Source organism: Schistocerca serialis, chromosome 4, assembly GCF_023864345.2.
Source record: "Schistocerca serialis cubense isolate TAMUIC-IGC-003099 chromosome 4, iqSchSeri2.2, whole genome shotgun sequence".
NCBI lineage: Eukaryota > Metazoa > Arthropoda > Insecta > Orthoptera > Acrididae > Schistocerca > Schistocerca serialis.
This window is the reverse complement of record NC_064641.1, coordinates 695,750,676-695,822,764: the sequence shown is the minus strand read 5'-3', so window position 1 is coordinate 695,822,764 and position 72,089 is coordinate 695,750,676. Positions and strand designations below refer to the sequence as shown.

Below are 72,089 nucleotides of genomic sequence, written 5' to 3'. Positions count from 1 at the left end.
GTATGCCACAATAATATGAATGAGTCACAGTTGGAACCCATAAACATACCTTGTATAACAATTTGTAGGGCTATGAAATGGAACAATCACGTTGCCTCAGTCATACGTAAAGCAAGTGGCAGAATGCGGTTCATTGGTAGAGTACTAAGGAAGCGCAATCCTTCTTCATAGTTGACTGCCCAAAAAACACTTCTGCGACCCATCCTAAAACATTGCTCAACTGTGTGGGGCCCATACCATATAACAATAAGAGGTCAAATTAAAAGGGTACAAAGAAGGGTAGCACGAATCGTTACAGGTTTTTGGGAGAGTATCAAGAGGAATCTGAAAAAACTGAAATGGCATACCCATACTTAGAAAGTTTCAAGAACCAACTTTAAGTGATTAATCTAGGAATATACGGGATGGAGAAAAATATGGAAACAAAGAAACACAACACATTACCGTGCCTAATAGAGTGTAGGAAAACCTTTGGCGCTCTAAATAGCTTCCAGTCGTCTATGAATACATAAATACTGGTCCTGTATGGTTTTCAATGGAATCTTACACCATTCTACCTGTAAAACAGTGGCAAGTACAGGTAACTATGATGGATGTGAGTGACAATAACGCACCCTTCTCACCAAAGTAGATCACAAAGGCTCCATAATACTGAGATCTGGTAACTGGGGTGGCCATTTGGGAGCTGTAGTAACTGACCCTCGTGCCACGAAACCAGTCCTAGACGATGTGAACAGCCCGGTAAAAAGTGGTCCTGTCTTCTTGGAACAGAGCATCAGCATTAGGACACAAATATTCTATCTTGGGATGGTCATGATCAGACAAAATGATCACATAATCCTTAGCAGCAATGTGACCTTGCAAAGTAACCATACGGCAAATGGAATACCACGATATGGTTGCTCAAATCATCGCCAAACCCCTGCCATCTTTGGGACATAAACTCGACCTGAAGTTCGAAACAGTGTGACCAAATGACATTCTTCCATTGTTCCACAGTCAGGTTTTATGGCTTCGGCGACACGTTTTCCCGCTGCGGGCATTTGCATTACTGATGACTGATTTTGGAATTCCAGCTTGCCGTGCAACACCCTGCTTCTGGAGCTGCCTTTAAGTGCCAACAGGGTTCGCGAGCGCGACATACAGTTCTGCAGTGACTTTTGCAGCTGTCGTCACCTTATTTTTCGACACAATCCTCTTCAGTGACCTTCTGTCATATTACGAGGAGAACACAAGTGCCATAACCTGATTTCCCAGAAATTTCGCTCGGTACAAGAGGAGTCAAAATAAGCGAACACGTGTCCCGGCTTCTTTCTGAGAAAACGACGCTTAAAGTTTTCGAGGTACTTTATTTGCATTTTAGCGAGCAAGTAGTTCAACTAAAAAGACGACAGAGAGGCTAGTGTCGCAGCTTCGCACTTTCGCCCACCGTGTCCCAAACCCGATTATTATTCTTATTTTTCATTTACCCGCCCCATGTCCGTAAATTACTGCACGAATGTTTTCCAGTGTATATCGAAATAACGTTTTCCGCATTCGTCTACAAATTGTTTGTCTGGTGAATGAATTTAAAAAAAATAAATAAATGAATCAAAAAACAATTTGAAACAGTTTTCGGCGGAATTCCTGTAGCCTCATTTGACAGCGCCAGTTTTCGGTAAAGAGATACGTTATGTGTGGTTTGCCGCGAAATTATTGCCAACATTTGAAATCTTTAGTAATGTTAACGACGTTTCTTCCCCGTGTGCGATTCATACAAAGAAATGTCACTGTGGGGAACCTACCTTCATGCGATGCTCGAGATGTTTGGAATTTCTACGTTTCGAATGATCTACTATATACATCGTCCAACAGAATGTCCCATATCTTCCTGCAAATTAAACATAAGAATAAAATACCGGGTGAAATGATAATCAAATCAAGACCTTAAGCTGTTGACAGGCGTTGATATACATCAACGGGGACAGTTGAAAATGTATGAATTTGTTCGGAGCGGACATCCGATGATACCCGTTTAGGTTCTACTTTGATCCATTCACTCAGTTTTTCTTTGTTAGGGTAGCTAACCCTCTGACCGAACACGCTGATTTACCGTGCCGGCTGTCCATCTGGGCCACCGAGGGCACAGAGGATAGTGCGACTGCAGGGATTTATCCCTTCCACGCTGCCCGTGAGACCCACATTCCCAACTTAATGTCCACCCCCTATATTCGTAGTGCCCCTGCCCATTACACTCATTACTCGCGGCAGGCAATCTTACCGAGTCCCGTAAGAGTTCGGGCAATGCGTGTGCTTCCAGCACAGAAGAAGAAGGTCAATGGCCGGTTAGCCTTAAATATATATATGAAAATGGTATCTGTCCTTTCGGACATGTCCGAAGAACAAATAGCATCTTCATATAAAATACCGGGTGGTTATAATTAAACTTTCCCAATTTATCATTTTATAGCTAATAACCGTACGAGGACCAAACTTGGTAGTATTAATGTCAAGGACATAGGGAAGAGAAATAATGCAGAATCAATTCAATTAAAACGCTTTAAATGTGCTGCTACGGTGCGTAATACCTTTACATACTGGCACCATTACTGCTACAAAAGGGCTCAATATGGCGTCCATCAGTGTCAGAAGAGTCTAAAAGCAAAGGATTGCATTCTGCATAGCAGAACGAAGCATGTCCGTAGGTATGCTGGCTACCTCTCTTGAAATGCTTCGCTTCAGATCAGCACATGTGTGAATGCACTCGTAAAACGTGTCCTTCATGTAGCCCCACAACCAGAAGTCACATGGAATGGGATCAGGTGATCGTACCGTCCAAGCATCTGGAAAGAATCGGCTGATAATTCGATCGTTACCAAATGTGTTTCGGAGAAGTAGGTGAACCTCACGAGCGGGTATGACATGTCGGCAGTAACGCTGGCCAATCACACAGCACGTCTTTGGTCCTTGAGCTCCAACCTGTTCAAAAAAGAATGGGCCAATGATGAACGTAGCCGTGAAGCCACACCAAACGGTGACACGTTCACCAGACAGAGGAACTTGATGCTCAATGACTGGAGGTGAAGATCCCCACACTCGGCAATTCTGTGTGTTCACCTCACCTGTCAGAGAAAAATAAGTTTCGTCTGCCCATAGGATGGTCCAGGGCCACCCCTCTTCAGTTTCAGTCCTCTCGAGGGAGTTGATAGCGACGTCAACACATCGTTGTGCGTCCTGTGGTGCAAGCTGCTGTACGATATGGATCTTGTACAGATACCATTTGAGAATGGTTCGAAGCACCTTCCGTACAGTGGACCACAGGATGGTCAACTATCGTGGCACAGCACGCACACTGCCTGACGATCGGGAATTACGCACAGCTGTGTCTCCCATAGCAACAGCGATTTCATCAACCATCTGTGGTGCAACCAGTCGTCGGCCTCTTCCCGGAGAGACGCCCAGTTTTCCAGTTGATTCCAACTTCTTCATCATATCCCGCACAGCGGGCGGAGAAAGAGGACCATTCCGCAATCTTTTCAGCCGGCAATATTTTCGAAGTGCAGCTGTAGCATTACTGTTGTTTTGATAATAAAGCTTCACCAATTATACCCTGCTCCTATCGTCCAAACAACAAGTGCACTGTGTCTGGTCAGTTGTGTGATACTATGAATCAAGATGACTATCATGGTACCTGGTGGCCATAGCTGGACTGTACGGTGGCGCTGTGACTCATGGAAATCATGCACCCCATACTCTGGACATTAATACTACCAAATTTGGTACTCGTGCGGTAATCAGTTTAGCCGGCCAAAGTGGCCGCGCGGTTCTGGCGCTGCAGTCTGGAACCGCGAGACCGCTACGGTCGCAGGTTCGAATCCTGCCTCGGGCATGGATGTGTGTGATGTCCTTAGGTTAGTTAGGTTTAACTAGTTCTAAGTTCTAGGGGACTAATGACCTCAGCAGTTGAGTCCCATAGTGCTCAGAGCCATTTGAACCATTTTTGGTAATCAGTTTCCGTGTTATAACGCGTTAAATATGGAAAGTTTAATTATAACCAACCAGTATAAGAATTGCCAACGGCCTTGCCGCAGTGGTAACACCGGTTCCCGTCAGATTACCGAAGTTAAGCGCTGTTAGGATGGGCTAGCACTTGGATGGGTGACCATCCGGTCTGCTGAGCGCTGTTGGCAAGCGGGGTGCACTCAGCCCTTGTGAGGCAAACCGAGGAGCTACTTGAGTCAGAAGTAGCGGCTCCGGTCTCGTAAACTGACGTACGGCCGGGGGAGCGGTGTGCTGACCAAATGCCCCTCCATATCCGCATCCAGTGACGCCTGTGGGCTGAGGATGACACGGCGTCCGGTCGGTACCGTTGGGCATTCATGGCCTGTTCGGACGGAGTTAAGTTTAATCTTAGTATAAGAATTAATATGAGAATTGATATAAGAATAAAATGCAAGAATGTGAGAGCTTAAAAAGACTGTATCCCTGAAAATATCACACGCACATATACATTATAGTATAATAAGTAGATGACACTTACTGCGACACCCAGCTGTAATTTTATAGTTAATACAAGTAAGTAGGAACTTTCTACGAACATGGGTAGATAAAGGGAGAAAAATAAATAAAAATAACAATAGAGTTTCAAACACGGGGCGCAGAAGTGACAGATTGCGACGCTAGCCACCGTGCCATCATTTCGACTGCGATTATCGCCCTCTAAAAGGGGCCTAAAGTACGTTGGTCGAGTACTTACGGATAAGCGGAGATACGTGTTCGCTGATTTTGTCTGCTCTTCCACTGGGCTCCGAAAGCCCATATCGATGATGTTTCGGTGAATGCTTCTCACACTGACACTTGTTGATGGTCCAGCATTAAAATCTGCAGCAATTTGCGAAAGGGTTGCACTTCTGTCATGTTGAACGATTCTCTTCAGTCGTCATTGGTCCCTCTAAAAGGGGCCTAAAGTACGTTGGTCGAGTACCTACGGATAAGCGGAGATATGTGTTCGCTGATTTTGGCTGCTCTTCCACTGGGCTCCGAAAGCCCATATCGATGATGTTTCGGTGAATGCTTCTCACACTGACACTTGTTGATGGTCCAGCATTAAAATCTGCAGCAATTTGCGAAAGGGTTGCACTTCTGTCATGTTGAACGATTCTCTTCAGTCGTCATTGGTCCCTCTAAAAGGGGCCTAAAGTACGTTGGTCGAGTACCTACGGATAAGCGGAGATATGTGTTCGCTGATTTTGGCTGCTCTTCCACTGGGCTCCGAAAGCCCATATCGATAATGTTTCGGTGAATGCTTCTCACACTGACACTTGTTGATGGTCCAGCATTAAAATCTGCAGCAATTTGCGAAAGGGTTGCACTTCTGTCATGTTGAACGATTCTCTTCAGTCGTCATTGGTCCCGTTCACGCAGGATATTTTTCCGGTCACAGCGATGTCGTAAATTTGATGTTTTTTCCGGATTCCTGATGTTCACGGTACACTCCTCAAGTGGTCGTACGGGAAAATCCCCACTTCAACGCTACCTCGGAGACGCTGTGTCCCATCGCTCGTACACCAACTATAATACCACGTTTAAATTCGTTTACATTTTGATAACCAGCAGTAAGCGATCTAACAAGTGCGCCAGACACTTGTCTTACATACGCATTGCCGACCGCGGCACCGTATTCTGCCTGTTTACATATCTGTATCTGTATTTGCATACGCATGCCTATACCAGTTTCTTTGGCGCTTCAGTGTATTTCCTGTAATAAACGCAGAAATCGAACAAACACTGAAAAATTTTAACTCTGTCAGTTTCATGATAAACAGAGTCTAAATTCTGAATTAAATAAAAGAAAACTTAGTCTGTCCACAGTTCACTGTTTTCCTCGACAGGTCGGTGGTTGAACACTACAAATAATCACCAGTATTCTCTTATTGATTCTAATTGTTTTAAACTCTCCTCAAAAATCATGCGCGCGGCCCCTCCCGCCGGAGATTCGAGTCTTCCCACGGGCATGGGGGTGTGTGTTGTTCTTAGCATAAGTTATTTTTAGTTTAAATAGTGTGTAAGTCTAGGGACTGATGACCACAGCAGTTTGGTTCCTAAGGAATTCATACACATTTAACATTTTCAAAAATCGCGTTGGAATTGGTGATCATACTTCTATTTGGGCAATACGAATAGTCAGTGCTGAACAATTCCGTTTTTCGTGTTAATTTGACCGTTTCAAAGGGCTCCAAGCAGATAAAGGCGTGTTATGTACACATAGAGCAGATCAGTTACTTTTCATTTTTATTACAGTATACAAATGAATGAATAGTTGTTAAGCTTCAAATTTGTTACTGTTGCCATTATTTCCTCCTTCTTTTATTTCATTGAAATGGCAGATAAATCGTCAATCTTTTAGAGCAAATGAAGCATTGTACTTCACTGCTACATCAATTAAAAAATATTTCCAGGTTAGGATTGGCGCCATTCTGCAATACAGCGGAAGGGTCGTCGATCAGATGCGCAAAACTATAGACCTATATCTCTGACATCGATCTGTTGTAGAATTTTAGAACATGTTTTTTGCTCGCGTATCATGTCATTTCTGGAAACCCAGAATCTACTGTGTAGGAATCAACATGGATTCCGGAAACAGCGATCGTGTGAGACCCAACTCGCTTTATTTGTTCATGAGACCCAGAAAATATTAGATACAGGCTCCCAGGTAGATGCCATTTTCCTTGACTTCCGGAAGGCGTTCGATACAGTTCCGCACTGTCGCCTGATAAAGTAAGAGCCTACGGAATATCAGACCAGCTGTGTGGCTGGATTGAAGAGTTTTTAGCAAACAGAACACAGCACGTTGTTCTCAATGGAGAGACGTCTACAGACGTTAAAGTAACCTCTGGCGTGCCACAGGGGAGTGTTATGGGACCATTGCTTTTCACAATATATATAAATGACCTAGTAGATAGTGTCCGAAGTTTCATGCGGCTTTTCGCGGATTATGCTGTAGTATACAGAGAAGTTGCAGCATTAGAAAATTGGAGCGAAATGCAGGAAGATCTGCAGCGGATAGGCACTTGGTGCAGGGAGTGGCAACTGACCCTTAACATAGACAAATGTAATGTATTGCGAATACATAGAAAGAAGAATCCTTTATTGTAGGATTATATGATAGCGGAATAAACACTGGTAGATGGTGACTTCTGTAAAATATCTGAGAGTATGCGAACGGAGCGATTTGAAGTGGAATGATCATATAAAATTAATTGTTGGTAAGGCGGGTGTCAGGTTGTGAGATTCATTGGGGGAGTCCTTACAAAATGTAGTCCGTCAACAAAGGAGGTGGCTTTCAAAACACTCGTTCGACCTATACTTGAGTATACATCAGTGTGGGATACGTACCAGGTCGGGTTGACGGAGGAGATAGAGAAGATCCAAAGAAGAGCGGCGCGTTTCGTCACAGGGTTATTTGGTAAGCGTGATAGCGTTACGGAGAAACTCAAGTGGCAGACTCTGCAAGAGAGGTGCTCTGCATCGCGGTGTAGCTTGCTGTCCAGGTTTCGAGAGGGTGCGTTTCTGGATGAGGCATCGAATATATTGCTTCCCCCTACTTATACCTCCCGAGGAGATCACGAATGTAAAATCTGCCGACGTCAGCGAGAAATTACCGTTTAGAGAAGGTGCCCACTGCACGGTGCACGTACGAGCGCGCCTTACGCTGCGACACACGGCGACAAGGACATTGTTGCCTGAGCAATGCTGTACCAGTTCTTGCGCCATGTGATTGTGCTCGTTTCTGTCGGCACAATAAAATAGCGCTGATCGCTCTTCCCATTTTCTACAATAACGTAATACTTCAAACCAATGTAAATTATGCCAGTAAAAACTACTTTTTTTAAAAAAAAAACGAGTGTTTATTTAAAAACAAAAACTTCGATTTTTTTGTTCGGTTATTGATGTTGTTATTGTTGTGGTCTTCAGTCCAGAGACTGGTTTGATGCAGCTCTCCATGCTACTCTATCCTGTGCAAGCTTCTCATCTCCCAGCACATATTGCAGCCTACATCCTTCTGAATCTGCTTAGTGTATTCATCTCTTGGTCTCCATCTACGATTTTTACCCTCCACGCTGCCCTCCAGTACTAAATTGGTGATCCCTTCATACCTCAGAACATGTCCTACCAACCGATCCCTTCTTCTAGTCAAGTTGTGCCACTAACTTCTCTCCCCAATCCTATTCAATACCTCCTCATTAGTTATGTGATCTACCCATCTAATCTCCAGCATTATTCTGTAGCACCGCATTTCGAAAGCTTCTATACTCTTCTTGTCTAAACTATTTATGGTCCATGTTTCACTTCTATACACGGCTACACTCCATACAAATACTTTCAGAAACGACTTCCTGACACTTAAATCTATACTCGATGTTAACAAATTTCTCTCCTTCAGAAACGCTTTCCTTGCCATTGCCAGTCTACATTTTATATCCTCTCTACTTCGACCATCATCAGTTACTATGGTCCCAAAATAGCAAAACTATTTTACTACTTTAAGTGTCTCATTTCCTAAGCTAATTTCCTCAGCATCACCCGACTTTATTCGGCTACGTTCCATTATCTTCGTTTTGCTTTTTTTATGTTCATCTTATACCCTCCTTTCAAGACACTGTCCATTCCGTTCAACTGCTCTTCCAAGTCCTTTGCTGTCTCTGACAGAATTACAATGTCATCGGCGAACCTTAAAGTTTTTATTTCTTCTCCATGGATTTTAATACCTACTCCGAATTTTTCTTTTGTTTCCTTCACTGCTTGCTCAATATACAGATTGCATAACATCGGGGAGAGGCTACAACCCTGTCTCACTCCCTTCCCAACCACTGCTTCCCTTTCGCGCCCCTCGACTCTTATAACTGCCATCTGGTTTCCGTACAAATTGTAAATAGCCATTCGCTCCCTGTATTTTACCCCTGCCACCTACAGAATTTGAAAGAGAGTATTCCAGTTAACATTGTCAAAAGCCTTCTCTAAGTCTACAAATGCTAGAAACGTAGGTTTGCCTTTCCTTAATCTAGCTTCTAAGATAAGTCGTAAGGTCAGTATTGCCTCACGTGTTCCAACATTTCTACGGAATCCAAACTGATCTTCCCCGAGGTCGGCTTCTACTAGTTTTTCCATTCGTCTGTAAAGAATTCGCGTTAATATTTTCCAGCTGTGGCTTATTAAACTGATTGTTCGGTAATTTTCACATCTGTCAAGACCTGCTTTCTTTGGGATTGGAATTATTATATTCTTCTTGAAGTCTGAGGGTATTTCGCCTGTCTCATACATCTTGCTCACCAGATGGTAGAGTTTTGTCAGGACTGGCAGCCGGCAGTTGTGGTCGAGCGGTTCTAGGCGCTACAGTCTGGAGCCGAGCGACCGCTACGATCGCAGGTTCGAATCCTGGCTCGGGCATGGATGTGTGTGGTGTCCTTAGGTTAGTTAGGTTTAATTAGTTCTAAGTTCTAGGCGACTGATGACCTCAGAAGTTAAGTCGCATAGTGCTCAGAGCCATTTTTTTGTCAGGACTGGCTCTCCCAAGGCTGTCAGTAGTTCTAATGGAATGTTGTCTACTCCCGGGGCCTTGTTCCGACTCAGGTCTCAGGACTTATGCCATGTGGTTGTGCTCGTTTCTGTCGGCACAGTAAAATAGCACTGATCGCTCTTCCCAATTTCTATAATAACGCAATACTTCAAACCAATGTAAATTACGCGAATAAAAATTACTCCTTTTAAAAAAAAAAAAAGGGGTTATTTAAAAACACAAAATTCGATTTTTTGCTCGATTATTAGTAAAAAATGAAAAACACTTGTTATAACCGAGGCCAAACAAATCCTGAAAAATACCGGTTATTCAGAGCTGCAATTCGGGTATCGGTTTTTAACCGGCCGGTTTTTCCCATCCCTACATCGCCTACGGATCAGTATGGGAGAAAATGGATATAAAGAACGAAAGTCTGTTGTTAGAGGGACATTTCTGCTTACGTAATATCGGCCTCGGAACGCGTGGCATACGTGGCAGGCTCACGGCCAGATCAAACAGCGGAATTTCCCCCTTCACGTCGGTTTTTCCGATGCGCAGCGCAGCTGACAGGACGCGACCGGGAGGGGAGGCACGAGCTGCGGCTCGGCCCCACCGCGCATGCGCGGGCTGCGCGCCAGCGCTGACGTGGGCGGCAAGGCCGGCGCCGGGACCTTGAACCAGTAGCGCGCGCGGCGCAGTTCAAGTTCACGGCCGCGGGCGCCGCCGCCGCCGCTGCTGCTATACTCGTCGCGGCCGGCGCCGCCAGCCAAGCGCTAAAACCGGAGCCCGGGGCCATGCCCGCCGCCAGATCGGGTTACGGCCGTAGCTCCTCCGCCAGCGATCGCGTCCAGGCGGGCGCGTGGCCAGATTTACGAGTGACGGCTCCCTGTGTAGTCGTAACGGTTCCGCGTCAGTTACGACGTTTTAGATCGATGGGCCAACGCAGGAATGAAATCCTAAATCCTTTCTCTGTTTCTCTTTCTTTGAAACTCCGTCTTTGAGTCCCCCCAGCCGACTTCCCAGAAGGGAAAGAACCTCTTCCAAGGAATCAGCACGGATTCAGGAAAAACTATTCGTGTGAAACACAGCTTGCTTTATTCATACTCGATATCTAGCAGACGGCAGATGCAGATGATCTGGTCATTCGAGTTGTAAGGTATCATGTTTTGCCGGTATGTATGATACACGGTGTCCCACATAAAACGTACCGGTTAATCACAGTCAAAATGCTTATGAAGTGGCAATACTGTCTCGAAAGTTGGCTACACTGCATTATATCGGAAACTGCAGCTGACTTAAGGGGAGGCTGGAAAGCTGGTTTACTGTAAACTTCGTACACTCGTAGTAATCCATGAGGACAACAAAGTGTGTAAGCAGTACTTCTCAAGCGTTACGGAGAAAATCGCAAGATAATTCCGGTCGTCAAATATATTTGAGTGTGGCCATTTTAACCATAAAGCGGCTGCAGCCGATCGGTGTCGGCACGATAGCTCAGCGTGTTCGGTCAGAGGGTTAGCAGCCCTCCGTAATAAAGAAACTGAGTTAATCGATGAACAACGAAGTTAAACGGATGTCTTACGACGTCCGCCCCGAGCAGATACAACGAACTAACGCGCACAAAATGAGATTAAAAAAAAAGCGTGTTCGGTCAGAGCGTTAGCTTTCCATTCTAACAAAAAAAACTGAGCGAACGGATGAACGAAAAACTGAACGGGTGTCAACGGACGTCCGCCCTGAACAAATTCAGCGAATAATATAGAACAAAATTTTAAAAAAAAGTCGTTGGCCTTGAAGCCGCTAGATCGCTGGATCGAGTTCCATTCGTCAGTTTTTTTTTTTATTTTCAAGACAGTCATTTTCCTTACTATTTATATTACAATTGATATAATGGGAAAAATACGTGTAATCGGATGGACTTTTATTAAATTTACAATGTTATTTGGCAGTCTACTAATTTTTATTATCACAAATAATATAATATTCATAACTATTGACTAGTAAACGACCAAACGCATAAAGTGATACCATTATATCAATTGTAATATAAATAATAAGGAAAATGACTGAGTTGAAAATAAAAAAAAAAATGACGAGCGGAACTCGATCCAGTGATCCAGCGGCTTGAAAGCCAACCACTTTTTTTTTTTTTTAATTCTGTTCTATATTCTTCGTTGAATTTGTTCAGGGCGGACGTCCGATGATACCCGTTCAGTTTGTTCGATGGTCCGTTCGCTCAGTTATTTTATTAAAAAGGAAAGCTCACGCTCTAACCGAACCTTTTTTTTACTGTCATTTTGTTCGTTTTCGTTCGTTGTAGCTGCTGGTGGCGGACGTCTCAAGACACCCGTTTCAGTTCGTCGTTGATCCATTAACTCAGTTTTTTTATTACAGACGGCTACTAACTCTCTGACCGAACACGCTGAGCTACGGTGCCGGCGAGCTGAGCTACCGTGCCGCCACCGCTCGGCTGCCGCCGCTTCATGGTTAAAATGGCCCGCACAGATATATATTTGACGACCGAAAATATCTTGCGATTTTCTCCGTAACGCTTGAGAAGTACGGGCTACTGCTTACACATTTTGTTGTCGTCATGGAGTACTACGAGTGTACGAAGTTTGCAGTAAATCCGCGTTCCAAGCGTCGTGGCCTCCCGTTGTGAGAGTTCCTGCATCAGTTGTGAGAAGCTTGTACTTTTGAGTTGTTACAGAAATGGCGCAGTCTGCATTAGAAGAGCGAATTGATAGGGTGGGGCCGGCCGGTGTGGCCTTGCGGTTCTGGGCGCATGAGTCTGGAATCGCGTGACCGCTATGGTCGCAGGTTCGAATCCTGCCTCGGGTATGGATGTGAGTGATGTCCTTAGGTTAGTTAGGTTTAGGTAGTTCTAAGTTCTAGGGGACTGATGACCACAGATGTTAAGTCCCATAGTGCTCAGAGTCATTTTTTTGATATTGTGATGTGTTACATAAATACAGGCTCCATCAAGGAATGTAAAGAAATGTTTCACTCGAAGTATCCTGGTAGGTAACGCTTCACGACCAGCACTATTCGAGATCTGTATCTGAAACGGAGGGCTGTGTAGGATCCGTTCAGAATGTGTAGAGGAAGAGGCGACCGACTGTGAGGACTGTTGAACCTATAGACAGAATTCGCATGGACACTGCGAGAAGTCCCCGCGAGTCGGCAGGGAGGTTATCGCGGCAGGTTGCTGTATCTCGTACATTGCGTCTTCGTGTACTGACAAGGGAACCTCCCCATCGCACCCCCCTCAGATTTAGTTATAAGTTGGCACAGTGGATAGGCCTTGAAAAACTGAACACAGATCAATGGATAAAATAGGAAGAAGTTTTGTCGAACTATGAAAAAAATAAGCAAAATATACAAATTGAGTAGTTGATGTGTAACATAAGGCGCATGAAGGACAATATGTTCCGAGGAGCGCCGTGGTCTCGTGGTTAGCGTAAACTATTGCGGTACGAGAGGGTCTCGGTTCAAGTCTTCCCTCGAGTAAAAATTTTAACTTTTTTATTTTCTAGCAATTGACGTGTGTCAATTATCAAAGTTCAGGCACTCACACAATCAACTTCGCTCTCGAAAATTCCTGGACATGTTCAGATTTGCTTGGACATATGCAGGATTTGACGGTCTACGCACGAAAAAAATTGGAAAACGTTAAAAACATATGTTTTGACAGAGCACAGGGAAAACTGTGTGACTGTGAAACTGTTGCATTCATTTGTTGCAGTTTATGTGACAAACTCTTATGTTTTCATCACTTTTTTGGGAGTTATTCTCACATCCACAAGAAAACCTAAATTGGGCAAGGTAGAAGATCTTTTTACCCATTCGCCAAGTGTACAAGTTAGGTGGGTCGACAACATATTTTTGTCATGTGACGCACATGCCGTCACCAGTGTCGTATAGAATATATCAGACGTGTTTTCCTGTGGAGGAATCGGTTGACCTATGACCTTGCGATCAAATGTTTTCGGTTCCCATTGGAGAGGAACGTACTTTCGTCTACTAATCGCACGGTTTTGCGGTGCGGTCGCAAAACACAGACACTGAACTTATTACAGTGAACAGAGACGTCAATGAACGAACTGACAGATCATAACTTTGCGAAAATAAATAAAGTAAACTTTTCAACCGAGGGAAGACATGAACCAAGGACATCTGGTTCCGCAGTTGTTCACGCTAACCACGGGACCACCGCGCTCCTGCGCTGACACTCTGCTTGATATTGCTTATCTTTCACATGCACTACTCAGTTTGTATATTTTACTTATTTTTTCCATAGTTCCACACAACTTCTTCCCGTTTTCTCGATTGATCCGTGTTCAGTTTTTCAAGGCCTGTCCACTGTGCCAACTTATAACTAAATCTGAGGGGGGTGCGATGGGGAGGTTCCCTTGTAAGAGATATGAAATTAAAAGCCCTTTGTGTGAGTGTGACGCAAGAGTTGAAATTAGAGGAGCAGGAAAAAAGAGTTCATTATAGTAACTGAGTGTTAACATCAATTGCTAACGGTTACTTGGACCCCATGTTTGACGTCATATCAGATGAGCATTGGTTTCATTTGTCAGGTTATGTAAACGCCCAGAATTGCAGATACTGGTCACAGGACAAGACACATATTCTGCATGACGAACCTCCCCGCTCACAGAAAACAGTTGTTTGGTGTACACTGTCCGGCATGCGCGCTATTTGCCCCACATTTTTCAATTACTTTTGAAACAGTGCCAGATATCTTGTGATCTTTGACTCTTCCTATGCACAGTTAACAGGTGCAGAGAAGCTGTATGCAGTATTCCAACAAGGTGGAGCAACTGCTCTCACCTCCAACCAAAGTACGGCTCACATCACAAACGTGTTCCCTGAAGACGGAGTAGTAAGTAGAGGTCTCTGACCCCCAAGATCACCTGACTTAATAATGTGTGATGTTTCTTTATGGGGCACACTAAAAAGAAAAGAATATGCTGACAATCCTCGCACAATAGACGATCTTAAACGGAACATTACTAGAGAAATCAACAGCATCGCGCCTGCAGAATTACAGCGTGTTGCTGACAACGTCATTACACAAGTCCGCGATGTCTGGATGCCCATGGCCATCACTTCCAGTATCTCTTATAAAGAGGTAAACTACATGCTTTTTAACGTTTCTATTGTCTGTACTTTTTTAGTTAGTTCATTGTTATTTGAATCTAGGCCGTGCGGCAAACCGGTTTTGTGTGAAACATCCTGTACGGTGTTTTGCCGACGTTGAATAACTATAATACAGGGTGTCGATAAGGTCCCACTAACATTTCAAAACAGTCCTAACTTGCAAACTATTAGATATACAGCATTGTGGGTTTTTTTCTGTTATGCCATTCATCACTCGGAGAGGCGCTATGGTGTATGGGGGAGAGTATCTTGTACCACTGCTAGTCGCTTCCTTCCCTGTTCCACTAGCAAATAAAGCTATGGGAAAGCGAATGTCTAAATGCCTCCGTACGAGCCCCAGTTGTCTTATTTTGTCTTCGCTGTTCTTAAGGTGAAATGTATTTTGGCGGCACGAGAATCGTTCTGCACTCAACTTCAATGGCAGGTCTCTAAATTTTGTCAATAGTGTTCCACAAAATAAACGTCGCCTTCCCTCCAGGGATTCCCATTTGAGTTCAGAAGCGCCTCCGCGAGTTCATTGAAGCTACCAATAACAAAAATTGCAGCTCGCCTCTGAATTGTTCCAATGTCTTCGTTCGATCTGATCTGATAGGGGTCCCAAACACTCGAGCAGTACTCAATAATGGGTCGTCGCACTAATGTTCCATACGCGGTCTCACTTATAGATGAGCTACACTTTCCTAAAATTCTCCTAATAAAACTAAGTTGACTATTCGCCTTCCCTACTGCCGTCTATAAGTGCTCTTTCTATTTCATATCGCCTTACAAAGTTGCATCTAGATATTTATTTCGATATTTATGTGTCAAGCAGCGCACTACCAATGCTGTAGTCGAACATTACAGGATTGTTTTTCCTATTCATTTGCATTAACTTACATTTCTCTACATTTATAGCAGGCTACCCATTCATCACACCAACCAAAAATTTTTTTTGAGTCATGTTGTATCCTCCTGCAGTCACTCAACTACGACATCAAGGCCATTTTTAGTCCTTCCTATGTACGGCTCAGCACTGCAGCATCAACATTGCAGCATTGCAGCGTGGGGACATGACCCATCCACCTTTCAGGAAATGTGTCATTCACAACATCTCGCACGATCAAACTCCAGTGTAGGGCATGCACTATCATGCTGGAAGAAGGTGGACGGTTGCAGGTTTTCAGTCTGTGGCAGTGAAAACTATTCGAGCACGTCCAGATAAATAATTGCCATTATGGTTCAAATGGCTCTAAGCACTATGGGACTTAACATCTAAGGTCATCAGTCCCCTAGACTTAGAACTACTTAAACCCTACTAACATAAGGAAATCACACACACACACACACACACACACACACACACACGCACACACACATGCCCGAGACAGAATTCGAACCTGTGACCGTAGCAGCACCAGCACGGTTCCGAAGTGAAGCGTCCAGAACCGCTCATCCACAGCGGCCGGCAGCCATTATGGTTTTCTCTGTAAAGAAAAATGGGTCTTTCACCCCATTGTGCATTATACCACATCAAATGTTAACCTTCCATTCTGTCATCTATACATCTACAGTACCATTGCCACAGATTTGGATTCTGCATACCACGTGACACATTGCACCTCTACCTGGTCTGTTGTCATTCTGATGCTCTCCAAGTCAAATCTGCTAGAAAGTACGATGGAAAAATGCTTCAAGAGCTCCTAAACGTTTTGCAACAAACCACGACTGTGTGTTTAATACAAAGTGAGCCAGAAATTACGAACCCTGAATTCAAAAAATTCAAATCTTTGTGAAGTACTTATAATATACGCAGTCACAGAACAACGTATGCAAACGCAATATACGCTGATCAGCCAAAATGTTATGACCACCTACCTAATAGGCGGTACGTCCACATTTGGCACCGATAATAGCGGTGACGCGTCGTGGCATGGAAGCAATGAGGCCTTGGTAGGTAGTTGGAGAGGGTTTGCACCACATCTGGACATACAAGACACCTAATTCCCATAAATTCCGGATAGGGGGGAGATGAGCTCAGATGCTACGTTCAGTCACATTCCAGAATGTGTTCGATCGGTTTCAGAACTGACGAGCGGAGGGGCGGGGGGGGGGGGGGGCGGGGGGGGGGGGGCAACGAATCAATTGGAACTCGCCATTGTGTTCCTCGAACAACTTCATCACACTCCTAGCCTCGTGACATGGGGCGTTATCTTGCTGAAAAATGCCACCTCCATCGGGAAGGATGATCTTCATCAAGTGGTGTATGTGGTCTGCAACCACTGTACGATACTCTCTGGCCGTCATGATGCCCTGTACGAGCTCTGCTGGACTCACGGATGCCCACATGAATGTTCCCCAGACCGTAATCGAACCGCTGCCAGCTTCTCTCCGTACCACAGTACAGGTATCAAGGAGCTGTTCGCCGGCCGGAGTGGCCGTGCGATTATAGGCGCTACAGTCTGGAACCGAGCAACCGCTACGGTCGCAGGTTCGAATCCTGCCTCGGGCATGGATGTGTGTGATGTCCTTAGGTTAGTTAGGTTTAATTAGTTCTAAGTTCTAGGCGACTGATGACCTCAGAAGTTAAGTCCCACAGTGCTCAGAGCCATTTGAGCCATTTAGTCAAGGAGCTGTTCCCCTGTTTAACGGACCACTTCCTTGCTACTCATTCGCATTAACTTAACGGAGTCCGTTAACAAGTACGAACAGTGTTGGTACTGAGCTTTTTCGATGATGGTTTCGTTATTGTCTTCATAGTATATACAGGGTGTTACAAAAAGATACGGCCAAACTTTCAGGAAACATTCCTCGCACACAGAGAAAGAAAATATGTAATGTGGACATGTGTCCGGAAACTCTTACTTTCCATGTTAGAGATCATTTTATTACTTCTCTTCAAATCACATTAATCATGGAATGGAAACACACAGCAACAGAACGTACCAGCGTGACTTCAAACACTTTGTTACAGGAAATGTTCAAAATGTCCTCCGTTAGCGAGGATACATGCATCCACCCTCCGTCGCATGGAATCCCTGATGCGCTGATGCAGCCCTGGAGAATGGCGTATTGTATCACAGCCGTCCACAATACGAGCACGAAGAGTCTCTACATTTGGTACCGGGGTTGCATAGACAAGAGCTTTCAAATGCCCCCATAAATGAAAGTCAAGAGGGTTGAGGTCAGGAGAGCGTGGAGGCCATGGACTTTGTCCGCCTCTACCAATCTATCGGTCACCGAATCTGTTGTTGAGAAGCGTACGAACACTTCGACTGAAATGTGCAGGAGCTCCATCGTGCATGAACCACATGTTGAGTCGTACTTGTAAAGGCACATGTTCTAGCAGCACAGGTAGAGTATCCTGTATGAAATCATGACAACGTGCTCCATTGAGCGTAGGTGGAAGAACATGGGGCCCAGTCAAGACATCATCAACAATGCCTGCCCAAACGTTCACAGAAAATCTATGTTGATGACGTGATTGCACAACTGCGTGCGGATTCTCGTCAGCCCACACATGTTGATTGTGAAAATTTACAATTTGATCACGTTGGAATGAAACCTCATCCGTAAAGAGAACATTTGCACTGAAATGAGGATTGACACATTGTTGGATGAACCATTCGCAGAAGTGTACCCATGGATGCCAATCAGCTGCTGATAGTGGCTGCACACGCTGTACATGGTATGGAAACAACTGGTTCTACCGTAGCACTCTCCATACAGTGACGTGGTCAACGTTACCTTGTACAGCAGCAAATTCTCTGACGCTGACATTAGGGTTATCGTCAACTGCACAAAGAATTGCCTCGTCCATTGCAGGTGTCCGCGTCGATCTAGGTCTTTCCCAATCGCGAGTCATAGGCTGGAATGTTCCGTGCTCCCTAAGACGCCGATCAATTGCTTCGAACGTCTTCCTGTCGGGACACCTTCGTTCTGGAAATCTGTCTCGATACAAACATACCGCGCCACGGCTATTGCCCCGTGCTAATCCATACACATCAAATGGGCATCTGCCAACTCCGCATTTGTAAACATTGCATTGACTGCAAAACCACGTTCGTGATGAACACTAACCTGTTGATGCTACGTGCTGATGTGCTTGATGCTAGTACTGTAGAGCAATGAGTCGCATGTCAACACAAACATTGAAGTCAATATTACCTTGTCAATATTACCTTCCTTCAATTGGGCCAACTGGTGGCGTATCGAGGAAGTACAGTACATACTGATGAAACTAAAATGAGCTCTAACATGGAAATTAAGCGTTTCCGGACACATGTCCACATAACATCTTTTCTTTATTTGTGTGCGAGGAATGTTTCCTGAAAGTTTGGCCGTACCTTTTTGTAACACCCTGTATATTGGCTTCGTTGAGTCTAGGAGTGATTCTGCTGAGAGGTTCCCGTGGTTTTCTTTATGTTAGGATGAGACTATCTGGTATTTATGATAACATGTGGTATTTTGTCTTTTAAAGAAAAAGAATATATATATTACTTTAAATACGGAGGAATGCACAGAAAAGGCTATCTAATGTTTTCTGCATGCTGCAAGGTTACGCTAAATGGTGTAAACTATTATATGTGGTTCAATGGTCATAAGTTGTAGGCGCAATTGCCACATAAACAAGGTTGAAGTGTACGAAGATAAATATACGGAATCTGACAGCCTTCAAATCGGACATTGGACTATCGGTTGCTTCCAAACTATTTACTGTATCGGGTATTATTATACTAGTTTAGGTTTCTGTTATACCTGGAAGAAGACAGATTCGCGCCCTCCCATCGGCATGATGAAGAAGGTCTCGGGATTCACTAGACCATCCCACTGCATCAACGTCCAGCCCCGATGGTCACGTACCCATTTCAGTCATAGTTGCCGCACTCTCGTACTCTGACCACCTTTAAAGTCAGATGTTTGTTCCACCACAGTTCGGCGCCTGTCCTGTTTTGCCAGTGTGTCCAGCCTGCGACGTCCGACATCTGTAAATAAGGGTTGCCGCCCAACCCCATGACGTCTGGACGTGTTTTCGCCTTGGTTTCGCCACGTGTTGAAGGCACTCACCACAGCACTCCTCGAACACCCGACAAGTCGTGCCGAGCCTCCGGGCCACCACAATCTGCCCTCGGTCAAATTCAGATAGACCGCGCGCCTTCCCTACTCTACACATGGACAGCTGATACCACATGCACCTTGTGTGTGTCTGCCTGACAGTCATTCCTCGCCAGGTGACGCTGCTATCGCCTGGACGGGTTCATATCGATAGTAGGTCGATGGTCATAATGCCCTGACTGATCAGTGTGTATTTTCTCATAAGAGATATTGCAAATGTCGTCTATATACTGCAACAGACGCCTTAAACCGTTTCTTCGTGTTAACTGCTACTTTTTGGGTGTCGCTACACTTTTGCAGCATATGTTGTGCTTCAGATGCTCAATTGTGTGAGGTATAGACCTTATCGAGATAAATCTGGCGATCTAGGCGACCAAAGGTCATGTGAAATGATGTGTCCCGCCAAAGAACTCAAGCAACATTGTCTTTGGGCTATTGTGCCATCTTGCTGCAGCCAGAAGGGTCGTTTATCGGCTTATAACAATGTCACGAATTGCATGGCGATGTCCTACTAACGTTCAGCTATTACTGCTTCTGAGAAAAAAAAAATGTGCCTACGATCCTTCTCCGAGAAATTGCACACCAATTCCAACCTTTTATGAATGTAATGGGGTCTCATGGAAAGCATGAACTCCGTTATGTGTCGTTCTAGCTGTTTACATAGCCACTTACATGAAACCATGCTTCATCAGAGAAGAAAACCTAGTCCAGCACCCAAACAGTGGCGTGAATAAAATACAAAATCCGTTGACCTTAATGTAGCCTTTCTCAGGTTGTTGAAGCTTACGCACGACGCGAATGCGATACGGACCGAGTTTTAGCATCTTTGTCGGTTTCCGAACACTCTCATAAGATATTCCAGTTTGGTGACACAGCCGGCCGGAGTGGCCGTGCGGTTCTAGGCGCTGCAGTCTGGAACCGCGAGACCGCTACGGTCGCAGTTTCGAATCCTGCCTCGGGCATGGATGTGTGTGATGTCCTTAGGTTAGTTAGGTTTAACTAGTTCTAAGTTCTAGGGGACTGATGACTTCAGAAGTTGAGTCCCATAGTGCTCAGAGCCATTTGAACCATTTTGGTGACACAGTTTTTATGTCGTCTTTCTCGGCGAGCGTAGCAAGGATGCGCGGATATTTTCCAATGAGGCATCATTTAACACCGAATGTCGGCCGGAACGTTCACATTACCAGTTATTCTGAAAACTGACTGCGTGAAATCGCTTGTTTTAGGACAAGTTACCCTAAAGTCTTCCTCACCTTTTAAGAAAAGTTGCAATTTGAAATAATTTTCAAGAACGAAAAATGCGTGTTTGTTCACCCACAGCTACCTCTACACTGACATCAAAAGAGCGGGAAACTGCTTGTATATCCCTGCTGTGCGTCTTCCCTAAGGTCATCCGTTGCCAACACAAATATTCCCTGCGGTAAGAACTAAATTTCCCACCACACTATTTTTTTTTAAATTTAAGATCGCATAAGTTCTGGCGTACCCTGTAGTTTTCGTCAATTTTTTTAAAGTAATAGCGGGACTTTATCGGGACCCTGTAACGTTCTCGCGGATGTAAGAACGAAAAATGCGTGTTTGTTCACCCACAGCTACCTCTACACTGACATCAAAAGAGCGGGAAACTGCTTGTATATCCCTGCTGTGCGTCTTCCCTAAGGTCATCCGTTGCCAACACAAATATTCCCTGCGGTAAGAACTAAATTTCCCACCACACTATTTTTTTTTTAAATTTAAGATCGCATAAGTTCTGGCGTACCCTGTAGTTTTCGTCAATTTTTTTAAAGTAATAGCGGGACTTTATCGGGACCCTGTAACGTTCTCGCGGATGTACTGCTGGACAGTCGTGTCTTCTTGACACAATACTTCACTATCTAGTACTCCCTGGCGCACTTTTCTTATTAACTTACTCTATTCTTTGCTCATGACTGGTGAGTAAGCCACGCGGGATTAGCCGAGCGCTTCAGTCTGGAACCGCGTGACCGCTACGGTCGCAGGTTCGAATCCTGCCTCGGGCATGGATGTGTGTGATGTCCTTAGGTTAGTTAGGTTTAAGTAGTTCTAAGTTCTAGGGGACTGATGACCACAGATGTTAAGTCCCATAGTGCTCAGAGCCATTTGAACCATTAGCCGAGCGGTCTTAGGCGCTGCAGTCATGGACTGTGCGGCTGGTCCCGGCGGAGGTTTGAGTCCTCCCTCGGGCATGGGTGTGTGTGTTTGTCCTTAGGATAATTTACGTTAAGTAGTGTGTAAGCTTAGGGACTCATGGCCTTAGTAGTTAAGTCCCATAAGATTTCATACAGATTTGAACATTTTTGAACTGGTGGGGAGTCTATTGTAAGAATGTGTTCTTTTCAACCAAACACTCCAATTGGCCGGGAGTGGGTCAGAGGTGCTTCGCAACTGGGAGTTCATGAGAGGAGATTTTCTTTCGGCATTCACCTGATAACCAAGAGTAATGTCCCAAGATCCTTGGTCAGGACCAGGTGGTTTGCAACTATCGTAATTAATTCCTGGAACAACATTGTCCGTTTTCGCAAGAAAGTAAAACATTGCGTCGAGGGTGGGAAAGGTGGAACTAAGTGCCATGGAGCAAGCACCCCCTACCTTCCTCTCTGTCTTTAACGAGCCTGCACCACCGAATTCATTTGCTACTACAGGTGTGATCGTCTGCACTAATGGTAATCAACCTGGTCCTTACCGCCCGCTACTAGTCCAGGCATTCTGTGATGTTAAATTAACGTAAAAATTACTATCTGAAAATAAAAAAATATTACCGTGTAGGAAATTAAATTTTAAACAGAGTTTCTTTCTCATGAAACTCGATCCAAGACGGCGAAAAAGCAAAAAAAAAAAACGCAAAGTTGCAAATAATAGTTTTTCTTAAATAAGTAAAAAACTACAGCTCCGATCGAAAAATGTTAAATAAAAAAGTGGTAAGCTTAAAAATATCTATCGATTGCTTTTTCATAAATGTCAATTGCTCTCTTACTTTTCTAGACATTTCGAAAAACTGTTGAAAATCGAGTTCTCTATAACTCGTTACCATTCACGTTCCTGTACTTGCTGTTCACTGTAAGCATAGACATTAACACTTAAACGTTTTGCTTAGTTAATGATATTAAATTTATGCTTATACTGGTTTCTTTAACACTTACTTCATTATTTCAGTACATAATTAATTTTGGTACAAAATTAAGTAAATGCAACATATCAAAGATCGAAGCCATTTTCTTTTAAATTTCTGAAGAAATATCAGCAATTTCTTTCTTTGAATTTATTCTCATAAAATAAAAATTGAGATAGCTTGTTAAAAAAAAACACGCCCAAGTAGGGCGAAGTTATTTTTTGATCCTTGCAATTAACATAATCGTAAAAATTAGCTGTAGCATGGCACCACAACTCTTTGCGAAGAAAGTCGACCTAAAACCGTTAACGTAGGGCCATCCACTGAGAACATCTAGTCAATTATTGAGAGCACATTTTTTAAAGAATCTATATACAATATCTCGAAGAATAATTACTATTTTTTTTTTATTTTGCAAACAATTACTCTTTCGATTTACTGCGGGTTATACTTACGGTAAATAGCAAGTACGGAAACGTGAATGAAAACGAGTTATAGAGAATCCAATCCTTAATGGTTTGTCGATGTATCTCGAAACGTAAGAAAATAAACGATACTCATAAAATAGCAATCGATAGATCTTTTTTAAGTCCTGCAAAGCTCTTATTTAACATTTTCCGGTCAGAGCTATAGTTTTTTACATCTCTGCGGATTTTATGGGTATTTTCGTCATCTTGGATCGAGTTTCATGAAAGAGAAACTCTACGTACAAATTAATTTTCCCTGACATCATTTATTTTTTGTTTTTCAGGTAATAATTTTTGCAATCGCTTCTCCACAACTGTTGGACTATAGTGGGCGTTACAGTTTTCATTGGGGGGGGGGGGGGCATAGGAGTTTCAAAAACATTTTCATTACATTTTCGTAAAACTTTGACATCATCTATTTGGTAAGTGATTATTATCATATGCTTTAACTTGCTATAACTCTGCTTTATGAATTTTAAGAACTAAAGTTACTTCCATGCTCTACGAATCACTGTTTCTGTGGAATCGGTGGGTGGTTAGGAAATTTTACTGCTGACAGACGTGGACAGGTGAGTGGTAGGTAAAAAAGATTGGGAAGACCTGGTCTACACGATCACAGGGGAGGACAACAGGCGTGATGATACATTAAGGACAAAAGGGGATAACACAACTCTAGCGAAATAATAGCCGGCTGCAGACTATTTTAAACAGGTATAATTTGAAAATTGCGTCACTAATGAACTCACCGAAGAGTTTGCGAGAAATCCCGGGTGCAACGTAGTGATTATAGGACAACAGTGCTCTATCAGTCAATAAAAACTGTACATATAAATTATTACAAAACATTTACAAAAGGAAACACTAAAACACGCAATAGAGAGCAGGCGAGGCAGATATTACATTTTACGCACTATAAGATGCGCTTTTACTTCGAAAAACTGCCTCCAAAATTCAGGTGCGTCTTATACTCGAAATTACTAAAAAATGTTCACTGTTTGATTTAAAATTCCAGTCCTAAAAATGGCCATGTATTCGATGCCTTGGGGAACGTATCTCTATCTGGCAACATTGGATTCAACTGGCAGCAGTAGTGCACCGATGCGACGAACATGAGCTGCGGGGATTCACAAGCTTGCTAAGAGTCTCCCTCCCGCTCCGCCATCACAAACGCATTGCGGTCTATGGTGCCAGTAAACTTGAATTGATTTGTGTTATCGGTGACAGTACACTGTTTTTGTTAGTGGCTAGTTTCGTAATGGAAAAAAATAAAAGATATTCATACTATGAATCGAAAGTAGTAGCACATGCAGAAGAACAGGAAACACAGCAGCTGAGTGGCATTTCGGTCCTCCACTAACGGAAAAAACCATTCACGATTGGCGGCCTAGTAAAGAAGAACTGCAAAAAATGAGGAAGACTAAATGCACAAATAGATGACTGAATGCAAAATGGCCAAAACTGGAAGATGACATATTGAAACGGATTCACGGACACCGTCAAAATGGCACTGGACTTAATACAAAAATGACTCAAGCCAGGGCTACAGTGGCACTTTTGACAGACTTTAAGGGTTTAGTTGGTTGGTGCTACAGGTTCATGAAGCGTCACGTAAAACAAAATTACCTCAGAAAATTCCACGAGAGTATGAAGAGAAATACGAGGGTCACTCCAAAAGAAATACACACTGTTTTTTTTTAATTCATCTTTTGTTCTAAATGTTTGAAAGTTTTACAGTGTGTAGATACATCCTTTAGGAACAATATTTTCATTTCTCCACCTAATTTCCATCCCTCTCAACTACCTTACACCATCTTGGAACCAGCGCCTGTATACCCGCATGGTAAAATTCTGGACCAACCCGTTGGAGCCACTGTTTGGCAGCATGCACAAGGGAGACATCATCTTCAAACCTTGTTCAACGAAGAGAGTCTTTCAGTTTCCCAAAGAGATAGTTCAAATGGCTCTGAGCACTATGGGACTTAATTTCTGAGGTCATCAGTCCCCTAGAACTTAGAACTACTTAAACCTAACTAATCTAAGGACATGACACACATCCATGCCCGTGGCAGGATTCGAACCTGCGACCGTAGCGGTCGCGCAGTTCCAGACTGTAGCGCCTAGAACCGCTCGGCCACTCCGGCGGCTCTCAAAGAGATAGTAGTCACATGGAGCCAGGTCAGGACTATAAGGCGGGTGTTTCAGTGTTGTCCATCCTAGTTTTGTGATCGCTTCCATGGTTTTTTTACTGACATGTGGCCGTGCATTGTCATGCAACAGCGAAACATCCTGCTTTTGCCGATGTGGTCGAACACGACTCAGTCGAGCTTGAAGTTTGTTCAGTGTCGTCACATATGCATCATAATTTATGGTGGTTCCACTTGGCATGATGTCCACCAGCAAGAGTGCTTCGGAATCGAAAAACACCGTAGCCATAACTTTTCCTGCAGAAGGTGTGGTTTTGAAATTTTTTTTTTCTTGGGTGAAATTGCATGATGCCTCTTCGTCTCTGGTGAAAAATGATGGAGCCATGTTCATCACCTGTCACAATTCTTCCAAGATATTCAACTCCACCATTCTCATACTGTTCCAAAAGCTCGCTGCATACCGTTTTTCTTGTTTCTTTGTGAGCCATTGTCACCATCCTGGGAACCAACCTGGCACAAACCTTTTTTAACGCCAACACTTTCAGTATTCTGCAGACACTTCCTTCCCCTATCCCAACGTAGCGTGACAATTCGTTCACTGTGATGCGTCTGTCAGTAGTCACCAATTCGTTAACTCTCTGCACATTGTCTGGAGTGTGTGCAGTACGAGGCCTGCCGCTGCGAGGACAGTACTCAATATTGCCGTGCCCGCTTTCATCACGTAACCTGCTTGCCCACCGACTAACTGTACTGTGATCGACAGCAGCATCTCCATACACCTTTTTCAACCTCTTGTGGATGTTTTCCACTGTCTCGTTTTCACAGCACAGGAATCCTATGACAACACGTTGCTTCTGACGAATGTTAAGTGTAGCAGCCATCGTGAAGACATGCTGTGACTGTGCCACTCACGGGAACAGGTTGAACTAAGTTTGAAAACAAGCGAGAAGGATGTATCTACACACTGTAAGACTTTCACACATGCAGAATGAAAACTGCATTTTTACAAAAACATTGTGCATTTCTTTTGGAGTGACCCTCGTATTATCTTTCCATCGCTTTATTATTAAACGTCGAAAGAAAACCAGTGTGAAACTAAGCCAAATAGCTAATGTGGACGAAACTCCTCTACATTTGATGGGCCGAGTAAGGGAACTGTTATCATGAAAGGTGTTAAAACTGTAACTATAAAAATAAGTGGACATGCAGAAATGCACTACACTGTTGTCCTTTCATGTTCACTTTCAAGCGCAAAACAGAGCCAAAACATTTTAAAACACCGCCAGGTGTTGTTGATCACGCACATGTTTAGGGTTGGATGGACAAGACTGGTATGAAATTATGGATTAACAGAGTGTGTGAGAGAAGCAAAGGTCTCTTTTTTGAAAAAAAGAGTTCTCTTCTTGTGCTAGATCAGTTCAGAAGTCATTTGAAAAATTCTGTGAAAGAGAAACTGAGACACGGAAATACGAAGTTTGCTGTTATTCTGTTACTTCACAACTGCAGTCTCTTGATGTCTCGATAAAAAAACCATTTAAAGTGTATATAAGAGAGGAATGGAACAAACGGATGATGGATGAAACCCAACACGAATTCACACCGAAGGGAGCTTCGAAACGACCTACAATCAAGCAAGTAGGTCAGTGGATAAACCAGTCGTGGTCTATAACGAGAGATCATATTACTGTTAAATCTTTCAAGAAGTTGGCATAAGTAACGCTCTCGATGGCGGTGAAGACCATCTTATGTATGAAGAGGACAACGATGACGATGAAGAGGAAGAAGAAGAAGAAGGAAGTTCTGAGACGATTTGCAGAGATTTTAAAGATCAGTTATTTTTAGTCTGGCGTTACAACCTAATAATAAAAATGGTAAGAATGTTACACTACTGGCCATTAAAATTGCTACACCACGAAGATGAGGGGCTACAGAGGCGACGCGAAATTTAAACGACAGGAAGAAGATGCTGTGATATGCAAATGATTACCTTTTCAGAGCATTCACACAAGGTTGGCGCCGGTGGCGACACCTACAACGTGCTGACAGGAAAGTTTCCAACCGATTTCTCATATACAAACAGCAGTTGACCGGCGTTTTCTGGTGAAACGTTGTCGTGATGTCTCGTGTAAGGAGGAGAAATGCGTACCATCACGTTTCCGACTTTGATAAAGGTCGGATTGTAGCCTGTCGCGATTGCGGTTTATCGTATCGCGACATTGCTGCTCGCGTTGGTCGAGATCCAATGACTGTAAGCAGAATATGGAATCGGTGGGTTCAGGAGGGTAATACGGAACGCCGTACTGGATCCCAACGACCTCGTATCACTAGCAGTCGAGATGACAGGCATCTTATCCGCATGGCTGTAACGGATCGTGCAGCCACGTCTCGATCCCTGAGTCAACAGATGGGGACGTTTGTAAGACAACAACCATCTGCACGAACAGTTCGACGACGTTTGCAGCAGCATCGACTATCAGCTCGGAGACCATGGCTGCGGTTACCCCTGACGCTGCATCACAGACAGGAGCGCCTGCGATGGTGTACTCAATGACGAACCGGTGCACGAATGGCAAAACGTCATTTTTTCGGATGAATCCAGGTTCTGTTTACAGCATCATGATAGTCGCATCCGTGTTTGGCGACATCGCGGTGAACGCACATTGGAAGCGTGTATTCGTCTTCGCCATACTGGCGTATCACCGGCGTGATGGTATGGGTTGCCATTGGTTACACGTCTCGGTCTTCTTTTGTTCCCATTGACGGCACTTGGAACAGTGGACGTTACATTTCAGATGTGTTACTACCCGTGGCTCTACCCTTCATTCGATCCATGCGAAACCCTACATTTCAGCAGGATAATGCACGACCGCATGTTACAGGTCATGTACAAGCCATTCTGGATACAGAAAATATTCGACTACTGCCCTGGCCAGCAGGTTCACCAGATCTCTCACTAACTGAAAAAGTCTGGTCAATGGTAGCCGAGCAACTGGCTCGTCACAATACGCCAGTCACTATTCTTGATGAACTGTGGTATCATGTTGAAACTGAATGGGCAGCTGTACCTGTACATGCCATCCAAGCTCCGTTTGACTCAATGTCCCGGCGTATCAAGCCCCTTATTATGGTCAGAGGTGGTTGTTCTAGGTACTGATTTCTCAGGATCTATGCACCCAAATTGCGTGAAAATGTAATCATATGTCGGTTCTAGTATAATATATTTGTCCAATGAATACCCGTTTATCATCTGCATTTCTTCTTGGTGTAGCAATTGTAATGGCCAGTAGTGTAGTACCACTTACTCGTCATGTTTTCTTGAAGCGAGTGAAAGGACCTGTAGATAGCACCTGCCACAATTACTATTTACCATGTGCCATCTTTAACAAATAAAAAATTAAATAATAATAATAATAATAATAATTTTGTAATAATAATAATATGATTGTAATAATAATTATTGTTTCGTTGTTTGGTTAAGTAAGTAATGGAGATATTAAAATTTACGCCGTGAATTTATCGAGCTTCGCACGTCCGAAGATGTACGGAACGTAGCCAGAGCTCATTATACTTTTTTTTTTTTTTTTTTGACAGAGTCTGATATCTGACCAATGGGAAGACTAAAACTACTAAAACAGAGAAAAGCATAGATAAAATAAAACATATATTCATTACATCATATACATTACTATATGAATGACACTTGCGTAAAGTTATATGTAAATAATTGCAGATAATTCACAAATGAGAGCGACTTATTAATTCTGCGCCTCTTTTCTGCAAATAAATAACAATATGGCTAACTGTGGAGCCGCACAAAATATTACGCCCTTCTAGGACAACGAATGACACAAGAGTGTGTAGATGCCTACTGGCTGCGACAAGAGAGCGGAGTTAATTCCTTTATTTTGCATTCTCTTGTCTTAAAAAATCGTTACATATAATCTAAGTTAACTAAATTAAATATTGTCTGTGCTCGAGTGCAAATGGTTCCTTAAACATCACACACGCAGACGTACTTATATGGTGAGTTTGAGCATCACAGGAAACAGCTGAAAATGGGATTGCCTTGGATCGCTGCAGGGGGTGCGGAAGTGCCAAGCTTCTTGGTACGTATCTGAAGGACAGAAAACAGGCATGCTCAAGGAGCTGAGCTGCTACGTATCACTCGCGCAAACACGTCTGTGTTATAAGAACTGCTCCAGTCGCCAAAAGTAGTAACTCCTTTATTGCAAACACATTGTTTACTTTCACATTCGGAAATATCTGTGTTCCGGCGTAACATCAAGCGAACGAAGAGAATATAAGCCCCGCTCCGCCTAGCCGCTGCCGCACTAGAGGACGAACCGTCATCCAAACGCTTTAGCCGTGACTTATAAACTGTATTATTTGCTTGCATGGAAATTGTATATATTGAAGGACAATGATTATTACATGTCGCCATTTGCTTGCAACCCGTCTTTGTAAAAAGTTAAGTGTTGTCAATTTAACTTACTGCAATAAACTCCATTAATAGGATTTGCTTGAATTGTTGTCTAGCTATCCGATAAAACCAGCTTACTAGGCACCCTATCTTAGACGAGTGGGCAGGATACGACACTCTGAGAGCATGAGCCAATCGTTTTCATGAAATTTTTTGCAAAATGGTATTTATGGATAAAACAAAACAGTCGTGTGGTTTTCTCGAACCCCTGTATTACTTTTGCGCACGTCGACTGCAAATAATATTCGTAACAAAATAAACACGAAAAACAAACATAAAAATAATAAAGACAAAACAAATCGATGTCATTTTAATATTCGACAACCTATGAACAAAGAAAGCTACGGTACCGTAACAAAATACACTCTTATTATCCAATTCTGTGTCGTTTCACTGTCTTAAATATTTACATGGTCAATTTGGAATGAACATTAAGCCGTTCTTCCTCCACCTTTATGATTAACGATGATACTGAAAGACGAATGAGAGTCTCTTTGCAAATTTTTGCCTTAGCCGTATTTTTCTGTCCTGTGATCCCATAAATTTTCGGAAATATTGTAGAAGTTTTCAACAACGACCTTTAAACTTGTAACTGGCGCACTTTGATTCATGTACTTGTTGGATATTAACACAGATCTGACGCCCAGAATGTCGACTTTTTCTAAAATTATCAAGTACTATTCTTAATCATAGTGTCGACAACAAATAAAAAGATACATTAAGACATCTTCGTTACATTACACTGCGCTCTTCGTGCTTTACAAGGATCAGAAGATTTTTCTTTTTCATTTTTCGTATGGTACAACATGCTATAGCAGACATTAAATTTGCTTTCGTCCATAAATGCACATTCTCACTCCTTGGGCCCTTATAAAACTAACTTTTTTTGAAGTCCAGTCGTTCCTAATGGTTCACGTTCGTCATACAGGGCTTCTTTCTTGCTAATTGCCAGTTACAGCTTTGCTTAGCCAGCAGTCTTCAAAACAGTCTCCAAGCTGATTTCGTTGACACTCTCCTGCAAAAGCTCAGTTGCTATCTTGTGCATATTCTGGTATGGATTTTTCTGGTTAGTATTTTCCACACAGTCATCTCATCCATAATTTTGCAATAAAACCTTATTCCTTATTTTAACAGACACATAATTTTCAACATCCTTTTGTAACTTACTGTAGTAAATTATAATTTAATGGCTAGCAATTTGCAGACAGAATAGTAATGGTCAGAGAGCTACAATATCAATCATAACGAGATAAACAGCAACTATATAAACAGTCTTAAGCCAATACCAAGATCACCAACAAAAACTAAAAATGTATAGCAAAAGGTACAGTATTTTGTTCTCTAGAAACAAGATAAAAATATTGTACAGAATATATAACAGTAGCAATTACGAAAATTTAAAAGTGCATCACTATATATATATATATATATATATATATATATATATATATATATATATATATATATGTGTGTGTGTGTGTGTGTGTGTGTGTGTGTGTGTGGTTGTGTGTGTGTGTGTGTGTGTGTGTGTGTGTGTGTGTGTGTGTGTGTGTGTATTTTCTTTTATACACTTTAACATATAAATAAATAATTGAAAGTGTTCTCAAGCTTTATGTACACCACAAGCAGACAAACAACTAGATAAAAAATTATGTAAGTAGTGCTGACAATAAAGGCAGAGCTGCTGCTCTGTTATAAATACAAACCACATACCATCAAACTCACAGGAATACAGCAAAATATAGTTTATGATCAGCAAAAAAATTGAAACAGAATAGAAAAATGTCATCAGTTTCTTCAATGATCATTTTCTCACAGTAGGCCAAAACTAAGAGAAAAGAAATAATAAATGCAATAATACACAGAAAATGTTTATTAGGCCCTACATAAGAACTGTGATAATGTTGCCAGTGACAGAAGAAGAAATAATACAGACAACAGAAAACCTAAAACTAACAAAAACGTGTGTAATTGATAGAATACCATATATAGAAATTTAATACTGTATGCAGGGATTCAAGAGAACTGTTACACGACTGATCAACACATCGTTCCTGAAAGTAATTCTTTCAAATTGCTTAAGAAAGCATTGGTAAAATATATACATAAAAAGGGACATAAATACAATGGCTCTGAGCACTATGGGACTTAACATCTGTGGTCATCAGTCCCCAACACAAATACAAACTAGAAAATTATAGACCCATGGCTCTTCCACAAATTACATTAAAAATATTTAAATAAGCTTATGCACAGAGCCTCATTACATTACTGATGAAATATGGATTATCAGCAAGAACCAGTAGGGCTCGAGAAAGATAAATGCACCATAGATGCAGTCATAGATCCCATTGAGAATGTCATAACTAATTTACGCTTTCGAAATAAATGCATTGTAGTGTTTATGGATCTAACAGAGGCATTTGACTGCATAGAACTCAAAGCTTTAGCAGAAATATTAGGAGTATATGGCATAAAAGGGAACACAAGACAGCGGTTCCTTTCATACCTGACAAACAGGAGCCAATATACAAAAATTACAAAAATTACAGGAGAGAAAATAAGAGCTGAAGCGAGGATTCTACACTTCTCTGTCCCACAGAGATCCATTCTTGGCCCATTGCTTTTCATTTTATACACAAATCACATCCCAAACATTATTAATTATGCCAACAGGCAGATGACACAACTCTACTGTTCAAGGATAAAGACACAGAAAACTCAGAAATCAGAGCCAATTTAGAAGTAAATAGTACTACCGAAACAATTACTGGACTATATTTGCACGATGTTAGTGACACAGGGCGTAAATTCCAACCTAAAAAGCCAATGCAATGAAGCTATCAGTATTTGCATAGATGAGTGCATAACAGAAAACTGAAAACACAGAAAATTCCTTGGAACAATAATCGATGAAAATGTGTCGTATTAATTAGTTAGAAAGTTTTGTTTGTTTGGAAGAGTGTTTAGCGTCTTGTTGACAACGAAACCATTAGAGACGGAGCACAAGCTCAGATTACGGAAGGATGGAGAAGGAAAACGGCCGTGTCCTTTCGAACATTCTCGAGAAACTGGAAATTTATATTCACACAAGGAAACATTCGCACGAAATTCTAAAGAAACACTCAGATTTTAAATATAAATACTATCTAGAAAACTTTATTGACATAACAGAACGCGAAAAGATATAGTCAAATAGTAAACAAAACTTACACTGACTAAAGATAAAATTTAAAGCAAAATAAGAACAACGATAAGTAACGTCATCTCTGGTAAGCTGTATATACTTTGTAAACATGTAGTATTATAGCAAAAAAACCTGTCAGAATTGAACTGTTAAAATATCTGACAAAAACGTATTTTTACGTTTTATAACTACGAGAACTATTTTACTTACCGAGACATCACAGAAAGACTTTACTATATATGCAATATTGTCGTCACTTCCAACTAGACGTAAGTACCAGAGCAAAAGTCAACGCAAAATGGTCATAATTTATTTAGAGATAATCTTCTTAATGTTATCGCGCAGATCATTTAATAATGGCAATAAGCCGAAACAGGTGGGTCGTGTCGAATATTAAAAAAAACATATTACCTTATTGTAGCTGGTTTGGAGCATTCATTTCGATAACGACTTATACTGACATACTAATACTATGCTGCGGGCCCAAGAGAACGTAAAACGTACAATGGTTTGCCATGTAAAATAATAGTTATTTACTCATTTTGACAGTTTTATAAATCCCTAAGGCATTCTTATTAGATCGCTGCTTTTATTCAGTTGCAGAATTCCTAGACCATGTGAAGTACAGCAGACTTGAAGTAAGTATGAGCAAAAACTACTGTAGCTCATAAAGCAATATCTAATAGAATTAATTGATTGCACCACTACAATATATTTTGATTTAAACGTGCCATCTTAGGCTTACGCAGTGAACTTACTGGTAAAAAGAATGACTTCTTCCCATAATGTGTGTGTGGTTGCACGCCTTATGTACCATGTATTTTAGTGAACAAAACCGTGTCATTATCCTATGGTGAGAACCAGTACTGTTTTTATTGTGACTCCTTTATCAGGTTATGGGCCGAGTAATCACTCAGTGACCACTTTTATGTGACTTAAATAAAATGGGATACCGGGTATAGTACTGATTTCAAAAAAGTGTATGAGAAAGAAGTTTTTGGATTATTTGCAACATATGCAAGTGAAAACGTAATCTTACAATGACGGAAAGTGACATTACAAGAATTACAAAGCTCAGATGCATCGATAACTGGCCAGCCTGGAAATTTCTATTTCATATAACTTTAAGTACCGTGAGAGCTTGTGATATTTTCACAGACCAAACAATTAAACCAATGTGTAATGATGACATGAACACTGCAAATATATAAAAGTATTTGGATCACTTTTATAAAGAGTGTACAAATAAATATCTAATTTCATTGCACTCTAGTATTTTCTTCAATTACTTTAGTAAATCTTTACTTTCCTGTAACGACTTACAAAGATTATGCTACACTTATGTATTCAAAATATGGATATATGTGCACCTTTTCAACAGCTATCCCCAAGGTCATCGACTTATAATAAAAAATATTGGAGGGGCCCATACTGGAGGGTCTTGCTCTGGGAAATTTTCTAAATTTTAGATGAACGACAGTGAGTTTTAAAGTTTCTTTAAGCATTTTAGAGTCATATGATCAACTTTAGAACCCCGAAAAGTGGATTCTCGATAATTCGAGACTCCGGGAAACTCGACAAGCCTGACACATTTTTTGGTTTTGAAAAAAGAAACAAAACATAAACATGCACGGTATTTTCGTAAAAAGCTAATTTAATTTACAGTAATAATCATTCTTATAGACTATTACAGAGCAGTGAATATATAGCTCTGAAAAGACTGAAATTATATTTAAATAAATCCTAAACTATCATTAAAAGAATAAAACATAAAATATTGCTGTCACACAGTAATAGCTATTTTAAGCTTACTTTGAATAAGGCTCAGAGTTCATTAAATAAAAACAGTATCTCAAAGTTAATGCTTTAATACAGTTAATAAACTTAATACGGTATGCCTAATACCTTCAGTCAAAAAGTATGTAAATAGTGGGTTTTAACTGGGTCTTACACCCTAAAGATATTTAAGTATTTGAAAATAACTAATATTTCGAAACTCGGAATTTAACATTATGTATGTATTTAATTCTCTATTTTATAAAGATTTTTAATATTGCTCTAAATGCCAATTTAGGGCTAGAGTGTCTTTAGAAAGGTGCAAATGTCAACCGTTTGAATATGAAGCCGTTGATGACTGGTCGGATATCAAATTCATCCAAAACATCTCGGTGAGCATGAAGAACAGCCAAGTTGTTCAACCGCTTCTGTCCCACTGTTGATCGGAGACATGACTTCCGATGTCTAAGGGCGCTAAATAACCGTTCTGCTGTTGCTGGCGTGATTGGAACTACTTGGAGTTCGCATAACATTTCTCCAACTGCAGGCTCTTCTGTAAAGTACTTTCTTACACCACACATGTTTTTTAAGACCAGTTGTTTGTTATTAGCGATATCGGCTAACATACTCAATTGTAAGCGCAGTCTCTCAATGTCTAGGATATTTTTGAAAAACTCAGTTTTTTTACCTCTGTTTGATAAAAGTAAGCACTCTTCTTCACCTACAGTGACCTGTGCGAGTCCAGTTGAAACAAATCGCTCAGTAATGCAAGATAGCACCTTTTCACAAACTTCAGTCGTGTCGTGTGACTAGGTCTTCCCGTCCGGTAGACCGTTCGCAGGGTGCAAGTCTTTCGATTTGACGCCACTTCGGCGACTTGCGCGTCGATGGGGTTAAATGATGATGATTAAGACAACACAACACCCAATCCCTCAGCGGAGAAAATCTCCGACCCAGCCGGGAATCGAACCCGGGCGCTTAGGACTGACATTCCGTCACGCTGACCACTAAGCTAACGGGGGTAGACACAAACTTCAGTGTAAATAGCTTTGTAGTATTCCTTTGGGGTTTTGAAAGAGTGCGGTGAGCTGGCTTCGTTGTTTTCATATGTCTTTGGTATATTTCGATTCCGAGGAAGCGAAGAATCATCAACTTGTGAAGGTTTTTCTTTTAAACATAACTCCCAAAAGTGTTCAAAACTATCATGCCTTCCATTCAATATACAAATCAAACCCTCATTTTTTTTTCCAGATCAGCAACACTTAAATGAGGGCATTTAATTTTTTCATTGGCATCCTCTACTGGGTTCATTGCTTGGCAATAAATACGTAAAAAGAAATATGTCTTGAATTGTAATATTGATTCAAGGTAGCCTGAAATTTGTAACCTGCCTCTGTTTTGTCCTCTGCAGAAAATGTTTCAAAAAACTCTAGAAGTTCTTCAAAGTTTTTCAATATTCTCAAGATAGTAGAAGCTCGCATAGTCCATCGAGTTGGGCAAAGGGGTCGTAGACCAACTTGGTCATTGGCGCTCTCAAAACGTATACTTCTGAAAAGTCCCATCCTTTTGCTGGATTCCCTTATGGCGTTTATTAAGTCCTTGGCTAAAGCCATAATATCCCTCATAGACGTAAGATGGCGGAGACTGTCTACAACTGCCAAGTCTAAACTGTGAGCAGTGCAGTACACATAATGTGCTTTTTGTTGTATATCCAAAAATAATTTTTTTGGTGCTTTGAACTTACCTTTCATATTCAAGGCACCATCATAGCACTGCCATCTTAAGTTATCCACTGGCAAATCAAGACGAGCAAAAACGTCTTTTAAAATACTAAACAGAGTTTGTGATTCAGTGTTTGGGGTCTCGTATAAGCCAATAAAGTCTTCGTTGATGATCAAGGAATCATCGACAGTCCAAATACAAAATGACACTTGTTCGTGAATCGAAGAATCACTTGTTTCGTCAACCATAATAGAAAAATGTTCATTCTTCTTGATTGAAGCCAGTACCTTTCTCAACCCAGACTTTCCTAGTAGATCAATGGTTTTGAATATCATGGGACGTCCACTTGTACCCCGAACGCCCTAACAAATCTTTAAACTCAGTTATGTCATTCTTTTGGAGTTCCAACAACTGAAAAAAAATTGAGTAGTCCTTGTCGGCATAGAAATTGCACAGTAGTAAAATTGTCTCAAGAGCTAAACGGCCTTTCTTCGTATCACCATCTATCTAACTGTTCATTCAATTGGGAGTCCACACTTAGGTTAGTGATAAAATTTAGTTTCAGAGCAACTTATTTATGCGTAAACGTATTTTTGTGAAGACGAAATTTTTCCAAAGCCTTTTTCCGGTTATAAAACCCTACGGAAGTAACAGTATCCTCTTTTCTTGAATAAAATTGTAAGGGTTTGACATCTGCCTCTTTGCAAGTTTTGCAAAAGACTTTTTCGGTAGATGCTTCATATTCTAGCCATGTATATTTGATCAACCAAGACTTCTGAAATGATCTTCCTTAGCAGATTATCGAGGCTTCGGCTGTGAACGGTTCTCGTCCGAAGACATCGAAGCAATTGACGACACAATAACAGCTGGAGGTTGACTTGCAGTATCATCAACTTCCAAGCGTGCCTTTTTGGTAAAAAATTTATCCATTGCAAACTTAATTCACAATACACTAAGAGACTAAAGTTAACGAATAAAATATGGTCCTATAAAATAGTCCACTATACACTAAAGTCGGAACACTAAACACGTCTGCAGCATGCACCGAACGAAACTATCAGCACTGAATGACTGCGACAGCGGTGCGGGCTTTATATAGCCACGGCGTCGTAATGTCTTAAAGCATCAAGGCGACGCGAGGCGGAGGGTTCCAGGCGCTTCTGCTCCAGTCCTTTTGATGTTGCCGCGGCAACAGTGCTGGCCCGGCGGCGCCAGACTTTACCCGAAGGTTCGTGCACCGGGACAAATTCTAAGAGTGCCCGCAGCATTGTAACACTATCATGATTCACACCACTCGTTTTCAGTTAACCTGCTTACTGCCGTAATAATTATTTCTTTTAACTCATTACTGAATATATTTTAAAAGGTAACTATCGTCAAAGAAGGAAAATAAAAAATTCCAACATAATTTTGTGATTTTACAAAGCAAAATATAGCTAACAATTTTCTTAAAAACGAATTTTTGAGGGGGCTCGGTACCTGGTGGGCGTCACCCCACCTAATCTCCAAAGAGGGCAGATTATCCTGAGGCCAGTGTATCCAAATCTTCCACAAATGTCAATAATTGTGCCACGGTAGTCCATCAGTTTTCCCAGCGAACTTGTGGACCAACATTTTCTCTTAAATTTTTCCTGAAAATCTTCCCACAATTTAAATTCCTCTGAATGAGCTGTTCCCCATTTCACTGCATCAGCTAATAAATGTCCTAGTGCAAAATCTATTTTTTTTTTAGTATTATTCCATTTCTGAGGCATAGATCGAGAAAATACTCTTAAGAAATACGTTTGATCTACTTCTCCTCCCGGCTTAAAACTTTAGAAACTGCTTAGCACAACTAACACCATAACCTATTTGTAATTCTTCTAATAATTTTGGCGATAATCCTATGTTAGAGGTAGCTATTTTGCTTCTAAGTTCCTGTTTAGTGTGCAAAAATGGTTCAAATGGCTCTGAGCACTATGGGACTTAACATCTGAGGTCATCCGTCCCCTAGAACTTAAGAGCTACTTAAACCTAACTAACCCAAGGACATCACACACATCCATGCCCGAGGCAGGATTCGAACCTCCTACCGTAGCGGTCGCGCGGCTCCAGGCTGAAGAGAACCGCTCGATCACACCGGCCGGCCTGTTTAGTGTCTTCTAAGCCTTACCATAATTTCTGTGATCGTATCGTCCACAGTATTAGAGATAGAGCTGTTGATATCTACTTTTTCGTGTACTTTTTACTCTACCATTTCTTCTAGATGCTTCCCCAAATCGTCTGAAGTATCTGCATTGCTAGAACATTTAATAACTTTTTTATTTAGTTCTAATATTTCTAACCTATCTAGAGTCTCTGAAGTTTGACTGCATATAGTTTCGTTACTCTCGAAGATGTTTTCTCTAACTGTATCATCTTATCGTTTATATTCTTAAACTGTATTTTCACTTCTTGTCTAACTATACCACAATGCTCGACTACTTTCGTTTCTAACTCCTTAGGTAAATTAGCTAAGGTTTCCTCTAAACTGGAAATTTTGTCTATTTTTGTGACTAAATCGTCCAAATTTTTTATTATTTCGAGATTTCATCTAACTGCTCCATTTTATTAGACATCCCATCTAGTTTATTTGATTGTTCATTTAGCTTCTTTAACGCTTTAAGTTTATCTACAATTTCCTCTAAGACCGTACTAGTTGTGTTAGGCACACTAGAAACCTTCGTTGTTTATCAACGTCTTTAGACCATCACCCAAGGTTATTCAACGTTATTCACAATCAATTATTTCACACAATTCACAATCAATTATACCACACAATTATATGACACACAAATTCTGGAGACGTTACACTGAACAGTTCACCTAATTCGTCGCACTAGCTGCTGTAGCGCCCTGCCGATGTCGTCTTGTGTGTAGCTCAGTCTAGACAGCCGCTGTACAGCCGCTGCCGTAGTTAACTGCACTGTCGCCGAGTGCGAAGCCATGAAGTGTTGGCATCGGAAGCCGTCACAGCACTCGTCGTCGTCGAAACCGCTCGCCGGAAATCTTGTCTGTAGTCGGCTTATTTTATCGTGATTTACGTGCCGAGAGGAAGAAATCGCCTCCTAGGAAACCAAAGTGGAAAAAATTGAGCAATTAACTCAGAACCTGGTGGTCGTCACTCACGAGAACGTGCTCCAACACGCGAATAATATTCGTTGTTCAACTGGTTGCTATGGCCAACTGGCACTCCCTTTGTTAAAGATCGGACAATATAATTTGCCTGGGTTTAATTAACGTCACAATCCCTTCAATTTGTATAATGTTGTTGTCGTTTGTATCGGTACAAATGGCTCTGAGCACTACGGGACTCAACTGCTGTGGTCATCAATCCCCTAGAACTTCGAACTACTTAAACCTAACTAACCTAAGAACATCACACACATCCATGCCCGAGGCAGAATTCGAACCTGCGACCTTAGCAGTCCCGCGGTTCCGGACTGCAGCGCCTAGAACCACACGACCACCGCGGCCGGCTGTATCGGTACAGCGTATATGCTTACGATAAAGTTCTTGATGGCTTGTTTACTTCCGCCTTACTAGGCAACGACGTACATCTTCCCGTTTTTCGTAAAATTTTAGTTTTAGTTTTTTGTTATAGCTCTCTTATTTTATTTTCTCTCGTCCTTGTTCTTCACTTAGGACGCCACATGACGTGTTTTTCTTGTTGCGGGTCGATTTTAAGTCATCGATACATTGCGTGATGCCAAGTCTTTATTCGTTCCTTGTAATAACGGTTACCTCTTTTTCCGAATTTCTCGGTCACCGTCTTATTTTCTTTTGATGTTGTGATCCTACTGTATTATGCCACGTATTTGACCGCTGACTTCTTTTCCGGTTGCAGAGGGCGAGGGCTATAAGAGAATTTCTTCATTTAAACAACTCAATCTGTCGTAGCTTTCTATGCTATGCCCCCATTTTTCTTTCTTATATTTGCACAAAAATTCCAATACACGTGGGCGCAGTAGATGCTCTTTACGCGACTACTAATTAAGTCACGTTCTTCACACGCACATCTTTCATTAGTGTACTAAGAGGAAAGTGAGACTTGTTGCTATGATTTAAAGCAACATGTACCACTACAGAGTTGGCCGATTTCAACAGCGACTTACTGATATTATAATCGTAGGATACAACGTTTTTTTCGTTTTGTAAAGTGCACAGTTTTACGTTCCTGGACATTTAAATCAAGTTGCCAATCTTTGCACTACTTTGAAATCTTATCGAGATCTGACTGCATATTTATGCAGCTTCTGTCAGATAGTACTGGTACTTCATTAGAGATACACAGCATCATCTGCAAACAGTCTGAGATTATTATTAATACTGTCTGCAAGGTCTTTAATATACAACATGAGCAGCAAGGGTCCCAACAGAGGTCCCTGGGGCACATCTGAAGTTACTTCTATACATCATGATGACTCTCCATCCAAGATAACAAGCTGCGTCCTCCCTACCTAAAAGTCACAAATTTCACCTCATACCCCGTATCATTGTAGATGTGATACTGAGTCAAACTCTTTCCGAAAGTCAAGAAATAATGCATCTACCTGACTGCCTTGATCCAAAGTCCTCAGTATGTCGTGTGAAAAAAGTGTGAGCTGGGTTTCACATGATGGATGTTTTCAGAAACCATGCTGGTTGGCATTCAGTTCATTCTGTTCAAGATATCTCATTATGTTTGAGCCCAAAATATGTTCTAAGAATCTACAACTAACTAATGTCAAGGATACTGAATGGTAGTTTTGTGGATCACTTCTGCTACCCTTCTTGAAGATGGGTGTCACCTGTGCTTACATTCAAGAACTGGACACAGTGTTTTGTTCAAGGTATGTACGGTAGATTGTAGTTAGAAGGGGCTAAGTCAGCCGCAAATTCAATATAGCATCTGATAGGGATTCCATCAGGCCCTGGAGCTTTGTTCAATTTTCACAATTTCAGATGTTTCTCAAAACCACTGACACTAATACTTGTTTCATTCAACTTTTCAGTTGTACTAGGATTAAATTGAAGGAATTCTCCCAGGTTGTCCTTTGTAAAAGAACATTTGAAAATGGAATTAATCATTTCAGCTTCTGCTTTGGTACCTCTGTCTCATTCGCTAGGGACTGGATACTAACTTTGTTGACACTAAAAATTTTTACACGTTACCAGAACTTCTTTGGGTTCTGTGAAATGACAGTGTTACCAATGGGCTATAAGCATTTTCTGAATGTGTGTGAATCAATACATCCTGCTTAACAAACTCTATCAAATTTGACCTCGATATTGTTGATGGAAGATGACATAAGAGATGAGGTGGTGGGTCGTTCCTGGCTGATAAACAACAGAAGAGCAACCACTTTTAACACTAGAAGGACTGCACCCATCATTTTAACAGCTATTCTACTTCTGTAGACTTATTTCTCCTAAATGGTTTCTTCTACTGGTTCCATGTTCTATGCTTTTCATAAATATTTTTTAGGTAGGTGCCTGCAAAGAATTTACCCATTAGGACCATTCTGAAAAGTGTCCCAAACATGTTCTACTACAAGGACCAAAGTCTGTCATTTTGACAGGTACCAAAATGTGAATAATAGCTTTCAGACATATCCAAAGCTATTGTTGTTTACCACCCTAATTTGATTATTGTCTTCTGCAGACCCATTGTCGATAAGCTTTGTTGCTCAAATGGCGCAGTTTGTGGTGTCCACATTTCAGTTGTTTCGTAATTGTGGTTCAAAGACGCGGTTTCTCTGATGAAGAAATTTTAAAATATTTCATGTCAGTGTCAGATGGTGAAGTCAAAGGAGAAGATCCTCATGATGTTTGTGAAGCTGATGAATTACAAGAAGATGACGCTGTAAGCGCTATTGATGATGAGGAATATATCCCTCCCATCAATGAAATCAGACAGCAATGTGGCAACTACTAGACAAGAGCAAGCCAAGAAATTGCAAACCAATCTTGCTTTACCTATAGCAGATACGTTTGTATAGGCATTCTATTATTATTTTATATTTTATCGCAACTGATATTTCAGCAAGCATTATAAATGTTTTCTATTTTGCTGTATTGCAATTTGAAATTCATTGTTTTTGTTACTGAATTTTTGTATTATATACTGTATGTTAAAGTACATCAAACAACAGTGTGTGTGCTAACCTCCAGCTAACAGCTCTAAAGGCGTTCATTGCAGAGTGAAAGGAAAAATTCAGATGGAAGGAAATCCTTCCATTGGGAGTAGTGAGGCAGCTAATGATGGAACAACATGGATTGTTACACCTACGAAAGCTGTTACTGGAAGACATGCGCAGCAGAACATCTTGAAGGTAGCACCAGGACCTACAGGCTATGTGAAGAAGTTTGTCAGGAAAGGTATATAGTCTAGTGCATGGAGACTGCTAACTTATGACAGCATGCTTCAAAATATAAAGAAGTGTACAAAAAATAGAGCACACTAAGAACTGTGTGATGATGATTGGACCATTAGCGTCGATGCAATAGAAGCCGCAATATCACTTATGTATTGACGAGGCTTATACGTAGCAAAAACGTTTCCGTTGAAGCTGTTATGGTTGAATACATGGGGACCAACATTTTTCAGAACGCAATGAGCAGAAATAAGTTCACCAAAATTTTGCAGTTTATGCGATTTGACGAAAAGAGCGCCAATTCACATAGACTGAAGACAAATCGTTTTGCACCTGCTACTCCTGTGTGGAATCCTTTCACTGCCAATTCCTTGTTGTGTTAGATTCTACGAGTCTGTGGATGAGCAACTATTTCCATTCACTAGATACTCTTTCATACAATACATCAGCAATAAACCAGACAAATTTGGAATAAAGTTTTGGCTTGCAGTTGATAAGAATTCTAAGTATCTGGTGAATGGGTTTCCTTACCTAGGCAAAAATTAGCAGTGATCCACAGGTGTTCCACTTGCAGAGCATGTTGTAACATGTCTCATGCAGCCCTTTGTTTCCGCTGGAAGAAACATAAACTGCGACGATTTTTTCACAACGAAATGCCTTGCAGAAAATTTGAAATGTAAGAGTAAAAGCATTGTAGGCACAGTGAAGAAATCTAGAAGGGAAATACCTCACTCAGCAAAATCTGCTGTAGCACCTTTGCACACAATTATTTGTGGACGGTGACAGCCTCGACGTGGCCCCCTCCCCTAGTAGTGTTTGGATGTGATGATGAGAATGAATGGAAGAGCAGTTGAATGGAATGGATAGCGTCTTGAAAGGAGGATATAAGATGAACATGAACAAAAGCAAAATGAGGATAATGGAATGTAGTCGAATTAAGTCGGGTGATGCTGAGGGAATTATATTAGGAAATGAGACACTTAAAGTAGTAAAGGAGTTTTGCTATTTGGGGAGCAAAATAACTGATGATGGTCAAAGTAGAGAGGATATAAAATGTAGACCGGCAATGGCAAGGAAAGCATTTCTGAAGAAGAGAAATTTGTTAACATCGAGTATAGATTTAAGTGTCAGGAAGTCATTTCTGAAAGTATTTGTATGGAGTGTAGCCATGTATGGAAGTGAAACATGGACGATAAATAGTTTGGACAAGAAGAGAATAGAAGCTTTCAAAATGTGGTGCTGAAGAATGCTGAAGATTAGATGGGTAGATCACATATCTAATGAGGAAGTATTGAAAAGGATTGGGGAGAAGAGAAGTTTGTGGCACAACTTGACCAGAAGAAGGGATCGGTTGGTAGGACATGTTCTGAGGCATCAAGGGATCAGCAATTTAGTATTGGAGGGCAGCGTGGAGGGTAAAAATTGTAGAGGGAGACCAATAGATGAATACACTAAGCAGATTCAGAAGGATGTAGGCTGCAGTAAGTACTGGGAGATGAAGCAACTTGCACAGGATAGAGTAGCATGGAGAGCTGCATCAAACCAGTCTCAGGACTGAAGACCACAACAACAACAACAACAACGAGGAGAAGATGAACGAAACACGAAGCAATGTCACTCCCAAGGGATGGCCGGATGTACTCATACCTCCCGGCCCTGCCAGAAGCAGTACTCATAGGCTAGCAGAATGCAGTCCATCAAAAAACCAAAAATTAGGCATGTTCTAAGAATATGCCAAGCCAACATTGAAGGCTATAGCACAGCCAAAGTTGATATCCTCCCCAAAATTATGAAAGAAAATGAAGTAGACATACTGGAACTTCAAGAAACACATACCGAAGAGAGTTCAACTTACTAACTTAAAGTGCAAGGATTTACCACAGTTGCCTCCAAAGGCCTTGAAAAGCACGGAAAAGAGCTATTGCTTAATACTACAGAGCTTCCCATGCCCACTGACTTTGCCATAGGGATGAAAGTAAATGACTCACGATAGTCAACATGTACAAACCTCCAACCAAAAACTGGGCACCTTCTGTTCTTTCTGATGTAAGCCACACAGCAGTGTACATTGGGGATTTCAATTTTCACCATTTCAGAGGAAGTACCATTCCTGTGATGACCAAGGTCTCCAGCTAGCAGATTGGGCTCATGTCAGCAATATCCATCTCATATACGATGCTAAGGACAAGGTCCCATTTACGTCGAATGCGTGGAAAACTTCAACTTCACCAGATCTCTTGTTTTGTGATGACCAGTAACGATGGGATCCCAGTGCAAGCAAAGTGAACTGTTTTGACACACCTGCCAAAAAGCCCATACTCACCAGTCATTGTGGAGACTGACCTGCAGGTACCAGCCATAGACAGCCCACCAATCCCCCACTGGAACCTTAGTAAGGCACCATGGGACAAATTCCACTTTCACGTGGAAGAAACTGTGACCAGAATTCCTCCAATTCCGATAAACTATGAACGGTTTACTAAACTGCTTCTGTGAGCAGCCCAAGAAACTATCCCACATGGAGCTAGAAGAGAATACATACCAGGGTTTACCAAACAATGTAAATATCTTCTTCAGGAATACAACAACACTGCAGACAACATACTGCAGACTCACTCACCAAGCGTCTTGATGAAGAAAGAAGGAAACGTTGGCATGAATTAGTTGAGCAGCTTGACTTCACCCATTTCAGCCATAAAAGTTGGGGCCTTCTCAGAAAATTGTGGGATGCTGTACATCACTGTGCCTAACAGATTGCTGTTAACCATAACAAAATAAGCTCAGTTATACTTGAAAACTCCAAGATCCACATCCCTACACAACAGAAGGACTTTAAAAAAACTCATGGCTGAAGCACTGAAGAACTGCACAGAACAGTCAGACATTGTGAGCACTGTCTCTGAAGAAGAGTTGATAACTGCAATAAATGACATCAAATCAAGGAAAGCAGCCAGACCTGATGGAATCCTACTGGGGTTTCTAAAGAATCTATGTCCAAGAGTACGCACATGCCTGCAAATTTTTCTCTGCCATACTTGAGACTGGAAACATCCCAAACAAATGGAAGGAGCCAAAGATAATAGCTATCTTGAAGCCTGGAAAGGATGAGAGAGTTCCCAAGAGCTACAGGCCTATCTCTCTGCTGTGTGTGATGCACAAACTTCTCGAGAAAATTCACCTAAGGAGAGTGACCCACCTAATAGATGCAGTAATACCAGTGGAACAAGCTGGTTTCAGGTCGAAGAGGAGCTGCTGCGATCTAGTCCTGGCACTAACCATGCACATTGAATGTTGTTTTCAGAACAAGAAAAAGACCGGTGCTGTATTTATAAATCTCTCAGCTGCATATGACATAGTATGGCTTAAAGGATTACTGTATAAGCTTACTACAGCAGTCAAATGTAAGAAGTCATTAAAGCTCTTTTATAATATGCTATCCTCAAGGGAGTACAGAGTACATCTTCATGGAAAGACAAACAAAGCCCGAATCCTCAATAATGGGCTGTCACAAGGCTCTGTGCTAGCTCCTTTACTATTTAATTTGTGCATCTCTGATATGCCGGAACTCAAATCACGGAAGTTTGCATATGCCGATGATCTGGCTATTTCATTGCAAGATGAGTCATTCGAATAATTGGAGTCAGGCCTAAATTCTGACTTGGTGCAGCTTCGTAACTACTACAGGACCTGGCATCTGAACCTTAATTCGTCAAAAACAGTAAGCACAGTGATGCACCTGAATAACAAACAAGCAGACAGGAAGCTGCACTTGAATATAGCAGTTCAGAATATGTCTATGAACTAGCACCAAAATACTTGGGCGTTAAACTGGACCACAGCCTTACATTCAAAGAACACCTGCAGGATGTCAGCCAAAAACTCAGAGGCAGAGTCAATATCTTTCAGAAACTCGCAGGCTCTACCTGGGGAAGTAATGCTGCAACACTTCACATTTCCTCCTTGGCTCTAGTCTATAGCATTGCAGAATACTGTGTGCCTTATGGGCCAACAGTTCGCACATCAATGAAGTAGATGTTCTCCTAAATGACACCTTGCAAACAATAACTGGAACAGTGAGACCTACCGCAACACCATGGCTCTCTGTGCTGGCATACATTCAACCTCCCTCACTCCACAGACAACACCCACTCCAAAGAGAAATTGCTGCTGACACCACACACCCAATACACGCTGATCTGCATCGCCCAATATGATTTAAGTCATGAAATCCCTTCTGGACCCACTCATTGAACAGTCGGGACACCATGGCAGAATGGAAACACCTATGGCAACAAGCAAATGTTAACAGTGGACACTCATTAAGAACCCGGCTGATCATCTTCCTGGCCTCAACATCCATTGAAGAACCTGGATGGCGCTAAATAGAATGAGAACTGGTGTTGGATGGTGCAACGAGCTGATGACCAAGTGGGGCTACGTGGATGATCCTCACTGTGACTGTGGCAAAATACAGACAATGCAGCATGTAATCAAGTGTGAAATTCATGGTTTTCTGGACGGTTCACTAGAGGATCTGCATAGACTCACAGACTGGGCCATTTCTTGGTTTTGTTCAAATGGCTCTGAGCACTGTGGGACTTACCATCTATGGCCATCAGTCTCTTGGTTTTGTAATTTAAATGTTTCTGTGTAGTTGTTAATTTTTTTTTCACAGATTACAATATGTATACACTATAGGTTTATAAGTACTGTAATACATATAACTAAATTTATAATGAATAATATTTTGTTGCATTTGCATGTTAATTAAGTTTCCCATGCTGAATGTGTATAGTATTGTAAGGCATCTGGCATATCGAACACAAAATAAAAATAATATCTAACACAGCTATTCTTTATAAGTCAGGTGGCATGAGTCTAACATGATATGAGGGGGGAAAAAGAAGAACATGTGCTTATTTTGAGTTCAATGCATGACACAGTAACTATCAATGAACGCATCTTAAAAAGCTACCGGAGTCAGTGGCATACTACAATAACACCAAGTATGGTGTTGACGTAATTGATCAAACGGCTCAGCTTTACACTGTGAAGTATGGATGCCGCAGATGGCCCATGCACATTTTTTTTCAATGTCTTGGAATTAGCAGCTATAAATGCTTGGGTACTCTTTAAGGAAGTAACAGAAGAAAAAGTAAGTAGACATCAATTTATATACAAATTGGCAGAAGAGTTGGCTTCAGCATATAAGGCCACAAGGGTACAAAATACATACCTGTGTGAGGTGTCATGAAGCAGCAGGTGGTTTTGAGTGAGTAAAAGCAGGGTTATAAATGTTTTCTCTAGAACATATTGTGCTTTTCAGATATTTGTATTAAAACACTTGGTTTTCTTTTCTGTGGAAAGTTATCCATTCCACATTTTGTTACATAATGTTTTATAAATTATGGAGTGCAAACAACAGTCGTCCTTTCTTTTTTTTTGCAGGTTTTATTTGGCAAATCCAGATTTTGGCCAGTACCTAGCGATTTTCAATGTACTATTTTCTAGTCTCAGTGCATGTCAGTTCCCTGTTGTTTGGGCATAAGTCACAGGTCTTTGAATACTAGTAGTGTTCAAAGAACTGTGACTGACACCTAAACAACAGGGAACTGACATGCATTGAGACTAGAAAATAGTACATTGATAATGGCTAGGCGCTAAACGAAATCTGGATTTGCCAAATAACACCGAAAAAAGAGAAAAAAAGAAAGATGACTGATTGCTGCGCTCTATAATTTATAAATCAGATCACAGTCACTGAGTGCACCCACGTTCCTAATGGCAAGTAACCTGACATAATGTTTTGATTACTTTTAGGTATAAAATGGAAATGTAATTCTACAGAAAAAAATGAAACTCTATCCTTGTCTGAAATAAATTGATGTATGTTAAAATGTGTTTACTTTTTCAAAAACAGCAAATGAAACTGTATCCGTCAAAATGATGGGTTGGTCCTTCTAGATTGATCAAAATCCCCAGTCCACCTAGTGCTAACCCATAACCTTGGACCTGAGGTATATCCTACCCCAGCCTCGCACACATACTCCACTAAAATTGCTTTATCCATCACCCAATAGAGCAGTACATCCCATTACCTTTCTATAAGTTCATTGTTAACTGTTGTGAGTGATATCTATATTCTTGCAAGAGAGAAATGACAAATTATATTGCTATGATTATGGTCTAGGGTAGAATGTAAAACATATTCTGGGTTGGATCCCTATTTTAGAATTGTGCTTTTTTCTTTTAAATGACTGTGGTTGATGCTGATTGGTGATCCAAAATTGGGTGACTGTGTATAGGATACTATAGGTGCAAAAGGAATTGAATTTAGTGACAATGCTCGTAACTGAGATCCAGGTTTGGTACGTGATTTTGCTTGTAATACAGAAAGTGAAGGTGATAACAGTGATGGTGCAGATGAGGGTCCACCAAAGAAAATGCTTTTTTTGTGAATGTAGAACATAATGCAGCAATTGAAAATAATGAATGTACACTGTATTACTATGGAAATAAGGATCATAAATGGTGTAAAAGTGAGTCAGAGACAAACATCTGAACAAGGAGACACAATATCATTATAGTACACATTTGCAAGGGACAGCTGGTGCAGGGTAAAGGCTTTCTTCATATAGCACAAAGAAAGGTGCTTGGAAGTAATTTTCACAAATGAAATACTAGCACAGATAGTGGTGCATACCAACAGTAAGTTGTAACACGTGAAAGGCAGAATAAAGCAGCCAAACCAGACTGAACATTGAGAACTAAACCTTGAAGAATTGAAAGTATATATATGACTTTTATTCTTTTCACCTATGTTTAAATTCAGCGATCATAGTTTAGAGACAATATTTGGAACAGGTGACACAGGTTGGGAGATATTAAAGTGTACATTGTCCTCAAACTGTATAAGTGTAATTTTAGCTTGCCTTTGTTTTGATGATGCCAGTATTAGGGCTACAAGGAAACCATTTCCATGCCCCTAAAAGGAATAAATCTGTAATTTTGGTTTCCTCTATGCATCATGCAGCTCAAATATCAGAATACACAAAAAGTCTTTTTTTTTTCATTTTGATAGTAGTACCAAGGGCAGAGTGTACAGCATATTCCACTAACTGCAGTACTCACAGATGGCCTCTTGCAGTTTTCTACTTCCTATTGATTTCTCTCATGAATTCATCAATAATTTATTTAGCCATTACTTCACATAAGAAGAAAGCTTGACCGGACTTCATTAAGTTGCTAGCAAAGCAGTTAACAGATTCACATCTTACTAGAAGGATGTCCAGTAACCATGTTCCATGGCAGATTTGAGTAAGTATATATGGTATGCTGAATAAAAGTCTTTCAGTGATACATCAGGAAGATTATGTAAAATATGTAAGATGTTCCAAGTGTCCTCATAGCAATGACAAGAAAAAAAATCAGAATTGTCCTACACATTCATGGAGACCATAGATATTATGTTTGTTAAAACTGCCTGAATTTGGTCTAAAAAATCTGGAACATTTTGTAACAATGGTGTTGTTATTTTGGTCAAATATTATTCTGTTTGTTCCTATTTTGCATCCAACAACCCTCCCCCCCCCCCCCACACACACACATACACACACGACTGCCTTGATAACTTCAGTTCAGACACACAACATGGTCTGAGACTCTTGCAGGAATACGGGACTCGTTGCAAGCAAATAGGTAAATGGACAGTGGGTGTGCCTAGCATGTGACAAGGTGAGAATGTGGGTTGGAAGGGAAGTGTGTCTGGATGGTGAAGGAGTTAAGGCAACTGCTCCCATTAAATTGGAGATCTGGATTAGAGTCCTGCTCTGGCACAAATTTTCAACTTCCACCATCAAATAATTTTGATGTCTGACTGTGACTGGTGTCAGTCTTTCCCCTTGATATAGGATAATTGTATTGAATAATTTGTCAAATTTACAATATGCTATCAGTACAGTTTATATTCGCTTAAAAAAATTGACTAACATGTAATCTCAGTGTTCAGTATTGTCATAATTTACTTTTTACATTTATTACATTGTTAAATATTGTATACACATTACACAAAGAACTGTCTTTTGTGACTGGATAGAAAATACTCCACATCCCAGGGTATTTGACAAAATAAATATGTTACATGTTAGGAATAACACTCACCTTGAAGATAAAAATTCAAGAAAACCTGGTAAATGTTTAAAATTTAATACATCTGGACATTACGTAAAAGAGTCCAGAAACCCAGTGTCACAGGCTTGATATAAATCAAGAGGGGATGCCCTGATAGCAAAATTCTTTCTTAAACAGCAAGCATCCATGTAGATGAAAATATATGTTTTTTTTTTTTTTTTTTTTTTTTTTTTTCTAGTGACATTGATCATAAGTGTAATCAAAGTGAATGGTATATGATTACAATCCATTTGAGAGTGAAGTCCCAATCTACATTGGTGATGGCAGAGTTATTTCATAACAAGGAAAAGGTTAAAAGAACATTGAAGTCTTTGATAGAGGGAAACAGGGTGAGAAACAGGTGTCAAATGTCGTATATGTGCCAGGGATTCAGCTCAGTTTACTCTCACTTGAAGCAGCTGTTGACAAGCAAATAACATTTAAATCTGATGGGACAAAATGCAAGCTCTTCAAGAGAGAAAATGGTTTTGCAGTGAGAATTCATGAGGAAAAGTTGATAATGTGAAGTTAAAGATTTTGTTAGTTGAATATGACATTACTCAGGCAAATATGGCTGCTAACGTAGAGCTTGAAACATGGCACAAAAAACTTGCACACTGAAACTTCCCTCATGAAAAGATTTCGACAGAGAGACACATTCAGTTTACAGAAGATAATAAAAGGTTATGTGAGCCCACTCAAGAAGAACCTGAAGTCATTGAGGGTGGAAATCCTATTCAAAAAGGAATCCTGAATCAAGCAGGAGAGGAGGAAATTAAATCACTTGAAGAAAAATTAAATTCTGAAATCAACTGTACTAAATAGAATGTCAATATAGGTGGCATAGAATCCATGGTTGAAATAGGAAGAAGCCTATGAGACCAGGTGAAAATCAGTGAAGCATAATAGATATGCAAACATTAATATAAACTCTGCATGTGTGACACAGTGTTATGAACCTCTGTCTCTATCAAGATGTAATGTACTGTGACAACTCTGAAAATTGGGAACAGACTACGCAAAAAGAAATGCATCCATTCAATCTTAATTAAACTTGGATGCTAACTGAAGCTCCAAAAACTCAGGATACACTGAGAGTTATTGAGTATTCAACGTGAAGAGGAAAACAGATGTAACTGTAACATTTAAAGCCTGATTTATTGTTAGAGGATTTTGAGAGAGGCTTTGCATGAAACTTTCAGTCCACCAGTAAGATCTGACTCCGTGAGAATAATCTCATCTGTCACACAATTCAAAACCATGGACATGAGAGAGTTTGATGTTAAAATTGCATTTTTAGTACAGTAATGTCATTGGAAATGCAGTAATGTCATTGGCTACCCCCATGAACCATGGACCTTGCCGTTGGTGGGGAGGCTTGCGTGCCTCAGCGATACAGATGGCCGTACCATAGGTGCAACCACAACGGAGGGGTATCTGTTGAGAGGCCAGACAAACGTGTGGTTCCTGAAGAGGGGCAGCAGCCTTTTCAGTAGTTGCAAGGGCAACAGTCTGGATGATTGACTGATCTGGCCCTGTAACACTAACCAAAATGGCCTTGCTGCTGTGGTACTGCGAACGGCTGAAAGCAAGGGGAAACTACAGCCGTAATTTTTCCCGAGGGCATGCAGCTTTACTGGATGGTTAATGATGATGGCGTCCTCTTGGGTAAAATATTCCGGAGATAAAATAGTCCCCCATTCGGATCTCCGGGTGGGGACTACTCAAGAGGATGCCGTTATCAGGAGAAAGAAAACTGGCATTCTACGGATCGGAGCGTGTAATGTCAGATCCCTTAATCGGGCAGGTAGGTTAGAAAATTTAAAAAGGGAAATGGATAGGTTGAAGTTAGATATAGTGGGAATTAGTGAAGTTCGGTGGCAGGAGGAACAAGACTTTTGGTCAGGTGAATACAGGGTTATAAATACAAAATCAAATAGGGGTAATGCAGGAGTAGGTTTAATAATGAATAAAAAAATAGGAGTGCAGGTAAGCTACTACAAACAGCATAGTGAACGCATTATTGTGGCCAAGATAGACATAAAGCCCACGCCTACTACAGTAGTACAGGTTTATATGCCCACTAGCTCTGCAGATGATGAAGAAATTGATGAAATGTATGATGAGATAAAAGAAATTATTCAGGTAGTGAAGGGAGACGAAAATTTACTAGTCATGGGTGACTGGAATTAGAGAGTAGGAAAAGGGAGAGAAGGAAACATAGTGGGTGAATATGGATTGGGGGAGAGAAATGAAAGAGGAAGCCGTCTTGTAGAATTTTGCACAGAGCATAACTTAATCATAGCTAACACTTGGTTCAAGAATTATAAAAAAAGGTTGTATACATGGAAGAATCCTGGAGATACTAGAAGGTATCAGATAGATTATATAATGGTAAGACAGAGATTTAGGAACCAGGTTTTAAATTGTCAGACATTTCCAGGGGCAGGTGTGGACTCTGCCCACAATCTATTGGTTATGAACTGCAGATTAAAACTGAAGAAACTGCAAAAAGGTGGGAATCTAAGGAGATGGGACCTGGATAAACTGACTAAACCAGAGGTTGTACAGAGTTTCAGGGAGAGGGTAAGGGAACAATTGACAAGAATGGGGGAAAGAAATACAGTAGGAGAAGAATGGGTAGCTCTGAGGGATGAAGTAGTGAAGGCAGCAGAGGATCAAGTAGGTAAAAAGACGAAGGCTAGTAGAAATCCTTGGGTAACAGAAGAAATATTGAATTTAATTGATGAAAGGAGAAAATATAAAAACGAAGTAAATGAAGCAGGCAAAAGGGAATACAAACGTCTCAAAAATGAGATCGACAGGAAGTGCAAAATGGCTAAGCAGGGATGGCTAGAGGACAAATGTAAGGATGTAGAAGCTTATCTCACTAGTGGTAAGATAGATACTGCCAACAGTAAAATCAAAGAGACCTTTGGAGAAAAGAGAGCTACTTGTATGAATATCAAGAGCTCAGATGGAAACCCAGTTCTAAGCAAAGAAGGGAAAGCAGAAAGGTGGAAGGAGTATATAGAGGGTCTATACAAGGGCGATGTACTTGAGGACAATATTATGGAAATGGAAGAGGATGTAGATGAAGATGAAAAAGGGAGATACAATACTGCGTGAAGAGTTTGACAGAGCATTGAAAGACCTGAGTCGAAACAAGGCCCCAGGAGTAGACAACATTCCATTGGAACTACTGACGGCCTTAGGAGAGCCAGTCCTGACAAAACTCTACCATCTGGTGAGCAAGATGTATGAGACAGGCGAAATACCCTCAGACTTTAAGAAGAATATAATAATTCCAATCCCAAAGAAAGCAGGTGTTGACAGATGTGAAAATTACCGAACTATCAGTTTAATAAGTCACAGCTGCAAAATACTTATGTGAATTCTTTACAGACGAATGGAAAAACTGGTAGAAGCCGGCCTCGGCGAAGATCAGTTTGGATTCTGCAGAAATGTTGGAACATGTGAGGCAATACTGACCCTACGACTTATCTTAGAAAATAGATTAAGGAAAGGCAAACCTACGTTTCTAGCATTTGTGGACTTAGAGAAAGCTTTTGACAATGTTGACTGGAATACTCTCTTTCAAATTCTAAAGGTAGCAGGGGTAAAATACAGGGAGCGAGAGGCTATTTACAATTTGTACAGAAACCAGATGGAAGTTATAAGAGTCGAGGGGCATGAAAGGGAAGCAGCGGTTGGGAAGGGGGTGAGACAGGGTTATAGCCTGTCCCCGATGTTATTCAATCTGTATATAGAGCAAGCAGTAAAGGGAAAAAAAGAAAAATTCGGAGTAGGTATTAAAATCCATGGAGAAGAAATAAAAACATTGAGGTTCGCCGATGACATTGTAATTCTGTCAGAGACTGAAAAGGACTTGGAAGAGCAGTTGAATGGAATGGACAGTGTCTTGAAAGGAGGATATAAGGTGAACCTCAACAAAAGCAAAACGAGGATAATGGAATGTAGTCGAAGTAGAGAGGATATAAAATGTAGACTGGCAATGGCAAGGAAAGCGTTTCGGAAGAAGAGAAATTTGTTAACATTGAGTATAGATTTAAGTGTCAGGAAGTCGTTTCTGAAAGTATTTGTATGGAGTGTAGCCATGTATGGAAGTGAAACATGGACGATAAATAGTTTGGACAAGAAGAGAATAGAAGCTTTCAAAATGTGGTGCTACAGAAGAATGCTGAAGATTAGATGGGTAGATCACATAACTAATGAGGAGGTATTGAATGGAATTGGGGAGAAGAGGAGTTTGCGGCACAACTTGACAAGAAGAAGGGACCGGTTGGTAGGACATGTTCTGAGGCATCAGGGGATCACAAATTTAGCATTGGAGGGCAGCGTGGAGGGTAAAAATCGTAGAGGGAGACCAAGAGATGAATACACTAAGCAGATTCAGAAGGATGTAGGTTGCAGTAAGTACTGGGAGATGAAGAAGCTTGCACAGGATAGAGCAGCATGGAGAGCTGCATCAAACCAGTCTCAGGTCTGAAGACAACAACAACAACAATATCAATGGATAGATAAAAAAATCTACTCACCAAGAGGTGGAAAGAGACCACACACATAAAAGGTATTACATATGCAAATTTTGGAACCTGTGGTTCCTTCTTCTGGTCGATGGGTTGTAGAGAAACAAGGAGGGGTGAAGGAAAGGGACTGGTGAGTTGCAGAAAAATTACCCAGAAATCCAGGTCAGGGGAGACTTCTGGACAGGACAAGAAGGAAAGACTGGTTGCTGGGTACTGCACCGGGTGAGATTTGAAAACCTGAGAGCTTAAAGGTGAAGACAGGGTAATATGCAACACACAGATTACTTCTAAAACATTGTGAATGAGTAAATGAGAGCATAAAGCTAAGTGCATTGTTTGCATTAGAGGTGGGAAGAGGACAGCAAACAATAGAAAGATGTAGAAAACTAAAACAGAGTGAAGAAAGGAATAGTTACTGTAAAGAAATGCTGAGACCAAATAAATTAACATAAACTAAGGTCAGGTTGGTGGAAAAAGTCAAGGAAATGTTTTAGTGCCAGTTGCCACCTGCAGAGTTCAAAGAAACTGGTGTCTGGGGGAAGAATGCATAGTGAAACAGCATCAGTGTCACAACTGTCATGTTGCAGCGCATGCTCTGCAACAAGATATTTTGTGTTGCCAGCATACACTCTCTTCCAACACCTATTCATCCTAGCTGATAAATTGGCTGTAGTCGTGTTGATGTAAAAGGCTGAACAGTTTTACATAACAGCTGGTCTATGACGTGTCATTCTACAGGTGGCTCTCCCTTTGACAGTATATGTTTGGCCATTTACAGGGCTGGTATAGGTGGAATAGGAGGGTGCATAAGGCAAGTCTTGCAGTGGGGTGGTGACAGGGGTAGGTGCCATAGGATAGGGAGATGGGTGCAGGAGGAGCATAGGGTCTGCAAGAATATTGTGGAGATTGGGAGGGTGACAAAAAGCTATTCTAGGTGCGGGCAAAATTTCAGACAGAGTGGACCTCGTTTCAGGGAATGGTTTTAGGAAGTCATGGCCTTGTCAAAGTAGCTGATTAATACATTCAAGACCAGGATAATACTGAATGACAAGTGGTGTACTCCATGTTGTTTTTTTGGAGAGAACAGCAGTAACAGGACTGGATGTGATGGCCCATGGAAATATGCTTTTGAACTAGGCTGGTGGGTAATTACTCCAGCAAAGGCTGAGGTGAAATGGTGGTGTATTGGTGAAACTGACACCAAACCTGAGAGCTTTGAGGATGGTATCAAAAAGGTATGCAAATTGAAGAAAAGTATACATGGACTCACACAAGCATCTTGACCACAGGTGACCTGCGGACCGGATCCAGCTTGCGATTTGTTTCAATCTGGCCCACAGATGAAATTCATGTGGGAGAGAGCGAGGTCCTTATCCAATTGTATTCTGCCCATGATGCAGTTTCAGATATGTTTGGCTCAGATCATGTTTGCATTTTATGACACAGACAAGTGAAAGTCACTCCATGCACACACAGTGCCATTTTTACACTGCTAGATTTGAAGAAGAATGACCTGCCTGTGGCCAAAATTCACAAAGTTACTTCTAACTGCTCGTCAACTAGGGTTGCCTATCTCATTCTGTATTTTGTTTATCTATTTTTACTTGTCTCAACATTAAAAAATAATTGTGTCTCCTGTGGATGAATTAGAACACTGAAATCATTGAAACTGAATGTAATTTATAATGCATTATCTGCAGTCAGTTGCTTTACAGGTGTCTATTTTTCCACGATGACCTATCAAGATGCCAGGCATCCTGTTGTTTCTGTACTAACAGATTTGCAGAATTTGGCAATGGACATTTTTAAGACAGTTATTGTAAAAAACTGCAAGTACAGAAACAAAGTTCATGATGCATAAATAAATGTAAACAGCTGAAATGGGGTGAACATAAATGAATATACTCTCAAAAACGTGTTTTGAGGCTAATTTGTTGACATAGAGTGTCGCCAAAGGGGTGCCATTTGTGTTGGTGCATTTGTCCATCACAGACACTACTTGCCTATGAGCCCCGGTAGCTGAGTGGTCAGCGTGACAGACTGTCAATACTAAGGGCCCGGGTTCGATTCCCGGCTGGGTCGGAAATTTTCTCCGCTCAGGGACTGGGTGTTGTGTTGTCCTAATCATCATCATTTCATCCCCATCGACGCGCAGGTCGCCGAAGTGGCGTCAAATCGAAAGACCTGCACCAGGCGAACGGTCTACCCGACGGGAGGCCCTAGCCACACGACATTTCCATTTTTTTTTATGAGCCCTACTGTTGAGCCACACGATTAGGTGGCCCATGAACTTCAGTAAGTATGTGAATCCAGACCTCAGGTCACCAAAGTTTGCCTATGCCTCATCTAGACTACAGAATCAACAATTCATCAGTGGGCTAAACAAGTTTGGCTTGACAGCAACAGATCCAAGTCCCTATGTTTTTGTAAATGACAAGGGTGTACCATCCTAGCTATTCACGCTGATGATGGCCTAATTATATTGCAGTGTAGAGAAGTCATCAATCTGTTGCTGAATGATTTGCAGCAAAAATTTGGTGTAACTCAGTTTGTAGATAGAGTAGTTTCAAGAAGGCTCAATTTCCTAAATCAAGGGGCATATGCAGGGGCTACAGTGGATTGGTACAACAAGGAGAATGCCATGCCAGTACCTGCTGACCACAGTCAAGTGTACTATGAGCAGGGACTCTGTTCTAGTATTATCAATGCTTCATACCATCAAACTGTTGGAAGCTTGCTCTTTCTATCAGTGGAAACCAGACCTGATGTCACTTTTACACTGGACAGCATAGTCAGCACAAAAAAAGAGAGAGAGAGAACCAAAAAAGACTCATTGGAATGCTGTGAAGAGAAGTACTTAAAAGGAACAGTCTTATAGCTCATATTATCCAAGGAGTTGGGATACTTATTTGTCTGTTTTTAGTGAACTCAGACCATGGAGGAAATGTTCTTCTTGAAAATAAACAACTCTTTTTAACTCATTGCAGCCACCATCACCTGGAACTCTCAGAGGCAGAAGGTGGCACACTTGTCAACAACAGAAGCAGAATATCTAGCTTCCTGTCAAGCTGCAAAAGAAATCATATGGATCCAGTCAATTTTGCTAAATATTATGAGGCTAAAAGAAATAACTAGCACCTTGTACATGAACTATAAAAATGCCATCCAGTTAATCAAGAACCCTAAGTGTCAAAAGTGAACAAAACATATGAATGTGAAGTATCATTTTATACAAAAAGAAATTCAGCTTGAGCATTTTCGACCTCGAACATGTCCGTTCAGCAAAAGCAGATATTCTCACCAAGCCACTCATTAAAAGCAACTTTTATAAAATAAGACAGCTAATTTCTGTTGTCAACCATGAAGATCATAGAGATTAAAGACAGTCAATGCATTACATATTTATTAATTGAAGTGGGAGTGCTGTAGTAATCAGTTAAAATGTTTTGTTTTATTTGTTTCTTTGATAGTCATAAACAGTGTTGTACTTTCACATATGTATTTGCTGTACTTTCCAATCGTTTGTACCATCAGAGACTTATACAGTGAGCTTACTGATAAAAAGTTTGGCTTCTTCTTGTGATGTATGGCTGTGTGTGTTATATATTGTATTTTTTTGTACCCATTTAGTGTCATTATCCTACAGTGAGAATCGGTGGTGTTTTACTGTGACTTCTTTATCAAAATGTAATTTGAAGAAGCACATACAGTACATGTATAAGTGGAAAACTCAGCTCAGACCTAAATGTGCAGCACAAACTCACCTAAATGAAAGACAAAAATATTGTGAAAATGATGTACTATGCATTGATCCATTGAATGTTAAGTTGTGGCATAGTTTTGTGGGGAGGCTCCTCCAAAACAGATATCAATAGAGTATTCAAATTACAAAAAAAAGAGCAATAAGAATGACAGCCAACTTAAATGGAGCGAATCATGTAAGCCAGCATTTAAAGCTCTTACAATACTAACACTATGCAACATATACAAGGGACATTCATAAATAATGCATAGGTTGGGATTACTGTGGATTGTTTAATACAAAAATAATGAAAATTACATCAGTTGTAGTTGGGAGCTTGAGGAAGAAGTATATGTTTTTGTTTTATCGCTGTGTACTCTTAACATAAAATTGGTGAGAGGTAGAAATGGACTATTGAAACCACAGATCAGGCATCAAGACCAAACCTTTACACTGCAAAAACCCGACAGATATCCTTAGCGCATAAAGTGAAGTTTGTGGTGAATTTACAATGGACCATAGCAAAGTTTCACGTTGGGTTAATCATTTTCATGGTAGTTGTATGAATGCAGACAATAATCCAAGTTCTGGAAGGCCAAAAAAATCATCAGATGAACAAACCTTAAGACTAGCGGCAAATGCTCCTGAAGAAGATTGCAGTGTGACCTGTGAGGAACTATCTGTGGGAATTCCCCCAACATCAGAATCCCATAGACTGACAAATCATTTGAAGAAGATAAAAATTTCTGCAAGATGGGTCCTACACAGTTTGACTGCTAAAGAGAAGCAGAACCGTCTGGACATCACAACCTTGTCGCTTACAGAATATTGTCTCAATTGTGTGACTGGAGTCATGCTTTCCTGTCAGAGAGTATGGAAAGTCATTGAGTAAAACAGAAGTGATTTCTGGTGTTCCCCAAGGTAGTGTTATAGCCCTCTGCTGTTCCTTATCTATATAAATGATTTAGGAGGCAATATGAGCAGCCGTCTCAGGTTGTTTGCAGATGATGCTGTCATTTATCATGTAGTAAAGTCATTAGAGGATTAAACCAAATTGCAAAATGATTTAGAAAAGATACTTCTGTGATGTGAATATTGGCAATTAATTGACCCTAAATAATGAAAAGTGTGAAGTCATCCACATGAATGCTAAACGTAATCCATTAAACTTCAGTTACATGATAAATCATTGAAATCTAAAGGCCATGAATTCTACTAAATACCTAGGAATTACAATTAAGAACAACTTAAACTGGAAAGAACACATAGAAAATGTTGTGGTGAAGGCAAACCAAAGACTGCATTGTACTGGCAGAACACGTAGATGATGCAACAGATCTGCTAAAGAGGCTGCCTGCACTATGCTTGTCCATTCTCTTTTAGAGTACTGCTGTGAGGTGTGGGATCCTTACCAGATAGGATTAATGAAGAACATCAACAAAGTTCAAGGAAGAGCAGCACATTTTGCATTATCGAGAAATAGGGGAGAGAGAATCACTGTCATGATAGACATTTTGGGATGGACATAATTAAAACACAGGTATTTTTTGTTGTGGCAGAATCTTCTCATGAAGTTTCTATCATCAGTTTTCTCCTCCAAATGTGAAAATATTTTGTTGGTGCCAACCTACATAGGGAGAAATGACCGTCACAATAAAATAAGGAAAATCAGACCTTGCATGGAAAGATATACGTGTTCGTTGTTGCTGTGCGCTGTTCAAAGTTGGAATAATAGAGAATTATTGTGAAGGTGGTTTGATGAACCCTCTGCTAGGGAGTTAAGTGTGATTTGCTGAGTATCCATGTAGATGTAGATGAAAGTCATTATATGTAGGTCCAAATGCCCTAAAAACCTCCCTTTAATCTTGACGGAGATAAGCAATAAAAATATTTTCAAAAAGTATCTGAAAACTTTTTTGACAGAAAACAGTTTTATGTTAACTACAGTTTAAGACAAGCAGCAATGCAATCACTGTGAAAAAAGAAAGAGATGTAACTTACATGTACAAGTACATACAGCATAAATCATCTTGTTGTTCTTGAATCTTTGTTCCACATCTACACGGTGTTGGGTGCTAGAGTTGGCATTGTTAGTTTAAGGAGTGGCCGGACAACCTTCTTTTTTGTGTATTTGTAATTTTAATTTTGAATAGAACAAGTTCAACAGCTACCTTTGCGGCTATGAAGTAAAAAGTGCACTGTTTTGCTTTCCGTGTTTGCTGTTTGTAGCTTATGTAACAGTGAAAAAAGATGGTTTTTAGAAATATAAACGGAATAAAAGAAAAAACTGTAAAGTAATTGGAGCCAAAGAATCACATTGATAATGTAGTTTCAGGGACTGTAAGTATTAATGAGGAACTTAGTGAGGTATACAAACTTTCATTCACTGAGCATAATATAAAGTTAAAAAACAATCACAAAAATTTCGCTCAGAATAATAGCCTGCATTTTCTTCTGTGGAAACTTTGAAACTTTGTTATGCAGACACGATGAAAAGATGATTCAGTAAACCATGGTGATTCAGGCTTCAGGTACCACTTAGAAACCATCCAGTCTTCAAATGTGTTTCTAAGATTATTCAGATTGAGGTACTTGACTCCCAGCTACATATATACCATAAGGACATAAGGATGGAAATTATAAAAGCTGTCACAGCTGATGACACAACAGGTGTTTTGGAATACATTCAAATGGTCCTTGATTCTATGATATGCGTTAAATGAAGAAATATTTCAGCATTTTTAGAATTCTTTGTTCCCAAAAATCAAACTGTGTATAGCATATTAAAGCAAATTTTAGAATAATTGGACATAATCCTTCAATTAAATGGACTGAAACTAATGGTTTAGACACTTGATGGTGCAAATGTCATGAAAGGCATAAGACCAGGACTTCAAGCAAAAATAAAAGTTATTTATAGTAGTGCATATTTCATTTGGTTTATGCACATCAACTTACACTGAGGTGACAAAGTCATGGGATAACGATATGCTCATACAGATGGTGATAGTATCATGTACACAAGGTATAAAAGGGCAGTGCATTTGAGGAGCTGTTGTTTGTACTCAGGCAATTCATGTGTAATGTTTTCCAATGTGATTATCACGCATGATGGGAATTAACATACTTTGCATGTGAAATGGTAGTTGGAGCTAGACACATGAGACATTATATTTCACAAATCATGAGGGAATTCAATATTCTGAGATCCACAGTGTTAAAGACTGTGCCAAGAAAACCACATTTCAGGCATTGCCTCTCATCACGGACAACACAGTGGCCAAAGGCCTTCACTTGATGAGTGAAATTAGTGGCCTTCGTGTACAGGTATCAATGCTAACAGATAAGCAACACTGTGTGAAATAAACACAGACATATGACAAATGTATCCTTTAGGACAGAGTGGCAAAATCTGGCATTAATGAGCTATGGTAGTAGACAACTGATGCAAGTGCCTTTGCTAACAGAACATTGCCTGCAGCACCTCTCCTGGATTTGTAACCATATCGGTTGGACCCTAGATGACTGGGCTGGTCAGATGAGTCCCAATTTCAGTTAGTGACACAGACCCCATGAAGCCATGAACCCAAGTTGTCAACAAGGCACCATGCAAGCTGGTGATGCCTCCATAATGGTGTAAGCTGTTTTTATATGGAATGGAGTGTGTCCTCTGATCCAACTGAAATGCTCAGTGACTGGAAATGGTTACGCTGAGCTAGTTAAATATCATTTGCAACCATTCATGGACTTCATGTTATGGGTGACAATGCGACCTCTCACCGGACCACAGTGGGTTTGAAGAATATTATGGACAATTCGAGAAAATTATTTGGCCACACAGATTGCTGACATGAATCCCATCAAACATTTATGGGGCATAACAACAGGTCAGTTCAGGCACAAAATCCTGCATCGGCAACACTTTCGCAATTATGGATGGCTAATGAGGCAGCATGGGTCAGTATTTCTGCAGGGGACTTCCAGTGACTTGTTGAGTCCATGACAAGTCAAGTTGCTGCACTACATTGGGCAAAAGAAGGGCCAACATGATATTAGGAGGTATTCTATGACTTTTGTCACCTCAGTGTAATTTAATAATGAGAAACACAGCAAGTATTAAACAAAATGCAGCAATATTTTTCTCTCAAATTCTAGCTATTCCAACATTTTTCTAAAGATCACTGCAACATGTGTCCATTCTCGAGTAGCATGTAGGTGTCTGCAGAAAATTTTTCAAGAGAAGGCAGGATTCCAAACTGCCATTTTTGATCAAACTAATTCAGTGAGTTTGAAAATGCATCCTGTTCTAATCTCACAATAAGTAGACAAAAGTTATTGTATCTCAAAAGATTATAGTATGGCACTGTAAGCAGTCAGAATGTGAAATGTTTCCTTTTTTGACATCAGTATGCTGATTTTCAATTTAATTATAACCACCCGGTATATCTTTTTGTGTTATTAGTATGAATCTGGATGCCACCTTTTTTTATTTAACAATATGAAATTGCATGCTACTATGATTATATCCAAGGCATCTGATGAGTAAGAAATAAATATTCGCCAAAAAACTTATTGGGTTTAAACTGAAATTAGAAACCTGAAAATGGGGAAAAAAGTCAGAATTGCTGGACAGCAACAAAATTAATATCCCATGAAGTGACAAAGAGGATAAACTTTAAAAAAGGCGTATTTAATTTTGATCCCATCTATATCTACTTTGAGCAGTCTAGGGTTGCACCAAGGTAACCCTCGTCCCTCGAGTTTCTCACATTACTGTGCAGTTGCCAACTGGATGCAGAATTCATAGCTCTGTGACTGCATGAGGCACTGTGTAGCACTTATGGACTTTGAGAAGATCCTAATCCTGTAGAGTCCATTTTTTGACCTTGAAATTCCACATTTTCTTCCCTCTCTTCCAGCACAGAAAACAGTATTTGATTTTATCGAATGATGTGTTTGTGTTTGTAGATTAAATATAAACGTATACACAGTGTAGCATACCTATGCTCTTACCATTGTACTACAATACATACCTCTGACATTTAAAACAGAATATAGAATCAACAAGCCAACTTCACTTTTCTTTGTTCACAGTCAAATGGTAAACTACTGTCACGATTCCACTGTGCAGAAAGGACACCCTTATGAGAGTCTGGAATGGATGACTTACACATATGTGGGTGCCATGTTTATGATGTGTTGGAAACTGGCAGTTGAATCCTTTCCCAACCATGATAAGAGCTGGATGAAGAAATGATATAAAAAGATTGAAATAGTAATTTTGGCACTGTTCTGTAAAGGTTTAGATCCATCTTGACTGCAGAAAAGTTCCAGTACTGCAGCTGCACCAAAGAATCGGCATAATTTCCCATGAACAGAGTGACAACTAAGAAAACTCAAGATTTGTTGTTGTTGTTGTTGTTGTTGTTGTCTTCAGTCCAGAGACTGGTTTGATGCAGCTCTCCATGCTACTTTATCCTGTGCAAGCCTCTTCATCTCTGAGTAACTACAGCAACCTATGCCCTTCTGAATCTACATAGTGTATTCATCTCTTGGTCTCCCTCTACGATTTTTACTCTCCATGCTTCCTCCAATACTAAATTGGTTATCCCTTGATGCCTCAGAACATGTCCTATCAACCGATTCCTTCTTCTACTCAAGCTGTGGCACAAATTACTCTTCTCCCGCATTCTTCTGTAGCAGCATGTCTCAAAAGCTTCTATTCTCTTCTTGTCTAAACTATCTATCATCCATGTTTCACTTCCATATATAGCTACAATCCATACAGATACTTTCAGAAAGGACTTCCTGACACGTAAATCTATACTTGATGTTAGCAAATTTCTCTTCTTTAGAAACCCTTTCCTTACCATAGCCAGTCTACATTTTATATCCTCTCTACTTCAACCATTACCAGTTATTTTGATTCCCAGATAGCAAGACTCATCTATTACTTCAAGTGTCTCATTTCCTAATCTAATTCCCTCATTGTCACCTGATTTAATTTGACTTCATTCCATTATCCTCATTTTGCTTTTGTTGGTGTTCATCTCATATCCTCCTTTTAAGACACAGCCCATTCTGTTTGACTGCTCTTCTAGGTCCTTTGCTGTCTCTGACAGAATTACAATGTCATCAGCAAACCTCAAAGTTTTTATTTCTTCTCCAAATTTTTCTTTTGATTCCTTTACTGCTTGCTCAATATACGGACTGAATAACACTGGAGATCACTGCTTCCCTTTTTTCCCCTCAACTCTTATAAGTGCCATTTGGTTTCTGTACAAATTGTAAATAGCCTTTTGCTCCCTGTATTTTCCCCTGTCACCTTCAGAATTTGAAAGTGAGTATTCCAGTCGACACTACCAAATGCTTTCTCTAAGTCGACAAATGCTAGAAACATAGGTTTGCTTTTCCTTATCCTATCTTCTAAGATAAGTTGTAGGGTCAGTATTGCCTCACGTGTACCAACATTTCTACAGAATCCAAACTGATCTTTCCCGAGCTCTGCTTCTACCAGTTTTTCCATTTGTCTGTAAAGAATTTTTGTCAGTATTTTGCAACCATGACTTATTAAACTGATAGTTCTGTAATTTTCACACCTGTAAGCACCTGCTTTCTTTGGGGTTGGAATTATCATATTTTTCTTAAAGTCTGAGGGTATATTGCCTCTCTCATACATCTTGCTCACCAAATGGAATGTTGTCTACTGACAGGGCCTTGTTTCGACAGGTCTTTCAGTGTTCTATCAAATTCTTCATGCAGTATATCATCTTCCATTTCATCTTCATCTATGTCTTCTTCCATTTCCATAATACTGCCCTCAAATACATCACCCTTGTATAGACCCTTTATATACTCCGTCCACCTTTCAGCTTTCCCTTCTTTGCTTAGGACTGGTTTTCCATCTGAGCTCTTGGTATTCATACAGGTGGTTGTCTTTTCTCCAAAGGTCTCTTTAATTTTCCTGTAGGCAGTATCTATCTTACCCCTAGTGATTAATGCTTCTACATCATTACATTTGTCCTCTAGTCCTCTAACCATCCCTCCTTACCCATTTTGCACTTCCTGTTGATCTCATTTTTTAGACGTTTGTATTCCTTTTCACCTGCTTCATTTACTGCATTTTTATATTTTCTCCTTTCATTATTTAAATTCAGTATCTCTTCCGTTACCCAAGGATTCCTACTAGCCCAAGTCTTTCTACCTACCTGATCCTCTGCCTCCTTCACTATTTCACATCTCAAAGCTACCCATTCTTCATCTATTGTATTTCTTTCCCCTGCTCTTGTCAATCATTTCCTAATGCTCTCTCTGAAACTCTCAACAACCTTTGGTTATTTCAGTTTACCCAGGTCCCATCTTCTTAAATTCCTACCTTTTTGCAGTTTCTTCAGTTTTAATCTGCAGTTCATAACCAATAAATTGTGATCAGAGACCACATCTGCTCCTGGAAAGGTCTTACAATTTAAAATCTGGTTCCAAAATCTCTGCCTTACCATTATATTATCTATCTGAAACCTTCCAGTGTCTCCAGGCCTCTTCCACATATAAAACCTTCTTTCATGATTCTTAAACCAAGTGTTAGCTATGATTAAGTTTTGTTCTGTGCAAAATTCTACTTGGCAGCTTCCTCCTTCATACTTTACCCCCAGTCCATAGTCACCTACTACTTTTCCTTCTCTTCCTTTTCCTACCATCAAATTCCAGTCCCACATGACTATTAAATTTTTGGCTCCCTTAACCATCTGAATAATTTCTTTTATCGCATCATACATTTCTTCAATCTCTTCATCATCTGTGGTACTAGGTGGCATAGAAACTTGTACTACTGTGGTAGGTGTGGGCTTCCTGTCTGTCTTGGCTACAATAATGCATACATTTCGCTGTTCGTAGTAGCTTATCTGCATTCCTATTTTTTTATTCATTATTTCATCTACTCCTGCATTACCCATATTTGATTTTGTATTTATAACGCTGTATTCACTTGACCAGAAGTCTTGTTCCTCCTGCCACCGAAATTCACTAATTTCCACTATATCTAACTTTAACTTACCCAAATGTGTTGGTGATGTTCAGTACTAAAGAAAGACCACCTGAAAAACTATCCACAGTGCTAGTCAACACCTAAGAAGTGGGGTCCCTCTCCCTATCCCTCACAAACACCAACCACAACAGCACCTTCAACAAACCCCCCTCATAGCCAACAAACCTTGCCTAGCCACCCTACTCAGTCTCCCAATCCCAGCACATACCCCACACAGACCAAATCTCAACTATAACCATGGTCAAATGCCACATACCACCAGTCCCAATTCAGTTCCAAAACTCTCATCCAGATCCCTCTCTCCTCCAGAGACATCAGTTCTATCAAAAGGTTTAACCTTTAGCCCCACACCTAAATTCAACCGCACTGCCCTGGTTAAAGATCTCCTCTCATTCACCCGGAACCTCAACTGGAAATATCACTTCACCACCCAAAGACAGCCCCCAAATACTAGACCCAGTGTTGAAACCTGTCTAAAACAGTTCTGACCGCCTTCTCAAAGGGATCCTCCTCTCCTCCCCCAAAACCATCCCTTGCAGACATTTCAGGAATTCCTCATATCCAGTGTTGCCTCCCAGTCCTTCTTGAAGAACATCCCAACAATCCCCAACATCACCCCAGCTGAATCCCGTGCCATTAAGGAGCTGAAAACAGACCCCTCTATTGTCATCCTCCCAGCGGATAAAGGCTCCACAACTGTGGTACTTGACCGCGTGGAGTATGTGGCAGAAGGACTGCGTCAACTCTCCGACACCTCAGCCTACAAAGCTGTTACCCAGGATCTCATTCCCTCCATCCAGACTGAGCTGCAGAAAATCCTAAAAATCCAAGGTCCCTCACAAGGCCTCACAATGGCTTCCATAGACCTACTCACTCCACCTGAGCCATGTACCCCTACCTTCTACCTATTACCCAAAATCCACAAAGAGAATCATCCTGGCTGTCCCATTGTGGCAGGCTTCAAAGCCCCAACAGAATGTATCTCAGCTCTGGTAGACCAACACCTCCAACCTATCACCCGCAGACTCCCATCCTACATCAAAAACACAAACCACTTCCTAGAACCCCTCAAATCCATTCCCACTCCCCTCCCACCTGAAACCTTTCTTGTCACTATAGGTGCTACATCCCTTTACACAAACATCCTTCATACCCATGGTCTCTCTGCCCTTGAACACTACCTCTCCCAATGCCCACCCGAAGATCTTCCAAAAACCTTGTTCCTTATCATACTCACCAACTTCATCCTCACCCATAATTACTTCACTTTTGAATTCCAGACCTACAAGCAAATCAGGGGAACAGCCATGGCAACCAGGATGGCTCCATCCTATGCCAACCTCTTCATGGGCCGCATGGAAGAGGCTTTCCTGAAACCCAACAGCTGCTTCCCCTGGCCTGGTATAGGTCTATAGATGATATCTTTGTGATCTGGACTCATGGTGAAGAAACACTCCTTAATTTCCTCCATAACCTCAATTCCTTTTCAAATCTGAATTTCACCTGGTCCTTCTCCAAACCCCAAGCCACCTTCCTGGATGTTGACCTTCATCTTGTTGAAGCTCACATCCACACCTATGTTCACATCAAACCCGCAAACAAACAACAGTACCTTCACTTTGATAGCTACCATCCATTCCACATCAAACGCTCCCTTCCCTACAGCCTAGGTATTCGTGGCAAACGTATCTGCCCCAGTGACAAATCCCTCAACAATTACACCAATAACCTGACCAGTGCTTTCCTCTCCCGCAACTATCCTGCAGACCTTGTCCACAAACAGATCTCCCGAGCAATACATTCCTCCCTGTCCAACAACAATGTTCCTACCCCCAGACCACACAGAAGCATCCCCCTTGTCACCCAATATTATCCTGGCCTCAAATACATCAACAAATTACTCCACCAGGGATAAGACTTTCTCAAGTCAAGCCCTGAAATGAGATCATCCCTGGACAATATTCTCTCCACGCCACCCAGAGTTGCCTTTCGTCATCCCCCTAACCTCCGTAACATCCTTGTCAAACCCTACAATATTCCCAGACCACCTTCTCTACCCAGTGGTTCCTACCCTTGTAACCGACCCTGCTGCAAAACCTGCCCCATGCATCCTCCCACAACCACCTACTCCAGCCTCACTACTGGTAAAACATACACAATTCAAGGCAGGGCCACATGTGAAACAACACGTCATTTATGAGCTGACATGCCTGCACTGTACAGCCTTTTACATTGGTATAATGACAATTAAACTGGCTGACCGCCTAGGAGATGTCCAATACTCAGTAGCAGAGCATGCCCTCCAGCATAATTCTAGGGACCTAGGAACCTGCTACACTGTACATGCCATTTTGCTTCTCCCACCCAATACCAGTCCTTCAGAACTGCAGAGATGGGAACTTGCACTCCAACACATCCTTTCATCCCGCCATGACCCTGGACTGAACCTACGTTAACCAACCTCACTCCCATTTACTCTTCAGTCTTCTCCCCTTTCCCTTTCCTCTTTAGCCATTCACACATCTTTTCATCCTAGATAGTTGTGTTTATCTTTATACTATATACCTCTTTACTTCTGTATGCATCCTCTTTGGTTGGAAGCTGGCACAGTACTTACAGTAAAATATCTTTGGCTTCCCTCTGACACTCATGCCTCCATCTTTGCTACTCTCCCTGTTTACCTTTCCCCTGTTGCTTCATAACCTGGGTTGTCAGTAACTGAATCCACTTTTCCTTCTTCCCCTTTTTTCCCCTCTCTCCACCCTGATGAAGGAACCAAGTTCCGAAAGCTAGGATAAAAAATTTTGTGTTCTGTTTTGTGTATGTATCGGCTGTACTGAGCTGAGGTAAGTACTGGCCAGCCCCTCTATCTCTTTGTAAATATTTTACCCAAGAGGATGTCATCATCATTTAATCACACAGTAAAGCTGCATGCTCTCGGGAAAAATTGTGGCTGTAGTTTCCCCTTGCTTTCAGCTGTTTGCAGTATCAGCACAGCAAGACTGTTTTGGTTGATGTTACAAGGCCAGATCAGTCAATCATCCAGACTATTACCCCTGCAACTACTGAAAAGGCTGCTGCCCCTCTTCAGGAACCACATATTTGTCTGGCCTCTCAATATACACCCCTCCATTGTGTTTGGACCTACAGTATGGCTATCTGTATCGCTGAGGCACACAAGCGTCCCCACCAACTGCAAGGTCCATGGTTGATGAGGAACTGAATATATAGTGAGAGACTGCTAAAGCTGCAATATTTCCCTTCATAGTCAGCAATGTTAAATCTGCCATTTAGTGGAGTCACAGTCAATGAATGCTAGAAATCTGAGAGAATTCAGTAATGAATGAAACATCTGTACCCTGATTACAGGAGGGAGCAAGTGGTCCCCCTCTCCCCTTTTGTGGATTCCAATGTGGACATCAGTATTCCACATCCATTCCTTACAAGGTGAAACTTCAACATTTGGACCATAAACAGAGTTCATGATTATTTGTAACCTCTAAAAACCACGTTACTGAAATTCACTCAACATCAAGTACACATCAAACCATCTCAGAAGCAACAGGAATTTTAAAATACCTTAATGTTGATAGTTTCAGTTTCAATTAGAGGTTTTTCATCAGATTACATCTAATGTTCAGATACGTTATAACAAAATGCAGTCTCAAGAAATTAATTTTTTGAAGTTGATGAATATATAACAAATTTCAAAACTGCTATTTTAATACCAAAAAATTCAAAGTACAGAGAGAATTCTTCAAAGACTATCAGGGCAGAAGTTAAGGAAGTGAGTGACTGTATGTGAGTTTGATAATCTTCCACCAGAGACTTAGAGGCTGCTAAATTGTTCAACAAAAATGCATCATTTGCTTTAAAGAATGAACATCCTCTGAGAACTGAAGCATATTCCTTGATTGACAAAGAAAAGCTTGAAACTGAACTAAATGTATTCTATTATAAGTCTGATATTCATAAGTGTTGCAAATTCATTGAGCTGCTAAAACTTATCTTGAAAAGTACTCTTACAAAGAGGATGTTTTAGTAAAATAATGAACTGATAAAAATCCTCTTGACAGTTCCCATGACTACATTACAGGCAGAACGCTGCTTTTCAACATCGAAAAGAAAGTAAAAATTTTTAAGAAGTGCTGAGAATTCACAAAAATGAAATGCGTTTGTGCTATTTTCAATTGAGAAAAATTTCCTCATTTGTTATCTCAAGATCAAGGACAAAATTGTTGATCTTTTTGTGCAATTCAAAACAAGAAGAACAGATTTCATTTTTAAATGAATAGATCAAGTTTGAACTGTAACAATTTAGTAAGTAAAATGTTTGATTTTGTTCTTTTGGGATTTTATCAAGTTTCTGGATAAATATCCTTTTTATATATGTCCATTTACACAATTTTCTAGAGCACTGCCCCATTTTTTTTAGCTACGAGCCACCACTGCATGCAAGGGAGCAAATTTCTTCACTTCTTTTACTATGAGGCCAAGCTTGTTGCTTTATCTGCC

The 72,089-nt window shown here is 40.9% G+C and overlaps 1 pseudogene; it reads left to right on the top strand.

Annotated features, from left to right (window-relative positions):
* Positions 1 to 42,490: 42,490 nt before the first annotated feature.
* On the top strand, positions 42,491 to 71,865 carry LOC126474700 (uncharacterized; annotated as a pseudogene).
* The last annotated feature ends 224 nt before the right edge of the window (positions 71,866 to 72,089 follow it).